The sequence below is a fragment of the Notothenia coriiceps genome, unplaced genomic scaffold (assembly GCF_000735185.1).
Source record: "Notothenia coriiceps isolate Sejong01 unplaced genomic scaffold, NC01 NC01_scaffold00031859, whole genome shotgun sequence".
In the NCBI taxonomy this organism is placed as follows: Eukaryota; Metazoa; Chordata; class Actinopteri; order Perciformes; family Nototheniidae; genus Notothenia; species Notothenia coriiceps.
The window spans coordinates 1-65,551 of NW_011364560.1; the positions used below are offsets into that span (position 1 = coordinate 1).

Consider the following 65,551-nt stretch of genomic DNA (forward strand, 5'->3'; position numbering starts at 1 on the left):
AGACGCCTTCATCCACGTGGATGACTTCACCTCGCCCAAGGAGCTGGCCGATTACCTGCTGCTCTTGGACAAGAACGAGGAAATGTACCTCAGGTACTTTGAGTGGAGGCGGCACTTTAAAGTAAAGAAGTCCTATTTCTGGGCAGAGCACACATGCATGGCTTGTGATTACCTGCGTAGGCACAAGGAGTACAGGGCATTCAATAACCTTGACAAGTGGTACTGGGAAGAATAGTGCTTTGAAGGGCTATGCAGTGCTTTTTTTTTGTTAAAGGCAGTGCTTTAAGATTAGTGTCCTTCAGTTAACTAGAAGGTTAATTACTGTTCTGTCAAGAGCTCCCAAATGATGTTTTTCTATTGGTTCAGTGGCCCAGTGAGACATCCATCTTGTGTTTTTATTATTATTTGCAAGCCAATTTTGCTACACCGTACTTTGCCTTTTGTGTTATTCATTTATTTATTTTTGATGAATTACATCTGCACTACATGTTTTATTGTTATTTCAACCCATGTTTTGCTTAACATGATGACATTTGCTGCTATTTTTTTACGTTTTAGTTCTTTTATTTGCATGAATGCTCGATTGTATGGATGCTCCTGTATGACGGATGGCTTTCATGGTGCAAAGTTATTGTTTTTTTTTCTTTAAATATCACCTATCATGAAGTGGGATATTTGAATAGTGTTGGCTGCAGACGTAAAAAGTACAAATATTTATGTAATATTTATTTAAGTGAGGCATTATATGAAGAAAAAAAACAATCTCATCTGTGCTAGTGATACTGTCACCTATGCAGTGTTTACCGAACTCAAATGTGAAAGTAGTTCAATTGTGTCATGTACATGTTGTGTATTTTTGGAATTATGTAGCTGTCAGTTCCCCCTACATAGTTTTCATTTGTACTGCTAAGCCAACTGTTACCTTTCGTTACAAAATGTACAGTAAGACAGAAGGACATTGTGTTATGTGGTTGTAGACGAGATATGGTGATCATTACCTGTTCTCCGACAGCAGACGTGACTCTGCTCTGTGAGAGGGAGGTTACTAATCCTGTTGTGAATTGTTAATTATCACATGTGATGGTGTCACAGTGAAGATGATAGTACAATACAGGGCCAATACTGTATTATGACACTCCTATACACCTCATTATGTTGCATTCAAATTAGATCTTTCATTTTTAACCGATACATTGATGAGAAAGAGCACAACATTAGCATATTGCTGAGGCAATTTAGCTGTTTGTACTGTACTGTCATCCGCCAATGTGACATCAAATATTAACACTGATACTTTCAACAATTTCAAGCAGATGTTACCTGCCCACGTTTGCAACAATGTGAAAGATGTGAAAAAGATAACTGCGAGTTTATCCTTATAACTGTCTTTGAATCTCCACATTTCAGAGTTGTGTGGGAAGTGAGAGTTGCATGTGAAGATGTTTTCTGGATTTCTTTTTGTTTACACTCCTGTTTACAGTTTTGTGGCTTGCCAGACAGCCTACACCACTCAAGAACACACAACAAAAAGCATCAACATCTGTAGATATCCCATTCCTTTTAAATGTTGTAAGAACAGCCAATCCACTGAACAATGCATCTCAACAGCACTGAGCAGCTATTGACATGATAGTTACGTTTTTACAGAAACAACTGTGCAAAACCAAGTCAACATTTTATGCAAGTTGTCTTCATGGTCAAAGTACTCAAACATTTTTCAGGTTATTTTCATTTCTTTACTGTCAAAGGGACCATTCATGTAAATAAGGATGAATTCAATTATTTTTCTTATGGAAAATGGTGTTAAATGCCATAAAGAAACCTGTATATAAACCTTGTTGTGAACTGAATCATCATCTGGATCAACCATACACCGAGGGAGCTCAAACAGACTTTGAATTAATGAAGTGAAACAATGTGTTTTTAATGTTTAAATCTCTTTATAACATACAAATGGTGGCAGGCAGTGAATGTGATTTCGCTGTGATGTCGGTGCTTTGAGAGGCTGTGAATGAAGGTGAAAGGAGAGAGACACTCGAAAAGAATAACCAGCGATGGAGACAATGGTTTTAGTTGTGAGGTCTCCATCAAGGGAGGCCATTTTACACAGAAGGTTTTTTTTCTTTTTGATTAGGCGTAATCCGGTTGGCATGACCTAATTGAATAATTTGTGCCAAAATGCAGCACAGATATAGCACTTTTATTCATGTGGAGTGGTGTGACTCACTGTGCTGGTGGCTGTCTTTAGATGGAGCTATTGTGAGTTCGGAAACTGTCATCCTAGACTTCGACTGTCCCACAGATTAACTATGAAACTGCCACTCTAGGTTTCATATTGTACAGTCAATGGTTTCTTGTCAAATGTGTCGGTGACTTTAAGAACAGAATATTTTTTTTCTTTGTGTTGTCCGTCTCTTTCATCCTCTCTCTCTCTTTCAATATTTTTTGCACAAAATCAAACATGGAGGAGCTGAGGCTTCTCTGTCCCCCGTCTCAGTCTGTGAGTGTGTCAGAGCAGCAGAGTGAATCAGAAATCTCGGAATACTGACCAACCTGGCACTGATTTTGCCGGAGTCCTGAAAAAAACACTGTATACAAAATGTTTGTGTGTGGTTGAACATGGCGATTTCTTCAGAAATGCTCATTTTCTGCCAGTTCACTGAGGGAATCAGTGAGTCAATCAGTACAAGTTTTTTGCCAAATCATTGTATTTTGCCAAATGTTGTGTTTTAACTGTAGATGTCTGATAGTGTCAAAGAAAAATAAAAGTAAGGACAAATGAGCAAACATGAGTGGAGCATACAGAATTCCTTTGAGATATCTGATGAAGGATTTTTATGTACATTTTAGAAAGAATCCTAAGCTGAAACCATTTTTCCATCACAAACTGATTCTAAAAAAACACAAAATCTGAAACTACATCAATCCTCATCCTAAAAGGACGTCATACAAACTCATTGGTAGTCCAGAAAGCGCTCATACCCCAAAAAATGTGGAGGATGCTGTTGTTCTTTTGCTACCCTTTATGTATTAGTTTGACATTTTTGGAAATACACTTATTATTTTACTTCTTTGCTTTCCGGTCACGAGTAAGATGAGAATAATGATTCTACTTCCTTAAAACTTGAGAACAGTATGGATCTAATTCAACATATATGTTTTATATTGTAGGTGCAATTCTATCTAATGTACTATTTTAGCATTTCTATCAAATATAATTTATGTTGGCCACACTGTTCCCAAATGTAATGAAGGCAAAAGTATAAATAGCTATCCACAAGCCTTGATAAGTGATTGATGAGAGAGAGGAGAGTGTTGTGTTGGTTACGCCTCGATCCTCTGGCTGTTGTTAGTTACCCCATATCCTCACTAGCTCTCTGGTATTTCCAGTCGTCTCTTCCACCACACAGAGATGACACATGTTTGTCAACTGCTTCTGCTCAACGCTGCGGGACAAAGTATGTTGTAAATATGTGTGTTGGTGGGATCAGTGGCCCAAATAATCCGTCCATGTCATCTGGGGATTAATGTGAAAGTTCAGGTGGCAGGCAGTTTTTCCGAACTCAAGACAGTGTCACTGACATCCTGATGTCAAAGGTGTGTCTTGACAAACCAACAGTGAATTATATCCTGACATTGCAGTTGCCCTCAGATCAACAAAGCAACAGGACATAACCTCTTTTCAGCTAATCGTTTAGTTTTTTCTGCCTGCAACTTTACTGTTTTGGTTCACTTTAACCGCTCTCATAGCATTGTTTTCGGAAGCTACCTCAGCTGTTTTCAGGGAAATGTTCCTAAAAACATACTGTACAAAATACCTCCGCAGATTCAGACTAAATCAGTGACCAGCACAGTTCTATATGAGGAGACCAAAAACAGAGTTAGAAGAGAGTGAATATTGGACTAAACATTAATCAGGGCCAGCCAAGCATTTACTAATTTGACCACTCATTGCAAACTATTTACACCTGGGTCCCGGAATAAAAAATTATGATCATGATAATTTCAGCCGTCCAGGAATCCTTTTAAACCACCGTTAGTTTAGTTTTTTGTTGTCTTTTATATGTGTTATTTTAATTAAACACACAAAGAATTCAACATTTGAGGAAATACATGATTTTATTTTTGATTATATTCCTGCCTTACTAATGTTTGGCTAAATCTGGAAAATGTTCGGTAAACCTGTTTATTTGTGCTGCACTATAGGAGGTTTCAGCAGAAGGCACTTGGGTTGAAGTTATTATTAGTGGAAACGTGTCCTTGAAAGCAGGAGTACAATTTGAATTTTTTTGGGCTTTTTTTCTTTGAAGCTCCCTGAGGTTAATTAAAGATTGGGATTTTTCGAGGAGCAAGCATGGTAGAATTTCTCTTTTTTAAATTCATGATGCTATTTCTGTGTTGCAGGCTGTGAATAATGGACCAACATTCTAGATTTACATTTCTTATATTGTGGTATGCTTTGTTCTCTGGCTTGCACCCAAAGGTAATCAGGCATTTCGTCTTTACATGGTTAATCCAAATACCACAGAATCTGTGGGCTGGGAGGAGGCGAGGAATCGAAGAGGAGAACATTTTAATGGGTTGTGCATTCCTAGGAGTGCACTTTCTCTCCTCTTTAGTATTGCAGATTAAATGTCTGGCGATTTGACAGGTCTTGTCACCCACTCGTACATGACTCATTTTGCCGAAACTAGGTAGGAGAGGGGGGCCGTACCCAGAAGTTCATAGGGCCTCCCTGTAGGGGTGTAAGGTTTGGAGGGATTGTGGATTTAGTAGATTGTATGTCCAACCCCCTATGTGGCTATCCTGTTCAGTCCAAAGCGCTGCGTTGAAAGCAAGCTCTCCACGATGCAGGAGAGTACTGAGGCCTGCTCAAAGGGGCAGGTTTGTGTGAGTTCTCTCATTAACTACCAGAGCCGCCCCTCATCTCAACCTAATGGATGCCACTTACGCTGTCATCACCATGCCAACCGGCTGTCAACTCTGGAGCGGCGAGGCCTTTGTGCTTCAGAGAGATGCAACTGTGTCGCGTTGATCTGTGTCAGTGTCCAACAAGTCGCCACCTCAAAGGAGCCACCAAAGTAAAGGCCTCTCTTCTTCTCTGAGATAATTTGACTTGGAGGTGGAGGAGACAGTCAGTGCCACATTATTGTAAAGACTGAATAAATTAAGATAAGAGGACACCTGAGTCCAGGTCATATAAAGGCCTATTTATTGGGGCTGGACAGGCCGCATACGAAATCTGTTGGCAGCTGCTCAGAAGTTGACTTCAGAGGATTTAGCGGGCAAAAAGGAATACGCAAGATCAGCAAGCTTTTTACTCTGCGGAGTGGGCACCGTCTGTTGTAGAAAGAAACAATCCGGGAGACAAAGACCTCCACCTGTTATCTATCAGGGATGTAATAAAACGAAAATCAGGCATGCACAAATGTAGGTTATCACTGATATTATAAATACAGTATACTATGCCTGAATCTCTGCTTGAACATCCAGTGAATAACACTGTTGAGCTACAAATGATTTGTCAAGACTGTCATTTTATGTTAATACAAGTTTTTTGTTTGCTGATGAATGTAGGTCACCTCCACCCCTGGCTTGACGACGTCACATGACGACAGACACACTGTGCAGCAGCCACCAATGCAGCTAAGATTAGAAGCTTTTTGAGAGGCAATGACTATATTTGCCACAGTTAGCTCTGGGTTTATTTAAGGTCGGCATAATTTTGTGATTTGCTCTGCTCATCTGGACACCAGCAGGGAGCAAGGGTACAATACAGGAGTAACTTAATCCAGAGCAGCAGATGACTGTGTAATCCGGCAGATCCACCTAAAAATAAATTAAAACCTGAAGGATGGCATGATATCAAATCAGAAATATTTCCTACAGCGAAATGTGTGACATGATATGGTTTATTTTGTGCTGAAAGCCTTACATAACACGCAGCTTGCAGTTAAAAAATACCACAGTCTTACATTATTCCTAAGTGGTTTGTAGTTGCCACCTACATACAACGCAGGCCCATGTTCCAACATCCGTCCAAAAGTGGATTGCATTTTATTTATTCACAAGGGTTTAACTGTATATATACATATCTTTACAAGGAGTGTTAGTGAAAGAGAAAAGACAGACTTCATCTAGACAGAGTAGCATTCCTTCAGCCTCATCCCTGTCGCTGACCTTCCTGTGTGTGTGTACGAGGGATTAGGCCGTGGGATGGACTGGTGGTCTTCTCGGGCTATTTTTATGAAGTTGTCCGCCCCCTGATCCTTTTGGAAAACTGATATGAGCACATGTTCATAGATTCAAATTTAATTAGGCAGCTGTCAGTCATAGATGCTGGAGAACTGGGATTTGTTTCAGGTTAAAAAGGACAGTTTCAGGCATCGTTTTTTAACACCTTCAACAACATTGATCCAATATGACATAATCACATTACCAACAAAGATAAGGGTTTGTTTTGACCAAGTGTTCGTGTTAATGTTTAGATTATTGTTATTTTCCCAATGTTTCAGGGTTTGGTATTGTGGCAAACTGTTATAATTGACTCACTTAGATGACAATTTTTATCATGTGTATTCTTCACAATGGGTTTATCTTTGTACTAACAGTACATTTGATCAATCAGTACTTTAAATTTGATCAATCAGTACTTTTAAAGTTGACCCAGTTTTCTGCCTGTGCTATATTGACTTGTTATTGGTCTGTTAATGATTTAGCCTCTCCGGTGCAGCCAGCAGATATCCGGTCCAGATTTCCTCTTCCATCTGCTGGTCATTGTTTTGAGTTAAATTAGCAAATTGAGACAAATTGGAGTTGAAAGAAAACGTCTATAATCAGGTTGTTCCAAAGAAGCCAGGCAAATAAAAAGCAACATTTCTGTCTTCAAGTGATAGCTGGTTGGGTTCTGAGATTGCATTTCGGCCAATTAGTTCTTCCTCTTTTGCTCTCGACACTCACTGTTGAACACCATGCAACCAAAGCCAGCTACAAGCAACAAACGGAATATTTCTAACCTTGTGATTTGTATTGTGTGTATCATCTTTTGATACAGCACACTAGATATGTATTTTTAATGAAATGACAAGTCCATTGTTTTCAGCAGGATGGTCACCATCACACTTCAATGACTGTTCCTCCTCCATTATTTTGCTACAGATGAATTGGACATCCACAGCCTGCACCTTCCCTCTTGAAGTGCTGCCAATGCTCTCTCAATAGCAATAGTTCAGTACCTGGCACCTATCATAAGCCATCTGCTACTGCTTGTTCTGTAGCTGCCACTGACAAAGGCCATAAGTGCGTCCAACACGTCAGCATCCAAATTGCCGAACATTGGCATTAATATACAAAGTGATATTAGTGTGTGAAAAGGAAAGATATTGTGTTTGTTTATGGGACATTGATAAAACAGTTGGGCACTGATATTAATTTAATTGTAGAGTGTCATCTTTTAGTCCTAAACCTGCCTTACACATTGTTTTTTACACATTCCCTGAATGAACAACAATGATTGAATCAGGCGTAGCGCTCTGTGCACCATCAGCTCCCTTAAAAGGTGCAGAATGATGTAGTGGAGCATGTCCATTCTCCCCAGAGATTACCGCTAATAAGAGGGTTAGTATTTATAGAAGGTCCCCCCTTAGTGGATACCCCTAATCCTGCCTCACCCCTTTTCCTCCCTGCCCCATCGCTGTGCCTGGACTGTTCGCTCTCTGCAGTCCAACCTCGCCACATATCAGCCGAGGTAGAGACTACTTTAACACAGCACTGCTCAGATTCTTTTGAAAGAAGCGAACAATTGCTTGGCCTCTTTACTTGCTTGATGAGAGGGGGGAGATTGCTTGGACTATTAGAGGGCACTTTCAATCTTTCATACATTTCTTCATTGTCCAATTTTTCTTCCTCCTGCTCTCTTTGACCTACAGCTAAGAAAACCAAACAACAATGTCCATCATGGAGCGTTTCGACTGCCATTACTGCAAGGATTCCCTGCTGGGGAAGAAGTACATAATGAAAGAGGACACGCAGTACTGCACTAAGTGCTATGAGAACCTGTTTGCTAACTGCTGTGAGGGTTGCTCTTTGGCTATTGGCTGTGACTGCAAGGTAAGGAGGGGGATGGCTTTGATGTTAGTAATGTCTAAAATAATAACGTATGCTATTTATTTACAATATCATCTAAGTGTGATTAATATTTTAATGTGTTTGAATCACATTTTGACCCTTGAAAAAACAAAGTCATTATTTATACAAGAACGTCCTAATGAATATCCTATCTTACAGAGTTTCCACAAGTAAAATAAATAATGTGTTAAATATCTACAACAGGACATGTCCTACAAGGATCGCCACTGGCATGAGAAGTGTTTCGAATGTGCGAAGTGCAGCCGCTCTCTGGTGGAAAAGGCCTTTGCAGCTAAGGATGATTTGTTGCTCTGCACTGAATGCTACGCCAACGATTATTCTTCCAAGTGCACCAGCTGCAAGAAAACCGTCATGCCAGGTATAATGATGGCGATCAATAGGGTCGATGATGATAAATTAAGTTGTCGTTTTGTTACACACGCACCTTAGTTCTGAAGGGGGCAAAAAAGTATACTGTAGAAGCATAAGTCTCTAAATGTCAAGCTATTTCTTTAATTACAGCATGATTGACTACACTGTGTGCTGATTAGTTTGCTAAACCTTTTGTCAGTACTCAGTGGTTATAGCTATCTCAGTTAATTTAAACATCATTTGGACAATTTATCTAATGTTGGGATGTACGTGTACACGTGTGAGTGAATTAAGGTTAGTAAGAGACCGATATTGATTTAAAGAGTGAAGCTCAAGTGAGGGAAATTAGGTAATTAGGCAGGAGATCAGGCAGATAGCTGATTGGCTGGAAAACTAACGTGGCTGATTCAGAGCATGTGTGTAAATGGGTAAAGGTGCAAAAGGCAGCACAGGAATACAGGAGAAAAAACTCAGTCTTTTAACAAAGGAAAAATATCTAAAAGCTGGGATTGAAAGTTTATTATTAACCGTGGAAACGGTTCATCACACAATCTTCCTCTGTCGATGGAGCTTGCCCAGTTGTAATGGAGATTCAGATGTTGACATTTCAAAAATGACTGAGTGCTTTAAGAACTTTCTAACAAATGTTGGCTTGTATATGTGTGGAAATAAGTGCAGAAAGAAATTGCCTACAACTAATTAATATCTAGATACAAACAGTTGAAACCCTAGACAGTCATGCCATTTTTTCCTCCCCAACAATTGGATCCAAGATAATTAAGATTGTCTACTTCCTACCCATGACGCAGGGCTATTTTGAGCCTCACTGTGCTTGTGTCATAGAGGTACCATATGCTGACTAAGCTGCTCTGCTCCCATGTGCCAGGAGCCCGTAAAATGGAATACAAGGGGAACAGCTGGCATGAAACCTGCTTCCTGTGCCACCGCTGCCAGCAGCCAATAGGAACCAAGTCCTTCATCCCAAAAGATAACGGCTACTTCTGTGTGCCCTGCTTCGAGAAGCAGTTTGCCTACCAGTGCTGTGCTTGTAAGAAGGTAAGGTTACATCTAATTGTAATTGACCGCTGCAGTCAATCCCCCTGACTGTTATTTTAATCTAAGACTCACATCGATATATATATATACACAGTATATAGAGTATTTGGAGGATGAAACCCTCTTTAATGGTCTCACATACATGCACACAGTGACATTTGACCTCTGCATTTAACCCATCCTAGTACTAGGAGCAGTGTAAAAAAGGTGCATAGTGTCACTCTCACCCATGGATTTGTGTTACCTTCAGGCAATAACAACGGGTGGAGTGACCTACCAAGACAAACCCTGGCACCGTGAGTGTTTCCTGTGCATCAGCTGCAAGAAGCAGCTGCCCGGTCAGCGCTTCACCTCCAGGGAGAACTACCCCTACTGCCTCGAATGCTTCAGCAACCTCTATGCAAAGAAGTGCGTGGGCTGCACCAAGCCCATCACCAGTGAGTCATTGCTGTGCTCATGTTTTCATGCACTCTGACATGCAGTTTTCCTTACTCATAATCACAGCCTTTACATGCATTTGTGTAGGACTTGTCAGGTTAGTAAGATGAAGATCTTGCATTAACCTGCACATTATATCATTCATGTATCTTTGCTTGATGTGTGCAGGTCTGGCAGGAGCCAAGTATATCTCTTTCGAGGAGCGCCAGTGGCACAGCGAGTGTTTCTCCTGCGTTCAGTGCTCCGTGTCGCTGGTGGGCCGCGGCTTCCTCACCCAGCGAGACAACATCTTGTGCACCGACTGCGGCAGGGAGAAGTGACCTTTCCATGAAAAGGTCACAGCTTTATCCTTAAACCAACAAGAGCTCCTGTTCTCCTTTGCATGCCTGGTCTATAAACAAACTCTAAATGTCAGGTGCTTATTTGGGTCATAAATTACCATTACGGTAGTTCTCTCACGTTACCCACACACCAAAACTTGGCTGTCTCCATAAGGATAGACATATATCTTTAATGTTAGGCTGCCATTGCTCCACGGTTGAAGAATGTTCTCTTTGTTTGTTAAAATGTAAACTCTCAAAGAAATCTCAAACATTTGTTTGTTATAGATTCTTAGGAGTTTATACTTTTTTTTGTCTCGTATGACAGTAAACTGAATATCTTTGGATTTTGGTATGTGGATCGGATTTTTAAAAAAAAAAGGTTTTGAAGATGTCCCTTTGGACTTTGAGGCTCATTTTAATTATTATCTTACATTGAATGTACAAAATAATAATTTGCTGATTTATCCAACAATCAACAACATAATCACAAGTTTGATTCATGACGAAAAAAAATTGTTAGTAGCACCCCCAAAATATGATTTGCTTTTCCACAGGTCTGATTTTGATTACACATTTTGCTGCTGTTTACTTACCATGATATGTTTACCTGGATCAATGTATTCACACTGCAGAAACATAACATTATGCATGATTTATGCTTCTTGGTTGTTCCAATAAAGACCTTCCTGTGGATATCATAGGCCTGCTGTTGCTTATTCTAATATTTCTTATTCTGCTTCAAAGACACCATCCAGAGGAGGAGTCTCTAGGTTAAGGATGGGCACAAAGTTCAACGTTACAAATATAGCTGTGATGGTAGGTTTGAAACCACGTCTTTTTACAACCATCACTATTCAGACAATCATTACTGTTTTTGTTGCCTCTTGACCTCATCACACCCAGCTCATTCATGTTGTCAACAAACCGAGATCGACCATATATGGTATGATCAGCTGATCACTTTCTCTTCTGCTTGTACATTATCTACTAACCAAAGACGCCACTTTGTTCCATGCACAAGACAAAAATACAAGTGACCGTAAATGTGGACACCTCAAAATATGTGTCTTCCTCAGCATAGTTTAGACAAAAAAAAAAAAGTTGGTTTTCTTGGTGAAGCCGTTGAAAGAGTTGCGTAAGTGTCCTCACAGGGCAGGATGAGCCGCGTAAAAATGCTGACATAGATTTCCTGTCAGGATTTAGTCACATGGGGAGGTGAGACTACTTTACACTTCACGCACTTGTGGAGGAATCAAAGAGGAAGGGGGAACAGCAGAGAGGTAGGGACGTCTTATTTGGTATATTTGACAGAAGATCTAAATCTTTAATATAGGCACATACATTTTTTATTTTACCTCACAAGAGTGAATCACCCTTAAATATTTGCAATGGCTTTTAGAGCATTTAAACAAACACACGTTTTTGAAAAGCAATCAGCTCCAAAAGAAAAGGACAAATCCAGCATCCAGTGCATTGCGTGCTGCGACCCACATGTGTATATAGGGACCAAAGATGCAACAGTCCAGCATCTCATCCTTTCAAGTAGCACAGACCTGGGATCTGGCCAGAGCAAAACTAGAGAAGGTAGGGCAAGAAAACTGGGCTCAAGCAACCAAGTAACCCAACTGAGGGTAGTCCCACTTTACAACCATCTGCTGGTCCTGTGGGACCGGAGCATTACTGCCCTCAACATGTTCTCCTTAGAGCCCGTTCCTGGCCTGAAGAAGATCCAGCATGTGTCTTTGTTTGAGGTATGCGACTCGATGCCGTCAGCCCAGGCACAATGTGTGGAGATGGTGACTTCCTCCAGCCGCAGGAAGCTGATCCGGATCCACGTGGTGGGAGTGGACAGGTGGGACGTCGTAAAGGAAGTCCCACTGCTCTACGACCCTAGGGCCTTGGCAGTGGATGGCACCAGTGTGTGTGTAGCTACCAGCGACAGGTACCTTCTCTGTGATATCCAGACTGGGAGCAGCCAGGAACTTTTCCCTCACAATCACAGCAGGCAGTGTGTCTTTGTTACCTCAGTGGGACGAGGGGAATTCCTCTTGAACGGGCCTGAATCTTTGGGTAAGCCAAATGTTTGTGGTACATGTTGTTCTGCAGGCTCTCTCTGACATTAAATGCTCCCTTTCCTGGACAGCAATACAGTTAATCATCTCATATCACTCTCCCATATTTCCATCTAGCCAGGGGATATTTATTCTGCCAATTTCTCATTACTCCGTACTAATCCCTCAGGCATGTTTGTGATGAAGACGGGGATATGCCAGCGCCCCCCCCTGCAGTGGCCTCAGGAGGTCTTGGCAGCCGGAGTGTGTTTCCCCTACATCCTGACCGTACAGCCCCAAGTGCTGTCGGTCTACAGCATGGTGGACCAGCAGCGAAAACAGACTGTGAGTCTCACTGGAGCAAAGGGACTACTTTCCACATCAGGTAAACCAGACAACATCAGTTCAACACCCAATCCTGGCATATTGCAAACTGAGAAGCTGTCAAATTGTGGCTTTGTTTTTGAAGATGTCGCCGTGTCTGTCTTAGTTTGCACTGAATCAGTCAATCATCCTTGCACCTACTTTTCCTACTCGCTGAGTGTCTCTGAAACCCCCAAACAAATCTCCCCTCAGATGGTGTTCTAGTGTTCACAGAGAGAGACATTTTCAGCCTGCGCCTGGTGCCAATCGAAGAGCAGATCCAGGCACTTGTTAGGCATGAAAGGATCGAGGAGGCCTTACTGCTGCTGGATGGAGTTCAAGGGCATTGTCCACTTGACTCATACAAGGTGAACTTCAATTTATAGACACATAGCAGAATGCAAATGTGTCCCTGAATGCTCTCTCTTACAGAACACAGTTTCATATGAAAACGAAATGACAAAGACACATTTATAGTGTTTCTCCTTTCTTCTGTCCTTTATTTTGTATTGGTTTAGCTCTCTATAGGACCCAAGAGCATAAAAAAGCAGATGGCGCTTATTAGATTTAGTGTAATGCACTTAAAGGTCACCTATTATGCAAAATCCACTTTTTCATGTCTTTTATACATAAACATCTGTGTAAAGAGATTCTGAAAGTTTCAGGAAAAAAGATTCTCTCTCTTTTTGTCCTGATGCATTTATATAATACCTGTCTGAAAATGAGCTGATCAGACCTGAATCTCCTCCTAGAGCCCCATTGTGTTCCTTTTAACCAAATATCTCTCAGAGGGGCGTGGGGAGGGGCTCCTTATTTTCATCTAAAGTAACAGACAGAGAATCAGCACTTTTGAAACAGGGCTGAAACAGAGGGGTTAATGGGATGCTACAATACACAATCTGTTTGGTATTTTGAGCCAAACACTTCACAGACATGTTTTGTATATATCTGAGACCTATAATATATTGATGAAAAACCGTATAATAGGGGACATTTAAGAGGAGATGAGATGACTTAAACCAAAAAGGAGATGGCTTGGCCGTTGGTGAACATAGGTTGCGAGGGGCAGTATCAGGATTAAGCAGAAAGGAAGGCTGGTATCCTGAAGCACAGGAGACCAAAATAAATGTATTCAAGTGTTATACATGAGGGAACTAACTGAGAATATTCAATTGGAAAATGAGCCTGGGATTAGCTACCACAATAACATAAACAACAATCTGGCACTGAATGTGTGAAAAGGAGGGGTTGAGTTACTGGAGAGGTGATGAGCTTTGCAATCAGGGAGCCTGGAGAGTTCGGCAAGGAACACAGACAATAAGAGAAAACAGAGGAGCACATGGAACACAAAAGCCAGCAAACACAGAGAAACAAAGGGAATGTTTGATCAATCCAGTTGAAATATTGTTCGCCAAAACTACAAACGTCAAATTTATAGTTAAAAAATGACATGGGATCACCAAATTCACAAGCATAACTGGTCAGGGAACCATAACTGTCTCTATACACTACTGTGTAAATGGTGTGCCGATCCATGTACAAGATGTTGAAATATCTCCAAGGATAAGTAAAAACTTGGAACTGGTTGGATTTTTCCTCTTGGGAACATGAATGTCTGAATTAAATGGCAGTCGATCCAGCATTACAAGGAGTATTTCAGTCTGGATGAACATTTAAATTGTGAGTGTGCTGTACTAGATTGAAAAGGCTTGGATTAACAAATGTTGCTAAAAGCTACTTTTAAGAGTTTAGTCACCTTTTATAATGTCCAAACATAGAATATATAGGTTGTTTCTATTAGGGGAATATCTATTTTACTGCAAAACACTTGCCTAGGAAACAATTTAAATTATATCTCGATTTTTTCCGCATACTTTCAGTGCTGCTACAATTGTATAGATTCCTACACATCACTGAAGAACAGATTACACTAGGATCCAAAGGTGTAGACAGACTACATTGTTGCCTGCTGATACTGTAGGTGTATCCCAGCTGGATGAATACACCTGATGGTGTTTAAGATTCAGTGCAGTGTGTGCCAGGTAACAGATTAGAGGGGAGGATGTTGGAATTAACCAAGTGATGAGTCAGTCCTTATTATTGGCCTGGTTTTGTGATTTTTTCATTTACTAATTGCAAAAGATTTCCCTCATTATTTAAAGACAGTTTTTCTCCTCAATGATTACGGAAATATTTAAATATGTCATGCAAATTATGTGCCTAGTTTTATGTTACCATTCTTTTTTTCCTGGCAGGAGCTGCTGAAGGCCATCACTTGCCTGGCTGGGTTTGTTCATTTTTACCAGGAGGGTTTTTCCGAGGCCAAATATCTATTCATGTGAGAATAAAAACCCTTACACGACACTCGAAATTCAAAGCATGCACGCTCAATAAATCAGAACACACTGTGCAGTAATAAGTGGATTTTGTGAATACTGGCTGTTTTCTGCCAAATGAGATCCAACAAAAAGCAATACTCATTACCTTCTTGAACAGTACAGGTGAGCTTGACCCCAGAGAAATCATCCACCTCTACCCCGACATGCAGTCGTGTCTCAGCGAAGACTTTCAATCCCAGCTCGATCAGCCGAACAAGGGCAGAGATCTCCAGGTGCTCTGGCAGGGAGACAGGAGCACATTTCATCATTACCTAGCCTTCCTGGGAGATTTCCTCAGAGCAGTAAAGGGGACTGAGCTAGGCCTGAGGTGCAGTAAGGAGGTGGACTGCGCCCTCCTGAGGCTGTACGTAGAACTGGGAGACTCTGAAAACCTGCAGCAGCTTGTGGCATTAGCCAATGAGTGCAGGCTGGACCACTGTGTTCCTGTATTGGAGCAGCACAACAGGTAAAACATGATCATTTGTTGAGTAGATGATGTGTTTTTTTTGTTAAATGACCAATTATTTTGAATAAAACAAGCAGACAGACATTGTGTCTAATTTATGGACCATTTGCTGTTTGATCTCTTTCTATATTACAGATTATTTGCATTAGGTTCCCTCTATCAAAGCCATGGAAATGTAATTGATGCAATTAAGGTATTGTTTCCCCATAAACTTATTCAATGTATTGACAATTTATTGGCATTAATTAACATGTTTTGCCTGTTTTTTGCTTCCAGACTTGGGTGAAAATTGCAGATGGCTTCCACAAAGACCCCTCTTGCTCAGATGTATACGGACACATAGTTCGGACTCTCAGTCAACTGCAGGACAAAGAGGTTGTGTGGACATTTTCAGACTGGACTCTTCAAAGAAACCAGGAGGTGCCTTTTTCATGCTTTCAACTTAACAGCAGAGGGCAGAGTTGCTATGCAATAAAACTATTTGTTACAGCTTTAAACACACAGCAAAATACCATCCATTAACCACATTGATTTACTTATACAACAATGACTGCTAATGAAACGTCTTATAACAGCCTTTCTTTATCTGAAAAAGATAGGGGTGCAGATCTTCATCAAGCGTCCACCAGATGACCGATTCGAGACACAAGACGTCCTTGCTCTCTTGGAGAAATACCCGCTGGCGATGCTTTTGTACCTTGAGTTTTTAATCTACGATTTAAACAGTGAGGTGTGTAAAGCAGCAAGCCAGCTAATCTAATATCCCTGACTCCTTTATTAAATACACTGAGACATAATTGGTGTAATCTGCCCCCAGGAGAGTAGACATCACAACCATCTGGCCCTGACATATGTTACTGAGATGCTACAAGAGGAAGAGGAAGTAGATTTGAGGAAGACCAGAGGGAAGTTGCAGCAGCTGCTCTGGGAATCCAAATTCTATGACGTCTCCACTGTATATGGTGTGTTGGGTGCCTTATGAGTAAATAAACTCATAATGGAAATGTAATCTCAGAAGATAATGAATCGCTACTAAATGATATTGCATTATTCTCGTTGCAGAGAGAGTTAAGTCAGCAAACTTGCATATGGAGGAAGCCATTCTTCTGGGTAGGGCTGGTGAACACTCCCAGGCTCTGAAGGTGCTTGTTCACCAGGAAGGAGACTTCCAGGCTGCAGAGGCCTTCTGCTGCCGGGCCGCCCAGGGCCGAGACCCCCAGGGCCGGGACCCCCAGCTCAGACAGACCCTGCTGCTCACCCTGCTCCAAATCTACCTGAGCTCAGAAGAGCTCACCAGCGCTGCCGTGGATCTGCTGAACCACAACCCTCTGGTCTTTGCAGCAGAGCAGATCATCCAGCTGCTGCCTGACTCCTGGTCTGTTCAACTGGTCTCTCAGTTCTTAGTGGGATCCCTCAGAAAGACTTTCCACCAGAGGCGGATGTCGATGGTGCAAAAGGCTTTGGGCCAAGCAGAGCTCATGCGGCACAAGGTCATATGGGTAAGTTAATGACTATTTCACATATTTTTTGCTCCATAATTGTTTTTATTCTTGTTGCCTTTTTCCTAACCCTGTTGCTATTTCTCTCGCTTCCATGCAGATGCAGGCCTCAAAAACAACATTCAGATTAGACAAGGGACAGAAGTGTAAGGTTTGTCAGAGAGACCTCGCAGAGCCACAGTTTGTCTGTGACCTCCATGGTGACCTGATGCATACAAACTGCACTGACTTCACATCATCTTAAGAACTCATATACAGCAATTTATTGTCTGCGTGTGCAATTAAGTGCATTTCTGCTCTCTGGAGAATCACATTCATTTCAAGTTGGATAAGTGTCTGCTTCCTACCTGATTATTTTTGTAGATTACACTGTGTCATCTAGACAAACTTTGTGTACAAGGATTCAATTCATGGACGTTGGACCAGACACTTTCCATGATTAGAAAAAAGAAAATACATTGTGTAAATAACTGGTTTCAGAACACAAAAGAGCAAGCGATGCACTTTTTTAGGGAGGCATGTCTGAGCCATTTCCTAGAGACATTATAGACAGCAATAGCTCTGAAGTGGAGGACACTCAGGGACATATATTCACTGATCAGACAGTGGTGTTTAACATGGAAACCACCCGTGGTCAACCTGATGACCAGAGGGAATTGGAACATCCTCTAAGGCTGTATATATGCATTCCCCGCCATCACAGTTTCCACTGACTGTGTATATTTGTCTGCATAAATCTGGAAATAGAAGGTCAACATAAAAGAGGCAGCACGTGTTTTTATTCTGTTCCCTGCATTGATATACATTTAAGAGCAAAAAAATAAAATCACAATTATAGGCTTGAAAATGAAAAGCAAATAGGTTAAGGAGGGGTAGAGTTTTGGGTCTTTTCCCTTAATTTTACAGGCGACCCTAATGACATGCCTGTGCTGTGTATGGAACATTAAATCAATTTTAACAACATCATCCCTATGTCCAAATAATAACACACTAACTCCAGTGTGTCCACAAGTGCAGTATGGAAATCTTTTATATAAACTTAAACACATATTATTAAGTTGTATGCCATTTAAGAAGTATTTGTCTATTTTTGTTGTAATTTAGTCATTAAGGCTAACCATAGCTCAGCATTTTGGGACAGGAGTAAGGGGAGACGCCTAAAGGAGCTGCAACAGTAACTTGTGCATTTAGCTTGACTGATTGCAAGTTTTTGGTGTATGTTTTTGGCCATGTGCGTGTGACTAATTACAGTGAAGGTAATAGTGAATTATGAGCATGTTGGAAGGGATTATCTCTGAGTGATGCTTTTGCCAAGTTTTCTTCAGTTTTCCTCTCCTAATGAGGTTTTTGTGGGACTTTTTTTATTGTTCTGACTGAGTATCTGAGATGTGTGCTCATTTAATGTTGCAAAGGGTGTGTTGAAACTCTTTGAGCGTTTAACTAAGGCTTAAAAAGGATATACTTGATTTAATTTTTAACTTGAAAATTCTCACTTTGAGTGTATAAGTGTAACCTCTGACTCATATAAATAAACTCTGATCCCAGAAAATCCAAGAAAACCACAAACCTAGCCTCTATTCTTTTATGTGGCTGCGTGAAGAATTGCCATGTCCTCCCTTCCATATCGCTGCCTTGTAATTTCGATTATCTGTGCATTTCATTTAAATCCCATTGTAAGCACTGCTGGATAAACTGAAAAGTATCAGTGCAGAGGAACACACCAACTTCTTTCTGATCTGGTTAGAGATGTGAAGCAGTCTCTCACTCACGGTGTGACTGTGAGGGGCTGCTGCTCTGTGACTGGCTGCTCTTTGGGCCGTGCCCGATGACCAGTGACCACTGAGAGGACCCAAAAGGATCATGTCCTCTCTTTCCCTCTCATGGTCAACCTTAGGGGGCATTAATGTTGTTGGGAATACGTGTGGTTATGCTGTGGCTTAAAACAAACGTTTGTCTCATCTTTGATATTACAGCCAAAAGCCACCAAAAGGTAAAAATACAAGGGCAGAAGTACAAGTCTTAAATCTAAATTAAGATTAGAAAACCTTTAAAGTGCATTTAACTGATTCTGGGTTCAGTGCCTGAGTGGGCCGGGTCACTGCAGTGCAGGCAGCTCTGAGGTCCAGATGGACATTTTGCACATAAAGGAAATGGATTGGCTGCAAAAGTGAACAGTTATGGAGGAAAAGATGGTGGGGTATCCAGACATTGGTCTCCCATTATAAATACCCATTTCACCACAGAAGGAAAATAGGAACATTTTCTTCTTGTGCTCTTCTAAAATTAAGACAAAATGTCGTCTGTCTGGACTGTAGGATGTTATTGTTTACATGTTAACATAGTTTTATATGGACTGGGGGGAAAGTCATTTATGAGATGCAGAGGGTTTTCTCTTCATCCATTGGATATGGATAATGGATACTCCTCTAACAACTCACAAAAAAACCCTCAAACAAACATGTTTTATATTGTTTTTTCAGCTTGCTAGTTTGTGACCTTTCCCACATTTATGAAAGACGCTTATAAATAGGATTAGTATCTGATGACCTGTAACCGTTAGTCTTTAAAGGACTGCAGCTGTAAAACCTGGCTAAATCCAAATAGATTTGTATAACCTCTACATTATATCTGTGATTTGTGCTGGTAGTAATTTTCTAGCCCTGAATTATTCTTTTTGGATTTCTCTAATTGGAGTTTTCTAATAGTGTACTCATACGACGTCTATAAAAGGGAAATGGAGGCTCTAATTTACCTTAATGTCACAGTGAAGAAAGATAATTAAGTTTTAGCAAACAAGATCATATATATCGTTACATCTTTACCCCAAATATATCCTATCAAATGCAAAACTATATCCTATCAGATTTGAAACCTTTATAATTTTCTTCACATTAGGTTCAAATAAGATCAGAAGAAAAATAATGAGATATTGAAAAGGACAAATGTTTGATGTGGCAAGTACATAAGAGTGAGGTCTGTGGGATCCTAAAAATGGAAGAAAAGTAAAAGTCACCTAAATGCAAAGGTTTAAATGTGTTTTTCTTTTATATTTAATATCTTTATGTCAATTATTTCTCATAAAAATACATGAAGATATCTTTTCCACACTAGAAAATACTATATTGCCTCAAGATTATGACAGTTTCAGAAGGCATCACAAAATAAAGCATACGGGAAAGATGAATTCACAATGCTTCTCTTTGTATCATATTTATAGTCGAAGCCACAAATTACTGTATCATGTCCCTGATGACACATTTTTCAGTCCCTTAGTGGTTGCCATGAGACAAGGGGAATCTTAATTTGGTAGCAATAATGGTAAGGTAGCAGAAAACCTAAACGATTGAACTTTAATTCCCACTTTCACCAGCAAATATAATTCTATAGATATAGAAGAAGAAGTATGGGAATAAATAGCTGAAGAGGATGATCAAAACATGTCTTTTTTTAACTCAGAGCAAAGCTCTCATTTTCATGGTTTGCTACCTTGGGGTTTGAAAGGGTGCCCCAGGGAGAAATGTGTAGTGTGGCCCACTGGAGACACAGTGGCAGAGAGGGAGACCACAGACACCCACCCTGCCCTGAAGCGAGGGGCGTGGGTCATATACATCAGACTGTGTGCTATAGAGGGGTGTCACCATGTCTACAGGCAAAATATTGTTCACTCTTCGTCTCTTTCAGGGCTCAAAACTGTTTTTTCTGACTGGGTATTTTGAGTAAGATATGATATGTTTTAATTGTGTGCATAACTGGCTTTTAATACTAGTTGAACATAACATTTTTACATTCGTATGTGTTTTTTATATGTTTCTTTGTTGTGCTTTTCATCATGTTTTGAATTATTGTTTTATTATTTTACTCCCATTGTGTTATTTTGTATTGTATGTATTCCCTGTACAGCACTTTGGTCAACTGAGGTTGTTTTAAATGTGCTATATAAATATAAATAAATAAAGATTGAGATAACTGTCACTTTTAGAATAAATATCAGTAGAGCAAACATAGGATTTACAGGTTTGATTCCTTAATAGGCTAATTATGTTATAACAGACATGAGTAATGTGTTTAAGTTATAAAAGGTAGAAGTGGTCAGAAATAGGTTTTATTTGTCCTTAAGATTTCTTGTCAGTTTATTGTATAATCATATTTGAATTTAGCAATCCCTTGTAATATGTATAATGATGATGAATGATTTAAGTATGGTCTCTTAGGTAATTAAAATGTACGTTTTGCTTTCCAACCTGAGGTCACCCATAAAAAGATATTCCTAAACACCTTAAGTGGCATAAGCTTAATGATCTGTACTGTGTATGACTAATGATTCAACTTTGGATGAAGAATGAGAGTTCATTTTGGGAAAGTTGAAGGCTTTTTGGCAGCCTTGTTTGTTTACGCCTGTTTTAATCAGTGATTTTCAGGTGGAGAGCTAAGTACTCGGTCCAAAGGGGTTTAGTTCTGGTCCTCCACCTGGGTTTTTTTAACCAGGCAGCTTGTCTCGTTTCCAGGTCCAGCACCTTTCATCTATGGACCATTTGGATTTCTGGGAACAGAAACAAACAGACTTGCTGCAAAGTCTAAAAGTTGGGGCGGAAACTGTAATCTGGCAGTTTAATTGCTTCGTTGTCCCACACCCAATCATACAAATAAACATTATCCATATGGTGACATTTTTTTAGCAGCCCAAAAAGCCAGAAAACCAATAAGATGGTATCAAAGTCAATGAATCTTACTTTCACTAGGCCTAATTAAGATTTATTCGTGTTAGCATCGTATTTCAGAGCATCCTGTCGCTGGTATTCAAAGAGGGGTGTTTAGTCAGTACCACAGAAAAACTGCTCCATGGCCTGTCTCGTGTGAAACAGACAAAATGAAAGCTTTGATAACAGAGGGGACGAGTATTCTGCACCGCAGGGTCCCCGATAGTTCCATCTGTGAGACGGTGCCTCGTGATGTTTGACATCACTGATTACAGAGCATGTGTCACATTAAGTTACTGTTACTGTACCCTGGGAAAGTGGAGAATGTGGGATCATTCATAATTAGACATTTAGCGCCAATTCTCGCCACAGATGAACACACCCTTCACCACAACAGATAGGCCAGGGAGTTAAAAATATCCCAACGCCCCCTGATATCAACCACAGGACTTGAAAAGCGCCCTCCCTCTGCTATCTAGGACTGAACTTACTATAACCTACAGAATAAAGGCCTGTACGGCCATGACTTCAAATGCTAAGCCCAAAAAGTCCTACTTTAATCTTCAAAACTGAAGCCACTTCAGCAGAAATCTTAAGTGATCTGTATTTTTGTGCAGAAAAAGGCCCGGAGCTATCATAAACTTATACATAGCAATCTAAGCTCCAATCAGAACTCAGACAAATTAGAGGTTCATCGTGTTTTAGCATAGAATTACAATTCTATTTCTACAGATCGATTATCTGGTAGCATTGAATGAATGATATTTCAGGGCTTTCTTCTGGTCTTTCATGAACACAAACTACCACAGGGCACAGAAGAATGGAACGATTCTCCGCTTACGTGAAGCTGCATGACATCTCTCCACTTTGTGGTTTCATTCACCAACACATACCCATATTTTATGGTATTTCAGGAGTGCCCCGAGCATCACTTTGCATCTAAAGAAAATGAATGGAACAATCCCCAAAGAGCACAGTGTGTTCTCTACCCAAAAAGTACACAAGAAAAGCAAATATTTGTTCTTGAATTAAATGAATTTACGTCATATTTTCCTTCATTACTCCTCATTTTAGCTGTTAATTTGGTCCTAGTTGTGGGTGTTGACTGGTTTGAGGAACTTTTAATGCAGATGTGAAAAAAAGTAGTTTAACCCTCAGAGGTCTAAGAACTGTTTTAAAACATATTGTGGAGTCTCAAAAAGCTATGCAAAGTTTGATAGATAGAATTAATGTCACTTGAGTCAGTCTCATTGTCTCACAAGTTTTATATTGAAAATAATCTGGGTATATGGAGTAAAAAAGAAGCTATCTGACCTCTGTAGCCTGTTCCTGATGTCAGCTGTTTGAAACTATTAGATAAACACACACCAGGGATGTATGAAGAGAACTAAGTACTACAGTAGCCGACCCGTGACAACACGCGACAATGGCCCAAAACACTCACATTAGGAGAAACTTGCTGCACTTTCAAAAATGATGCAAGTAAAGAAACAGAAATGCGTCCATTGTGCCTATAAAGCAAACACAAAACCGTTTTCTTTTATCCTGCAACACAGCTGATCCGCTCGCTAACATAAAAGACAAATCTCTAGATTGGGTTTCTAACGCATCTTACAGCTTTTAAGACCTTATGGTTTAAATGAGGACTATAGGAGTGTTTGTACTAGAGTGGATTTTAGTCCAAACATGATCTGCAGTTTGACAGATGTCTCTTTTACAGTGTATGGAGAAATAGTCTGGTAGACGGTAAGGGAAAAAGTAATGGAAGTTGAACTGGAAGTTGTAATACCACGCTTTGGCTACTACGGAAATTGGCTTCAAGCTCAGCCTGGTTCAAAGGTTTTTATAACACACCTACATCTCAGTGTTTGGATGTGTTTTGCAGATTGTCTGTGGTTGAGTTGCATTGTGGGAAATGTGGGTGCCAAGTTTTGACAAGGAGTGAGAAAGAGTGGAAAAAAAACACCTCCGCTTCTGATGCTGACTTTCTAAGAACTGTTGTACTGTAAGATGGGAACCAATTAACTAAACCTTACAAGCTCCTGAACCAGCAAAACAGTAAAAACTCTTCACACTGATTCCATCAATACTAACAATTTAATAATGTCATTGATAACAATAAACAGTATCAGTTTTAGGTCATTTTACTGCATAACAAGTGACTTACTTTATATTCTGAGTACACTTTGAAATGAATACTTTAAAAATATTGTAAATTAGTATTTATTTTATCCTGCTTTTTTAACTTAAGTAAAGGATCTCAATGCTTCTCTCACCGCTGTTTGTTCCTGCCTGCCACTGAGACACCAGATATTTCTATGTTTAGTGATGTGCTGAAAGATGTGTTTAGTCAGCTTTCAGCACATGTTCAAACCCTGTGGGTCCACAGCAGAGAATCAAAGAGCAGTCATCACAGTGGCGACAGCACAGTGAATCACAGAGGCCTAAAAAAAGCTCTATCCATTGTCTAAACACCAAAACCAACTCCTAGCTATAACATAGCACTGTGTATGCTTAAGATGTTGCTTAATAAAGCAACAGAACCATGGCAACAGACATTATTATACGTGTGAGTAAACCAGAGCTAGTATGCCCATAAACACTGGGGGAAGTACATATGCATGCTGTGTTCAAGTCTTAATGCAAAAACTGCTTTTAATATGATTTTCTACTCTTTATGCAAAATATTTTTGTAACAAATACTTTAGTAAACTTGTATACTGTACTTGTATCTGTCTAATATCTGTCATCTCAAACATTTTTGACATTTACATTTTGTTGCTCATATCTTTGCATAATTAGGCAGTATAAACTGCATTTAGAAAGTATTCAGACCAGTTCCGACCACTTTTTGTCCCTCATCAAATAAAAAAACAGGACTTGTTTTTTGCTATGCTATTACCTCAGGTGACTCTCATTATTATTCTTAATTTAAATTGGTTAAGCATGACTTGGAAAGGCATACATCTGTATACAAAAAGGACTAACAGCTGAAAATGCATATCAGTGCAAAAACCAAACCATGAGATTGAAGAAACTGCCTGTAGAGCTCAGAGACAGGATTGTGTAGAGGCATATATCTGGGTGGACTTTAAAAGAGGTTCCCAAGAGCACAGTGGGCTCCCTTCAGTGATTTGTTTCCTGTAATATTTAAACTTTTTTTGGCCTGGTCAAATCAGGACTTGATGGGAGAGGTGACTCGCCCCAGAGATGTGCGATAAGGGAGACAAACAACTCTCCCGAGCAAAATACACAAGCATATTTGGAGTTTCCAAAAAAAGTCTTAATACTTTCTGAATACACTGTTAATCACCATAAATAGGACATGATGGGGGCTGTGTACTGTACATGGCACTTGCCACAGATAATTTCAGACCAACTTAAATACAAATAGATACTTTTTCATTAAGCACATTAATCAAAAATCTTGATGTCTTTGTGGTTTGAAAAGGCTGAAAATACATTCCAGCTGTCTGTTTTGAGAACTTGTTTGACAAAGTGTGTGTGTGTGTGTGCGCACTTCTGTTTGACTGCACATACAGTACAAGTCTTTTTTTCTTTTACCCCCGGTGATTGCTGACATTTACAGTTTATTGCTGCATTTCATCACAGAGCAGAAAGCTTAAATTGTCTGGAGGAGCTCACCTCAGCTCTCCTGCTCTCTGCACAGACTGATTTCCACAAGCTGAAGCTTATGATAAGCTCACAGTTGATGTCAAACTGGGGCAGACGGAAAAAACTAGGCAGCTTTTTACTCCCAAAAACAGCTCCCCAGCTCATAATGTCAGGTTTTGGCACTTTTCCGACCTTTCATTTAGGGAGGGTGTTTCACAGTCACAAAACCTTGGAGAGATAATGGCTGGTGAAAGTATAGCTTACAGTTGCTGCAAGTGTACAGGCGTGGAATATAATTAGCTTAATTTCAATGAAGCAAACCACTTGTCTGTGCGTTATGGATGGGATCAAACTCTGCAATCAACAAAGGGGCTTCACGCTGTGCGCATAAAGTGAAGACCTTTAAAAATAAGAGTGAAAACATGAAACTAATCTCATTTAGCTTTTAAATCTCTTATTTCGCATCTTTTAGTAAATGCATGTAATTAACACAAACTTAACAACAGGGCAAACGTAGAGGATAACACTCATTAGAAATACAACGTCAAACCTGACCACAATTGCATCTGTTTGAAATCCCTCATTAACCCTGACCTTAAGCTTGGGTCAACTAAAAATCATGTTTAGTTTTATTATGTTATCTTGGGCCCTAATTGTAGCAGAAAAGTTATACCAAGATTAATAAAATGTGTTGTTACTCAAACGTCCTATGATTATTTTAGGGATAATTATAACTGCTATAATCAACACTTCATACAAAAACATATCCGCAATTGTTTGAGCTCTTGTTGAAACTAAAGATGTTAGACTTTTTCTTTCAGACAAAAGTCTTATTTCTCTCAGATTTAGGTCACACATTTGTTAAATTTGTGTTAGTGAGCACTTCTTCTTTGCCAAGATAATCAGGGTGTGGTATATCAAGATGCTGAATTAAACAGCATGATTATTGCACAGCTGGCCACTCTAAAATTGGCAGTTTTATCTTGAAATAAAAACATTTATTGCATTTAATATATCTAGGTCTACAGAAATGCACTTGACTCATGCTGTGCAAAACATCTCAATTACAAAGAGTTGAACAAGTTGTTGATATTTCCTGTGGAATATTTGCCCGACCCTCTTCAATGGCAGTGCAAAGATGCTGGATTTTGTCAGGAAGTGGAAGGGTGCTGAGGTGCACGCCAGTAGAGATCATCACATGGTCTTTGGTAACATTTGTGGTGAGTAAGCAGGTCATGTAAGAAATGGGATGTTTTCAGCCTCTAGTAATTGTGTGTATAGATCCCTGCAACATGGGGCCAAGCATTGTAATGCTGCAACATGAGGTGATGTAGGTGGATGAACCGCATGATAATGGGACTCAGGATCTTGTTACTGGATAACTGAGAGTCTAAGAAAAAAAAGAAAAATGGTGAACATGATACATTTTTCCTGCTTAGCATGTTAGCATAGTAATTGTTAGTACGTGTTATGCTGTTAGCATTTAGCTCAAAGGACCACTTTTCTCAAATAGGCCTAACACAAGATGACACAGGCTTAGTCTTTTGTTTTATAATGGAACACATTTGAGTGTCATGTGAACATTGGGAGCAGGCTTACCAAAGAATGGTAGTAAGGGGCACTGAGCTGAGGAACCCAATAAAAGTTGAATGGGATCCAAATCAAGGTGCAGATGCACGCATCATTTTTATACATATGGAAACGCAATTGCCATTCTAGGTTTTTTTTTGTGTGGTGATGTCACTTTGGCACCCTGAAGCAAGATGCATTGCTATTGTTGTATCCACATTAATCAGACTCAGGGACACTGACATGAGTGACCTCAGAGTATCCTGCAATCTACTAACTGTATTCACAAGGTTTATTTAATTTAAATAAAAGCTCTGGTGCTCCTTTTGGCTTCAATAAAACAAAAATAACGGGTATATCTGGTGTGTTGTAAAACTAATAATTAGTGGAAATAGAAACAGATGGCTTTGCATAAAAAATTAAATGTTATTCACTCAGGCTACCAAAGTGGTTACGGCCTCCTGGAAATGGCTGGTTGGCCGACTGAATGAGATGCACACAGCAGCACCGTCTGTGACTGAGGTCTGTTTCCATCTTGGGAAACATGTTTGATCAAATGTTCTGTCACTTTAGGAGACAGCCACTTGAGAAAGCTGCTGCCATTTTAAAGCTCCTGCAGGAGTTTCCAGACACAGCCTCAGTCCACCTGTCTGTCTGGCACGAGACAGGGTTTCAAGCAGAGGCTACAACCACAGTTTTATTCAACCACGAGCTGTTGCAATCTGACCAGACCAACGTAAACACAGCAGCCCCAGTATTAGGACTGTAAGGCTCTCTTCTTCTACCACAGGACCTCAGACTTCCACTTTTGGAGATTTTGTTTGAAATACAGAACTGCAAATAGCTGAGAAAAATAGCATTGGAGACTCTTCAAAGTCTTATATTTACTATTCGTAAGAAGTGGCAGTTCACCTTGTGCCATTCAGACTCGGCTGGCCACCTCCAGCTCTGAGGGAGACGTATACTTACATGCTTTAGATTGACTTTGAAAGTATATCCTATACCGTTGGAAAAATGGTATTTACAGTAACAGCATTATCCAGGAAAAAGGAGATTTTAATACAGGAATTATAGAGATTAACAGAAGCTCTTTGTCAGGAAAGAGGGTCAGAAACCCAAAATAGTCATCAAGCCTGTCCAAAAAAAGATCTTCCAGTAAGCTGTCATTGCAGTTAAACCTATACAGAGAGAGCTCTGGGAAGTGACATTATAATTATTGTGTTAAGGAGAAGGGAAAGTTTTACATGGGGATCAGTCTGGTGAACAGGTCTACAGCCGTGGTGACTTAAGACATCTGCAGTGTGCCCAAATTACAGAGCACAGTGACTCAAACTCTTTCTGAGACCACTGGACGCGGCAGACAGTGAAACAGGCTCTCTGCAGAGAAACTGTTGGATCATCAAAATCACAAACTCCTTGTTCTGCTGTGTAACATTGGCCCTGCAGACCACCTCGGAGCATGTATTATCTTTGTCATTAAATGTTGATCAACTCTAGAATTTGAATCTATGCATTTTAAAACACAGAAAGACAACTTCCAGACCGCCCAAGAAAATACTTTATATATTCACATTTCCATAGCTTTCATCTATGTAATGCAGCTGAGTGGCATACATCATTTAACAAAACCCACACAGGATTCAGCCCATTAGACGCCTCCGCCTTATGACTGAATGTAAATGTAAAAAGCTAGAGGATCACGAATGTGCACATTTTCTGTACAACATCCTGGAGTTTGCTTCTAAAAATGAGGGAGTTTACAGCTCATTTCATATAAACGCAGGTCTAATAGCTCCTTTAAAGATGTGCTCAGTCATGACTTTTCTTTGTGAAAGAGATGTATATCACTTGTAATTTCACAGCTTCTGCAGAACTGTGAACTCAAACGTTCATTCAGTGCGGTCCTGCTACATTTCTGAGTAAACGTCCACTAAACGCGACACAGCCAGATTTAGCCTGAGAGCTTTGACACTTTGACTTCAGATTTGTTTTGTCTAAATGTCAGGGACAGACTCAGATGACCTGTGGTTAGACATGTTAAATGCTCCATGGTTTTTCTCTATGATGGGTGTTCAAAAGATACAAAAAATACCCAGGACACATGCTGCATTGACACTTATCCAGGTCCACCATGTGAGGCTCTTTAAAATCTCACAACGCAAGTGTTTTGCATTCAGAATCCACCTTTTGTTGATTGCTTCAAAATATCCTGCTAAAAATGAAGTTTGGTTCCACACAACATGATATCCATCTACCAACAATATAACCAGATGGATTGAAACTTCAGTTTGTGCGTTCTCATCACATTTTATTCTGGGATTTTCTTGTGTCAGTGGATTACCAATAACAAACTCCAAAACATCTGCTTCGACCACTCGTCTGCGTTTTTTTCTAAATGTCTCGTGATAAAGAGCCAAACACATGTAGACTTTGTATCATTCTTTTTCACATCTGATTTTAATTGGCAAACCAACTGCATGTTTGCCGTTTTTAGAATACTTGTATTTGGACGATATCTTATCATACATCCATAGATGTTTAATGGGGAGGGGTTAATGTATCATGTATTTTGTGTAACCTGTTTTTATATCTCGTTCTTATGCTGTTATTTCCTCTCGTCGTGAACCTGGCTTATGGCAAAGTTGGGACAAAGATAAAGGTTGTATGGCAATAAGTTGCTGCATCTTGATTTGTGTAGAGGTTATTGTGTGACTTGTTATTGGTTTGATTTATGTTCCAAATGCAGTTTGACCAATTGGTTAACATGTTTCTCCAACTAAAAGAATGCCAATTTTCAAGTCTCTGTAACAGGGAAGGTTCAGTGGGTTTTTAGAGCTATCTTTGCTGTAAACAGCTGACAGCTAAGGCCAAAAACAATGAAATGAGAGCAAGGAGAGTAAACCAAAACAGTAAACCTGTAGGCCAGACAGCTAAACACTGAGCTGAAGTTGTTTCGTAAAGCAAAGGAGAACCCAACAGGGCTTCGTAAGTTCCCTGCTGCTAGCTGATAAACTACCCACAGAAGAATTTCAAACTTAAAAACAATATGATATAAATTACGTTTTATCCATTGCTAATGTCAGCTGCAGACCCTGCAACCCTTCAACGGATCAGCAGGTATAGCTGATGTTGTTAGTAGAGAGTAGACAGGATGACATTGTTTGTGTATGTTACATAATGTGGAATGATTCCCATTTAGACTCCACTGTCCACTGTGCCTGGCTCCGGACAGAGCATCAGCCCACGCAGTGTCCATCAGCCAGCAAAACAAACTTCCAAACCACACCTGGACCCCGACATTGTTAGAGACATACTGTACGTTAAACTGCAGCTAACTTCCTGTGGTCATGTCTGTATACACAAACAGCCTGAACAGAGAAATGTGAATTCTGTGGGCACTAACTAACAGTTTAGCTCCAACACTTATTTTGAGGCAGACACAGCTGGAACAAAATACAGTGTAGAGAAACAACACTTGTTTTGTCTCTCCGCAAGTCATTATGGTGCAGCGCTAACTATCTGCTCCAGAAGGTGAGGTGACATTTGTGTTGTACAAACATTGTTTCTCGGATGTCACCCTGTGTCTAGGCATAGAAAGCGCCATTTCCCCCCCCGCACAACATGCAAAGTCAAATGTAATTATGAACTGACAAGTCAAATATAAATCCAGCTCTGCCTGATGCAGTTTACTCTGCACTCAGAGAGCTGGGCGTTTCCATCCTCCCATCTTTCACAAAGACATCACATACACACAGACAGGTTTTCTTAGCATGTGTTGTGAAATGGCTGACGCTGCTTGATACAGACAGTGAGACCTGGAATTTACGCAGGCTCGATGTAGCGGATTAGTCATTATCCTTAAATACAGGACTCCGCCACCTACACTTAAGCGCTGAAAATCCCATTACGGTGGTTTTATTTAACTTTGATATCTTAAAATGATCCCACAATAAGCAGTTTGTCTTCTGTTTAAGGGGGGTTTTGTGTTCTCCTTTGAAGAGATCATTCCAGAGAATGGTGGAAAGTTATCATGTCATGAATAAAAAGCAGAGATGGAAAACTGAACAAGAATAAAGACGATATCTCTTCTGACCATTTTACCTACATTGTGTCCACAAGTGCTGTTTTGCAGCACTATGACCTCATAATCTGTCTGGCTGAGTAAGTCTAGCAAAATTACTTTTTTTTGCTGCAAATCAGAAACTCAGATTTTCTCAGCTAAAGAAAGACTAAAAATGATGCTTCAAACCAGCAGCTGAGTCAGACCTTTCCAGAAATAAACGTGAACCATTCAAACAGAAACAATCAGATCTCACAGTCGAAATAAATCCACACGTACGTAAGTGTTGAAACAAGTTCCTGCTGTCAGAAGTGAGTGGGACCAAGATATCCAACTCAACAATTTTATGATACATTTCAATTGTAGTAGTAAGACTTTTCAACATTCAAGTAGTTGTTTGTTAAACCTTATAAATACATGCATGGTAATTGTGCTTCATATTTTCACCTACATACAAACGTTGCTCTCTCATCCATCCCCCCAACTTTCCTACATCTCTGGGGTTTCAAACGTGAACTCCGAGAGATCATCCCTCATCCCTAAGGTAACTACCACTGCCATTTCTCAGTTACTTTTACACTTCCGGCTCTTTTTGGGTGCATGTTTGTTTTCAGGACCCTGTAATTTCCCCACCAATCACTCACAAGGGCCCCCGTCAAGTCTGCCATTCATAAAGTTTAAAGTAGCTCTTAGTGGTCCGTGGAGTTTATTGAAACATTACATTTGTATCCCAGTCGTGATGGGGTATCTTTAGCCGTTGCTTGACTCACGTGCTCGGCCGGGTTCCCTTACATCAACCGCCAATTATGTTCTCCTCTTGGGTGTGGGTTGAGCCTCGGTCGGCATGGCGAAGAAACCAGAAACAGCAACTCCTAGGCAGTGGAGCGAACAAAAAAAGACAAAATGCGAGAATGTTCCTTTTAAACACTGTTATCATTGCAAAGTACAAGCACAAACATCACAAACATTGCCAGTAAGAGAGCCCCGAAGTCTTCCCTGATGAATTTAGTTAAATGCACTGACTTTTATTAGCTGCGGACGAGGCCTTAACAACAAGCAGGACCTCACAATGCCAGATCCTGTCCTCTGCAGAGGTCAAAGAAAATCTGCCCTATCAGAACTTCTGTAGCTTATTTTTAAGATTCAATCTATTTCTGTAGAGGATGATAAAACAAAACCTGTTGGTATCCTTCTAAACAGGCACCAGTGGTTTCTATTTTACAAGCAATACCACAGTTTCCTAATCAAAAGTACATGTATTAGCATGGAAACATACTAAAAGTACCAAGTATGCATTATGCCGAATACCCATTTCAGAATAAAACATTACATTATTGCAGTTATGATGCATCCTAATTGGAGCAAGTGAAGGTGGTGGGAGTTTTACTTACTTTATGTACTGCTGGCAGGGCTATGATGATCTGCTTATCTCTCAATTTGATACTTGGGAGCCGATATGATATCTATTGCAATTTTTAAGTATTCTGTATCAACAGTTTTTGCTGTATAAAATGTATATATATATTTTTTTTTTCTCTCTATGGGAACATCATACAGTTCTAGAAACCTTTAGTTGGAAATATTTTTCTAAGTGATACTATAAAATGGATATTTGTAGCATAGTTGTAGTCCAAAAGTCAAATGTACTAGTCATTTCGAGAAAAATAATGTGTTCGACTATATCTCAAGTTTTCTAACATCTATGGCATCTAACAGTTGTATTGTCTCAGGGTTAGGGTTGGAAATGACTTGAGGTTTGATACATTTATTAAAAAGTACAATATTTGCCTCTTAATTTATTGGTATGTATAAAGTAACATAAAATGTAAAGACTCCTCAAAGTTGAACTGAAATATAGTACTTAAGTAAATGTACTTAGTTACTTTCCACTTTAACAAAAAAAGTCACATACAACTACATTTGAAATCTGTGGTCCTGAAACAACAACTGTGCAGTGTTGAGTTCTTTCAGTGACTTTGGGTGTGTCATGTTCATGATAAGCCATTTTCTTAATGCTGTGAAAGGGTTTTATGTCAGATCAAGTATATGAAGTGACATGAAACTGTAAGCGTGTTTTACAGTGAGCGTCTGTCCACAATATAAGAGCACAGCGACGTCACCGCCTTAAGCTCGAAGGCTGTTAACCTAATTCCTAATGGTTATTACAATAAAGCCTGCTGACCACATCAAGCTGCTGGGGTGCGGTAATGATTTACGCAGAGAGAGAGAGCTCTGCATGCACTTTCACAGCCTTCAATTTCGCCACTATAAGAACAAGGACACAGTCTTTTGCAAATGTGTGCAGTGGCGTGTTTACCAAATAAAAGAATGTTGAAAACATCCAAATTACAATGTTAATTCAAGTCTTCCTCAAGCCAAAGTATACTGGTTCCAAAGCTCAGCAAATGTCTCTGCCTCTTCTCAGGCACACATGCAGATTGTCCTCAGAACACTGAAATAAAAACGTAAAAGCTCTTCTGCAGTGGTTAAGTGTTTGAATAAACTGAAATTAACTTAAATTAAAAACGTATAAATTCCTAACTCCACCCTCTCTTGCTCTGTCATTTCATCTAAATTTGACTACAACTGGCATAGCTGAGGTTCCTCTTGAAGAATAAGCATCCAGAGATTTTTTTAATAATTTAGTTTGCTAAAAGATGTCAAAACTAGTGGCACAGAGAAAGCATTTTGTGGCAGTAACTAGCTAGGAGGAAACCTCAGCTTTAGAAAATTACAAAAAAGGAAAAACCATGTGCAATAAAAAAAGATTATGGCTTTCATTTATGATATTGAAAACAAAAGTGATGTTCTTTGAATTGCATGCGAAGAACATTAAAAGTGAATTTTCTTTAACATCCCAGAGCCTCAGGTAGTCCGTCTGCACCTTTGCTTTGAGCTTTGGCTCCTGTCTCGGTTTTTTCAAACATTTGGAAATGAAAATCACAAATTATGTTGTGTTTTATTTGACAGGAAAAGCAAACTTAAACAATGCTTGCCAAAAATGATTAAGTGCCATAAATCTATCAAGGTAGCACTTTGTAAAATTGCAGATAATTTGGTCTAATTGACAGAAAAAAAGGGGGTTCAAACAAATTCCATGTGCTACAATATTTAATTATAGCCCTGGTGAAAGACGCCTGTCAGTCGCGTGTTGTACAAATGCCTCAAATAGAAACTTTGTGAAGGCCTCAATCAGGCAACATGCTATCAAAATTTTTGCAAATACACACACGGTGTCAGCAATATATACTCACTGTATATACACTATAAGAACACTGGAAGGTTCCATAAATAGTCTTGTGTTCAGGAAGATTCTGGGATGGGACACAGAGTCGGCCCCCCTTCACATCATTTATGGCTACTTGTGTGTTTGAGAACATGTGATTATTTGGGTGTATGCATTTCCTATGTGGCCAGGCTGAAATTGAGAAATTACAGTTGGAGGATCTCAAGTAAGCAAGGCAAGGTGGAGGGTGAGGGAGGATAATACTGGGGGATGAAGCGCTGATTGAGGAAATACAACATCATGACAGAAATTAGCTGTAATTGTAGGAATAGTCCTGAAACCTCTGATGATGTATACGAAATGAGGGGTCCAAAAATAAGAATTGACCACACGGCCATGGCCCCCTTCCCTGCAGCAGTATCACTCCAATGAAAGGTGCCGTACTACGGTAAAACCTGCCCTCTGGTGTCCAAACACCCACACTGCATATGAGGGCTGTTGCACACTGGGCTGCATTCAAAAGACTGCTCAGAAACAAGACCAAATGTCTTTTCCATTTGCTCCTTACATAGTTTTATTAGCTGTTTTGAGGGTGAAACACTTACAAAAATACACAACTTAAGAAAAGTGTTCATCCTGAAATAGAGACTGAAATCAAGGCCACTCTGTCCATTCGCCACAATGACAAGCGGACCAAATAATACCCAGCATATGTACATAAATAGATATATCAGTCAAAGTCAACTTTATTGTCAATCTCAAAATATGTTTGTACACACAGAAAGATCGAAATACTGTTTCCCACAGTCCCAAGGTATAAAAAACCTCTCATTAAAATATGAGAACACTCAATAATTGCAAAAAAACACAAAATAACCGTTTACTTCAAGTAAGCAGGAGATGTATATAAAAAAAGATGATGCAAATGAGAGTGCAAAAATGTCCATGCAGCGTAAAAGTAACTGGTGCTGGATTTTTTGTGTCTGTGTGTGTGTGTGTGTGTGTGGGGGGGGGGTGTTAAAATCCCGGTCCAGTGGAAAAACGATATATGTAAATGCCCCAAATGATACTTCAGGAGTAAACATAATTAATTTTCTTCAATCTATGATGACTTAAATCTTTAGTATCTTTAATGGACCACCTTTCCGCACCATTTCCCTTGCTTACCTTATCATGGCAGACTTGGATGTGCCCAGGCAGTCAGGAAAGGTAAAGGCTCTTCTGTGGCAGCCGGCTGGACAAGATATATATTTGCAGATGAGTCTGCTACTGTATATTCTCAATGCAAGCTTTGTGAAGCCACACAGGTGTCCCTCTAATCTGGTGCTGTTTTTGCATTTTGACTATTTTAAGAGGTTGTCATATTTAAACAGGGTGTCCTATAAGCCCTCAGAAATATAAATAAATCCTGAAAACAAAATTAAATGTGTAGAAACAGTAAATAAGTATATAAAGATTTAAAGATGATTTGTGTATTCTACCTTCAAAATGCGTGCTTTGTTGTTTTATGTGTTCTTTATTTATGTGATTCTTGTACTTTGATTACTTTCTAGTTCAGAGGAAGACTGAAATAAGTGATAATCATGTGTCTGGATATTCAAGACATGGAGGCACCCTGATGTGACATGCCGGCTTTGGGCAGATCTGTCTTCTAATTACAGCCTAGCTCTGAGGAGGGAGGTGCTTGCACGGTGGGGGCCTTTTTTTTGTAATGATGCGAGGAGTAGATATAGTATAAATACTGACATCATTGTACTAGAGAGCAGCATATCCTCAGTTGTGCTCCTACTCTCAGGATATACAGCAGTACCAGCAGTTCTTCTGGTGCTGAATACATTGATTTTACACCCATTGGATGCTGGTAAGTGTGTTTTCCCTTCTTCTCTAAACTGCTCTGTATCTGGAGAAGTGTTGTCATCTACTAGGATTTGACTAGGCCTTGAGTATGTCTCTATGGCATGGAAGCAGGTTCTGGCTGGCTTTGAGCATCATCTGGGTTTTTTAAAGAGCCCTTAAGGATGCTCTGGTCAGAACACAAAGTCATTTGCACCATGTTACTCTTAGTTATCTTATCTTACTGGTGTCCATAGTGTTTCTGTAAAGATGTTTAGTCTGTGTACCTAGCTAATAAAGTTGTAAAGATCTGTAAAATAACTAAAAACTAGATAGAAAGTTTGCTAACACTTAGTACCTTGAGAGTTCTGTGCTAAATGTTTCCTTTTCCCCCCCATGCAGATCATACTTTGCAAAATGGACATAAGAGTAGCAAGCATCTTCCTGCTCATGGTGGCTTTTGCAGCTGCCCATGGAGAACGCTATGTGGTGAAGAAAATGGTGAAGGCCGCCCCTCAGTACCAGCCCTACTCTGTGAAGAGCCAAGGTAAGAAAAACACAGTCTCCTGCTTTCTATAGCATATGTGTTTGACAATACACAATGCTAGCATTTCTCCTGATGTAGTAGAGTTTGTCCCTCCAAAAGTTGCTTCTAAAGTGTGATGTTCTTCTCTAAATTCAAAATATACTCAAGCAACATTTCAAGACTTACCTGTAATCTTCAGCTTGTAAATGTCCATCTTAGTTGTAGAAAATAGGAGCAGCACAAACAGCCAAACAGATGCTGGCCACAGCCGGCTGCACTTTGCTTTGAAAAGTAAACTCCACCTTGCTCTGAAACTGCTCTGTGCTCTGATTGGATGCAGCAGTGCTCATGCCTCTCCAATCACAGCCCACATTCAGATCTAAGATTTCAATAACAAGGCTTATTTACTCAGTGCAGACCTTTGGGGTGTTCTTCCATAAGAAGTCATAGGATTAGATGCATGCATCTAACTGTGTGTTTTTTGAGGATTTCTGTAGTTTTAATGCAGTTACACTATCACCATTTTTGAGTGAAATTACAGAATTTCTTATTTCTTGGAGACTGCCTTAGTTAACTCAGGTAAAAAATGTTCATTGATTAGCAATATATATGAATTACTTCCAGGGCATATATCCATGAGACTACTTATCAATACATTAAGCCTGTGAGATAAAACAATGCTTCTCATTTTAGTCATTTTAGCTGTTGATGTTGAATGTTCATGCTTTGAGACACTCATGCTAGTCAATGCACACTTCAGCTAATTTCAAACAAAACCATATTTTGCTTTTCTAAAGATTTTCTAAAGCCTTGAATGCTGGCTATAAAATACAAACCTAAAATATGAAATGTTACTTTTGCGTGAATCAATATACTATTTTTATTTGACAAAGTAGCTGTTAGTGAATTATTTTTAGTTTGATACTAGCAATTACAGTTCAGTCACCCAGCAGTGTGGTTTGCTTGGGTGTGCCTTCCTCACACAGAAGTAGAAACATCTGTTTGGTTTTGCCAAACTGAGCTACAGTTAGCCGGGGAGAGAGCCTTTGATACTCAAACACATGTTACCACATTAAGGCAGCAAATAAAAAAGGTTCCCTCTCATTTAAACCTTACTGTTTGACAAACAAGTCCCAATCTGTCCCTTAAAGCTAATAGTTACATAACCAATTAACACATCATTTAAAACAAATTATAAAATGTTGTGAAGAAAGCAGAGGCAGATATCTACATTTACTATGAAGGATTTGCAAGTTTATAATTTATATAATAAACCGTATAAAACTGCACTAGCATACCAGAGACATGTAGTCAAACCTCTAAACTACAAGAGGAACTAAAACAACAACCTAAAGGTTTTCTAGGAAAAAAAAAAACCTCTTTAAATATAATAATACTGAATATGGAACAAGATATATACTTCATACTCACACACACTCCTGAGAGCTGGCCTCTATATCCATGTTTCTGTAGTTTTTGTGATGTCCCCCAGTTTTCTAAGATATTATAGTTCAAATGATGCACAGACTATAGGCATATATTTCCAGAACAAAGTCATTAAAATAAGAAGTTTTGAAATGTACTCTTAAAGTATTGTTTAGAGTTGTACCTGTAAGTCATTTTTTTTATTTGACTACTTTTTTTTTTTCTTTCTGTTGGTACTGATTATGGACTGTTTCATTATTCACAGTGGTGTCAGTGGCAGGTGAGCCTGGAGCCCCAGGTGAGCCCGGCCCTGAGGGACCTGAGGGACCTGCTGGCCCCCCAGGTGAGAGTGCTGTCGGTCAGCCTGGAGCCGAAGGACCTGCTGGAGCCTCTGGAGCTCCTGGTCGTTCCATTGCTGGCAAACCTGGTTCCCCAGGTGGATCTGGAAAACCTGGCAGCCACGGACTTCATGGTGAAAAGGGAGACACCGGAGCCGCTGGCCCTCAAGGACCAAGGGGAGGCCCTGGATCCTCCGGAAGCCCTGGACCTGCTGGCCTCTCTGCCACTGGCAAGCCTGGACCTTCAGGTCTTCCTGGACAAATGGGACCCAGAGGAGAGTCTGGTCTGAAAGGACATCCAGGTGTACCTGGCCTTCCAGGTTCTAAGGGTGATAGAGGGGTGGGAGTTCAAGGAGCTCAGGGTGAGACAGGGCGCGAAGGAGCTGTGGGCGCAACTGGACAACCAGGTGGGGCCGGTGTTGGAAAGCCAGGAAGAAATGGTATGGCAGGTGAGCCAGGAAAGTCAGGCAGCTCAGGTAGGGATGGTGCCGCAGGTCCCATGGGACCACAGGGACCCAAGGGACACACCGGTGCCACAGGTGTAGGTATGCCAGGTAAATCAGGTGATAACGGTGCCCCAGGTATGCCTGGTGCAGGTGGCCCTAAAGGCCACCAGGGACCTGCTGGAGCAACTGGTGCCCCTGGAGTCCCCGGATATGGAAAGCCAGGATCTAATGGAGAGAAGGGAGAGAAGGGATTTACAGGTGCCAGCGGGTCAACAGGTGCCAAGGGTGAGAAAGGTCCAACAGGATATACTGGTGCTACTGGTGCCACTGGATCAATTGGTTCCGTTGGACCTCAGGGTGCAACTGGTTTCACAGGTGAGCATGGCGCTGTTGGCTCCAAAGGTGACACAGGTGCAACTGGAGCTCAGGGAATTAAGGGAAACAAGGGAGATCAGGGAGCACAGGGCTTTGCAGGCAAGCAGGGTTATCCAGGCACAGCTGGTCCTCCTGGACCCAGAGGAGCCTCTGGACCCACAGGTGACAAAGGTAATACAGGTGGCCCAGGTACCCCAGGTGCCTCTGGTATTCCAGGCCCTGCTGGACCCAAAGGTCATCCCGGTCGTGCTGGTGAGTCAGGTGCCTCTGGTGCTGATGGTGCTCCAGGTACCAGAGGATCTTCTGGTCCTCAGGGTCCTTCTGGTGCTTCTGGCCTTAAGGGACACCCAGGTCTGCCTGGTCCTTCTGGCCCTGCAGGTTTGTCTGCTAAGGGTGTCCCTGGACCTCAGGGTTCCCCTGGTATGCCCGGTGATAATGGTGTTGATGGAGAGGCTGGCCCTGCTGGTCCCACTGGTGCTCCTGGTGCTCCTGGTGAGATTATATATGAGAAAGGCATGGGAATGGGAATGGGTGAGATTATGGTCAAGTCCCCCATGTCTGCTTTCACTGCATCTCTGATCACCCCCTACCCTGCTTCTGGCAGCCCTATCAAGTTTGACCAGATTGTGTACAATGCTGAGAACCACTATGACCCTGAGTCTGGCATTTTCACTTGCACAGTTCCTGGAGTTTACTATTTCTCCTACAACATCCATGTTAATGGAGCTCATGCTCTGGTGGGTCTGTACAAGAACGGCCAGCCTGTTATGTTCTCTTATGATGAGTACAACAAGGGCTTCCTGGACCAGATGTCCGGTAGTGCTGTCCTCCTGCTTGATCAGCAGGACACAGTCTTCCTCCAGATCCCCGATGAGGAGGCCAATGGTGTCTTTGCCGCCGACAATGTGCACTGCTCTTTCTCTGGGTTCCTCATTGCCTCAACGTGATACGTTGATTTAGTAATTGCCAAAATCCAACCAACTTAATTTGCGATCTATTTCTCAAACTAAAGTAAACTCCCTGTTAAAATGTTTCTCAACCAAACAGACAGGTAGTTCACCCTTCTTTGAGGAATAGTTGCATTTCAACTTGAAAACTACAAAAAAAAAATAGGTGCTTAGAAGAAGGAAAACTAATTTATGAAAACAGGTGATCAGGGATGGGGGGAAGTAATCCACAAAGTTACCAGTGAGCTTTTGTAATGGAGACAGCATGTGAAATGGAGGTGTTATAAATGTGTTGCGTCCTGACTTTTATTTTTCCACTCTTTTCCTTTAATACTGGTGATTCCTAATTTACTGTTTGTCTGTTTTTTCCTTTTTTGTACCTCCTAGTTTTGTTTGTGTGACCAAAAATCTTAAGTAAACAAATACTTTCTGTGTAACATGTTGACATGTAACTCTTATCCTTGTATGTGACTTGAATATTGTGAAATGGTAATGGTCAAATTGACCGTTATAAGGAAATATGTCACCAGAATACTGTCAGACAAACACAACTACCAACAACATCGTTATATCCCTGAACATGCATTATGTCGTGTAAAGCATAATGACCTAAATAAAAGTTGTCTAAACCAATGTTTTGTCTCAGGAGCACTTTTTCAAATACTGTTTTATTTTCAGAACATTCTATAAACAACATATTTGGAAGTGGGCTACATATTAGATAATACCAATTGTCCTGAATGGATCTCATACATTATAAACTGAATATTCTGTCAGAAAAATAATTCCAAGTATCCTGGCTCAAGGGAACCAGGTCATTCATCTGCAAAGAAAAGTTCACCTTCTGCCTAATGCATTGGGGTCAAAGGTCACCAAAAAGTAATTGCCCTTTAGGCTGGTACAGTAGGGGTTCAGCGTCTCGATCAAGAACACTTTAGCAGGGATGGATGCTTTCTACTCTGGAGAAAATGGGTCCAATTTAAGGCACAATGGCTTGTGTGCTTAATTTTCCATCTGGCTATTTCTTATGTTAGTACTAAAGTGCAAACTAAGATTAAATCGAGCCTATTAGCCTTCATGTAGAGCCCTGGATTGGGTTAGGGTTAATATTATATTATAATTATAGGAATACAAATTATCTGGTTTCCAAACTCAATTGCTCCAAGTTCTGCTTAAAATAATTACTGCCAAGATACAAAAGGAAAACAAAATAGTCCAAATAAACTTATAATGGATGCTAGCAAATTAGCTACTGTACATATCAACACACACTCAGCACAGCAGTGTATAGGACATACTGAACTGTTAAACTCTCTCAGATGTAGCATCTAGATCCTTTATGTAAGTACAAATACAAACATACCAACTTTAACCACTGTTTCAGTAAATATATTATAATCTGCAAGTATCATCAATAAGAGTTTTTAAGAGTGCGCTTAAGACCTTCCTTTTTGATAAAGCTTATAGTTAGGGCTGATTAGATTCAGCCCCTAGTTGAGCTGCTATAGGCTTAGACCTACAGGCTTAGACAGTCGGGGGACATCTTACTTCTTCCTTCTCTCTGTCTGTACCTGTGTACTCTCATGTTCCGAATAACCCATCTACCCCCACATTTCTTTTTGGTGTCTATCTACGCTGGGATCCTGAGTCCTGAGTCCTGATCTGAGTTCTGGACTTCGAGTCGTGGCTGAACCTATCACTGTGGTCCTGCCTGACTCTCATCATACTACTTCCCTGATGGCTCCCACAGGATTGTTGACATCCTCGTGGATTCATCTTCTTATTATAGATACATTTCCAAACATTTGGTCTACCTATGTTGTACATTTATTATCTTTTCGATTTACACACGGCATCTATTGCACGTCTGTCCGTCCTGGGAGAGGGATCCCTCCTCTGTTGCTCTCCCTGAGGTTTCTCCCATTTTCCCCTTTAAACTGTGGGGTTTTTCCTTGTACGATGTGAGGGTCTAAGGACAGAGGGTGTCGTATTGCCATACTGATATTCTGCACAAACTGTGAAGTCCACTGAGACAATGGAACATTTGTGATATTGGGCTATATAAATAAACATTGATTGATTGATTGAATATAAATGCAGAATACACTATTATTATTATCATTACTGATGTTAGCATTTATAATGTTATATGCTTTCATGTTGCACTTTTGATTCCAGAAAAGGAAATAGCTTAATTGTAGGTGCATGTAGCCGAGGTCAAAGGTCTTATCATAGCTTAGACAACAGTTTAAACTGTAGCAAGACCTATGTTTAGTATGTGGAAACTGCAAAGTAACCAGTTATTTAATCTGTAAAATAAATGAAGATTAGAAAATGTTTTCCATTTGAAATGTAATGGAGTAGTAGAAGTATGAAACATATAATAAAGAAATCTCTAAAATGCATTTAAACAAGAACGTCCCACCACTGGTCTGGTCCTGAAGCTAGAAGGAGGTATGATAAAGTATCAATTTCCCCTTAACAATGGCTACTGGTTGCCTTCTTGCCAGCCAAGGTTTACAAAATCTACTCTACCGTGCAAGTCTGAATATGGGTGTGCTGAAAATACTTTGCATGTGGGATGAGGGACAGGGATGGTCCTCTGGCAGGGCAGCGGGTGTTTGATCTTCCCTATAGAGAGAGAGCGAGGCGGTGGTTAGATGAGGGGCCCCGAGGCACAGAAAAGAGAGGAAGCTGGTTGAAGGAAACCACTTGGGAGTGCCATCTGAGGGGACTGCCATTCAGAGATGGTCTGTGGTTACTGAGGTGGGACCGACAGGAGCACAGACGAGCACTGCGTCTGCTCCACTCCACAAACCACACTCCAAATATATCTGTTGTAGTCAAACGAATAATTGCACTTTGATATATTTTGTAACATGCTCACCTGCTGTAATAACTTGTACATACATATGTAAACTCTTGTTTTCCCATTTTCTTGAAATTTCTAAGAAAAGAAGGGAGAACCTGAGGACAGAGTTGTGTGGCATGATGGGATACTGTGAGGCACAGGGAGGTCCAAAATGGGTAGCAAATCCCTCAACAACCTGACCAAAATATACACACAGACCAGGATGCAGAAATAGAAATATTATGTGTAAAACACACCCTTCTTGTGGCAGCCAAAGTTGCAGTACACTGGGTTACAGTGGGTGCAAAGGAAATAGATGGTTTGAAAATGAGTGTGGTACAGATGTGGGTGTCTAAAAACACACTGGGCTTTGCCGTTTCTACTCTTGAAAAGATTCTGATCTTTTATGGTGTTTGCTTGAGGCAATTTCAACATGTCAATGAAAGGCGCATGCATCACTTAGGTATGTGCTAAAGTTGTAGATACTAAACATTGTAGACACCATAACAAATGTTTGTTTCCAACACTATCATTTACATTGCAAAGCCAGCAGTTTACATAACTTACCTCAAGTCTTATCACATAATTATGCAGTGGCTGTTCCCAAGAAAGCCAGTCATTTCCTAAAAATACTGGAGGGCAGAAAAACATCTTAATTTTTCTCCTCGCAAATTAGTTTAGAGAAAGCATGTTTATTTTGCGAAGCTCACATTCTTGGATTTCTAAAGTTATAAATCATGTGCTATGTCATTCTTATTGCTCCAATTAAATCTATGGAATTCTTCTGAAGGCAATTTGATCTTGTTAAATTGTATAATATAGAACAATTTGAAGGCCTGTTATCCTTACAAGAGACTGCAGTATTGTACTTATTGTCAATGTCATTAATGTAATACAGCCTGCTGAAGAATTTAAATGTACTGACAATGAGATTTTGCCAAGTATTTTGAGGCACAATTTGTTCTCTATTCTCCATACAATGATTGAAACTACACCTGATATTCCTATAAGGCTCCACACGAGGGTGCTGTAATGCAAATAATTGAAGTGTGCTCAGTGAGTCACACAACACAAAACTGAAATATGAAACCTACTCAGTTACAAAATCAATAAACGGATTATAACCCTGATAAATAAATGAGCTTAGAGTGGCGCTAAATGTCTTTATTCTTCATTAGTGCTGACAACTATAATCAGTTTAGGCAATGTTGCATTCCATATTGAATATGGTGATGCCTCATTATATACAAAATAAATTATGTCATATCAAAATTGCACCCAAACCCCTATGTGTGCTTTGTAGTGTAGAAATTAAGTGGTGTTGAAGTCATTACAGCTTGACGCAAATTTTGCTTAAAACATCTCCCAATTTTATTCAATCTTACAAATGGTGAAAAACAAGAAAAACTTCATTTACAATGGGTAATCTGTTAAAAACTTCAGTCATTTAGGTACATCTCAGTCATAAAACCAGTAATATCAAAGTCTATACAACGTGCATTACTACAGAGTTCTGAAATGGTGGTATCTAATGGAAAGTGATGAGCATCTATTGTTTTGACAGTTAACTATATCTACTTAATTCAGGAATGGTTGTGTCCACAGGAGCGTCGCATTTCTAAGAGTTGTAAACAACTGTGCACTGCAAAGACAACATTTAAGACTTGGTTTAGGACTTTCCCTTTAAATATCACAATGTGTCAAATCTTGCAGACACAGCTTTAGCTGCTACATCCAATTGCCCAGCACCAAATACTTTGATAAAATATGTCAAATTCAGCAACGTGTCAACAAAGTCATGGTTTCATGTAGAAAAAAAAACATTCACACCCACATTCGCACTTTCACACACGGCCAACGTCACACATGCAAGCACCAATGAGCAGTGAGGAAGCAGCACACTCTCCCTTACACCTCCTGTTCATCACTGCCAAGGACCTTGCAGTCATTATGGATGAGATGGTTGCAGAATAGTAAACAAACACCAACAAAAATGAACAAAAAAAAATCCCTGGTTTTAGACAAGTCCTCGCATTCCTTCAGACGGGCTCCTTCATTCCGGTGTCTGGCTCAGTAGGATTACTCAGCGGCGGCCTCTGGACTGGCTGCCGTCTCTGGCTCAGCGGGTGAAGCCTCCGCTGGTTTCTCCTCTGCTGCAGGTTCTTCTGCCTTCACCTCCTCAGCTTTTGGCTCCTCAGCTGCAGCCTCCTTGGCTCCCTCCTCAGCTGCAGCCTCGGCTGGTTTGGCCTCCTCAGCGGCAGCCTCCTCAGATGCCGCCTTCTCTCCTTCGCCTGGTTCTGCTGCTGCGGCTTCTTCCTCTGTTGCCTCCTCAGACTCTTTCTTGGTCTTCTTGAATGAGAAGCCGCTGAGCTTGAAGGAGGGTTTCTTGAAGGAGAAACGCTTTTTCTTCTGCTTGCCATCCTCGCTGGACGGAGTGCCTTCCTCCGGCTTGGCAGAAGCCTCGCCGTTTGTGGCGGCAGGCTCCTTCTCGCCGTTGGCCTCTGCAACTTCTACTTTCTCGCCATTCTCTTCTTTTGGCACCTCCTCAGTGGGAGTGCTGCCGTTGGCCTGAACATCAGCTTTGTTGGCCTCCTCTGTAGCTGGAGAGGCATCCCCATTGGTCTTGGCGTGGCCATTCTCCTGGAAGGAAAGAGAATGAAACGGTCATTTGTGAACCTTTCCATGTTATTTAAGGAAAAGGGAGTTTGTTCATCTGTAATCATGCATCTTAGGCCAATTCTGGCCTACATAAGAGAATGTGTGTGCAAGAATACCCCCTGCAAAATCTGGCATGCTGTGGAATTTAATCAAATGCAAGGACTAACCAATAGGAAAAAGTCCTAAAACTGCAGTAACATCTGTTACTAGGAGAGTGACGACAGATCTGTGGTTTTCAGCAGTAGGCTAGTCTGCTAGACTGCAGTACCGCCGGCTCCCGCCAGGTGGTGTTCAGTGTGGAGACACAGGATACAATATAGGAATTTTGTGACTTTAAGCCTTATTTGAATGACCTTTTTAATAAACCATTGTGTGTTATTTAAATTGAGATATATTCCCACCGTTCAACTCTTTGTTTTTTTCAAACAATTGGTTGATTTACAGGGTAGTGTTGGCACAAAAACGTGGCTCCTTTCTTGAATCTGGCAACAAAGGCGTGGTATCGTTTTTTTAAAATGGCCATGCCACAGTGAGAGCGCCCACAAACCCCCGCTGCACACATTTCAACCAAAAGAATACCAAAACAGCCGCAATGTTTCACAAACCAAAGCCCCGTCGAAATGATTGTGATAAATCAAAAATGTCAATTTCGACCTGGTGAAATACACACTCAACCAATTAGATGTGCGACCTGATATATAGGCTATATATAAAAAAAATAATTAAATAATAGGCCTGTATGAATTTAAAAGCAGTTAAAAAAGAAAATGCATCAATTTTAATCAACGTTGCGTTAAAAAGCATATGATTTAGTAACAATGCTTTCGCCGGTGAAAATGGATACATGTGGCCACTTTCCCTGAATGCCGGTGAGCGTGGGGATGCGCTACAGGGAACATGGAGCACGCCATTGATGCAACACATTGCTAAAACCAGACAAAATTCCGCCGGAGCAATTGAGACTTAAATAATTAAAATATATACCTGTCCATTCGTCTTTGCTGCAACGGCTGCACCTTCTGCTGGCTTTTCCACCGCAGCTTCCTCTTTTCCAGCGGTTTTGGAGATTTGTGCTCCCATGCTTTTGGTGCAACAAAGGAACCCAACCGATCAAATGAATGAACAAAGACCGCAAGCTTCCTACCCAAAAATTCAAGTCAAGCGCCGGCAACTCCTTCTACAACCGATAACGGTGGATCAGCCCGAAACCGAAGTGACCGCAGAGGGACGAGAGAGAACCTGCAAGAATTGTGGCAAAGATGCAAAAGAAACGGGAATTCTTTCAATTTTTTCTCGAGCGGAGTTTGTAAATGGAGAAATTGGCCCCGCCGCAAATGAGATGCGGAGTACAACGCCCAAGTCCACTGATGAATGGGCACTGGGGCTATGACGACAAAGCCAGCCCGTCTCAACCAATCACAAGTCCGGGATCCAACGAGTGGAGGGGGGTCATGGAGTGGGGGCCATGGACAATAGGAGACACAACAACATGGCCAACAACTGGCTCTTATATTCACTTTCTGGTGCAGAAACTTGATTTTATATGACTGAAATAACGACTGAGATTTCATGAAGCTTTACACTATCAACAGATTCAACTGCAGGCTGGTTTCAAGGAGGTGATATCTCATAAATAGTGGATAATCCCATACTATAATTAACAATAATGGTTACATAAAACACATAAAAAGGCCAACAATGTTATGCTTTACATGTATATGACATTCAATTTCTGTATTAAGAAATATTTAGTCTTCCCTGTAGCACAATTTCTGGCCATTCTTGTATTTCATTATACAGCAGGTTTCATCTGAGCAATTGCCTTAAAAAAAAAAGATATGCCTACATTTACATTAATATAGGGTACAATATGCAATGATATATCATAAAACACTATTTGATGTTTAGCAGATAAAAAAAAGACATGTAGAGTTAAATGTATTACTTGTGCTGAAACAAATAATATGGAAGAAGTTGTTTGTCCCAAATGAAGACATGCGAGTGCAAAAACAACAGCATGTTTCTGAGAAAGCACAGCTCAGCTGGTCTCATGTCATATCATTACGCACCCTCCTGACATATGCCTCGCTCGATAGACAGACGTGCCCTGTAACTATAAGCCCCTGTGCCCACAACATCCCTCGTCCCTCTTCTTGCATAATAGCGTCTTGTCTGCTGGTTGCAGCTGGAGTATCCCAGTGACCCAGATATAATGAGAGTTTATGGCCCTCTTCTCCAGCAGCCTGCAGTCCTCTGACTCCACCACCAGCCACAAGTCTCCTCTCTGCCATCACTGCATGACCCACATCTCCATGGTTACCAGTCCAAAATGGCTCCAAGGAAGAGGCTGCACGTCGAGAGCCTTTAGCGACCATGACTCCTGTGTTTTGGAGAAGTAGGGTGAGAGTGAGTTCAAAACAGTGCAGACAACAGTTTGAGGATTAGGGTGACTTCTTTCACCCGCCCTCATCAAGATAACTAGGCCACGCTCATTGTTGTGATCTTCTGATTACATGCAAAGCTGTAATTATTATGCTGAGCTGCCATGAATATGTAAACCAGGGGACAAAGCCAGCAGGGCACGAAGCACCATGCAGGCCAGACATTCAGACATAAAGACTTCACCTGTCAGGAAGATACTGAACAGCATCAGGATCTTAAAGCACAGCCTGTGAGTGTTCAGTGTGTGTGAAATGAAACAAAGGCACAAATCCACACAACATCTTAAACATGCGAAAGGTAGGCTATTCATCACACTTCTTACTTTCCTGCCTTTTAGTTTCTTCGGAAACTCCCACCACACCGTTTTTTTTATTATAAGGCTCTACCAAACAGTTGAGTCCAATCAACTGTAGCCTATAACGTTAGGAAAATAAACTGTGTCGATTTAAAGTAAATGTACATTTTTAACAACATGCATTTCTTTTTTACACAGTGAAACAAAAGATATATAAACCATCTGTTAGCAATAGAAAGATATGACATAAACATTACAAACTTTAAAAAGAGAATCCACAGAGTGATTTTTTAAGTTTAGTAAACTGTATAGTAGCCTACCACAAAAGCTAAAACACACAAAAAAGAAGTTTCCATAACATGTCCCTCATTTATTTCAATAACAACCAAAGACCAAACTTTTGAAAGCAAAAATGAAAAAAACTGCTTTATTGTATCAAGCTTTTATGTTGTATGTCACTATAAATGTATTGTCTTCAGTTTTGGATACTTGATTTTGTACCAATGGAAACTGACATTTTTCACTACTTTCTGACAGACTACAAAAAGAGCCACATGCTTTTTCAGTCAGCTAAATAAGTGCATGTTTGGTTTATTGAAGCCTGATCAGTGTTGAAACCGCTTCAAAACTGGATGTATGTTAGGGCAGGTAAGAATGGAGAAACCAGCTCGAGTAAGCTAGAATTTGAAAGTACTCAACCAAAATAAATCTGCCCCTTCCTTCAGACTTCCTTACAGAGACACACACGAACGTGCACATGACCAATGAGGGCACGAGATAAGTTTGTGCACGAGATGGAAGGCTGACAGGCCGGCAGGCCATACAATTATCTGCCGCGGGCCGAGGCAGATAATTGGACTAGCTTTTTCCAGCACCACGGCTTCCACAGAGGAAATATTTGTATATATTTATTGTCAAAGCATTTAATTGATTCATTGCTATCGGGATGTTAAGAGCATTCCATGGAATATAACAAAAAGTGTTTCTGAAGTGAATGACCTCCCTTTAAGTTATCGGGGGTCAGAGGTCAGCAGTGTGCTTCATAATCACATTCTTGAACAGATTTATATTTAGTTTGTATAGTATCCAAAACATTATAATATAGATTAGGATTTGTTTTCCATTTTTTTTTGCAAGACATGTTGTATTGCAACTAAACCTCTCTCTGAGGGGTTCAATATTGCTGATAAAATATAAATACAGGTGACACAGTTTTCTTATTTCAAGCAGGCTCCAACAAAAAACAACAACATGATATTGATCTCATGAGCTTCCCTACAGGCAAAGAGGAATATTACCTGTTAAGGATTTTTGTTTGAATACAACTAATTCACGAAGGCTTGGCCCAAAGATTTATGAAAAAGGGTTTTGGTTCCTATTTAAAAAAATGTAAGACTTATTAGTGTTTTATTATCTGTATGCTGATCTGTGTGTTTCTTATTTCCATTTAAATACTTTCACTGAGAGTATGAAGAAGGCTCTAATCTCAATTTGCTCATCATGCTTTGTTATTTAGTCTTCTGAAAAACAAAGGGGCGTCGCACTATGCATTGTAAATTGTTATTGAAGGAGAGCGCTGTCAATCACACCCCTTTTGCTGCCGTGGACCCGCATCAGCTGCACGCAATCACACGACGTCAAGACGTCAAGAGATAAACCGGAAAACAAAGCACTATTTGCAGATCAAAATAAAAGCACGGAATTAAGTCATTTACAAATCATATACCGGTCTTTCTTGACATAATGATGCTCATGCAGGATCAGATAAGTTATAATCATGTGAATTCATGTTTGTTTGACACTCTGTATTGTGGTTTTCACATTACAATGACATTAGAACAACAGCTTTATTTTGAAAGGAAAAACCAGCAGCGATGCCTTTTATTGTTGTGAACTTGACTGTTCGCCTTCGTCATCATCTGTACGCACGGCGGCGACAGCAGCTCCTGAATCGGGCAGGGAGGACCGCGATTCTCTCTCAATGCGAAGGAAAAACACTCACAGAGAGTAGAAAAATATCTACGAACTCCGCACGAAAGTCCCACTGGAAACTCCGATGGATTAATCTGATTTTCTGCGGTAAGCACGCCTTTGTTTTTTATCTTTCTGTGTAGAATTTAAATTGGTGCACCCGCCTAGTCCCCTATTTTGCGCTGTGGACTGCGAGATGAATTCATCTCGGTGAAAGAGAGAGCAGAGGAGATAAATAACACATTGTGGGTCGCTGCAATACTGCCAGTATTCCCTCTAGTCGTCCTGCAGATAAACGTGCATATATTTGACGGGAAGCGTTGCCTTTAGAGGGGGTAAAATCACAGAGAGAGGTGGTGGTCTCGTAATTGTGGATGATGTTTTGCAGTGCTGTGATTGTGGAGAGGGGGCTCTGTGTTGCAGCAGGGATGGATGCGCTGCAGAGCATAGCTGACCACTGAGGCCATCCACACTCACGATGAACGCCACAATGGCCTCCAGACATCCTCCTATTGATTCACCCCAAAATAATTGTGCTATGATTAAAGCTAATTGCATTGCCGTGCTGTTTAATATCCAATTTAAAGCTTTCCTAATCGGGTTATCTGATGTGTCTGGAGGTGCAGCCATCCATCTTGTTGGCAAACACCAGGGCTGGTGTACACAGTGTGTAGCTGGGGGCTAAAGCCTCGGTTCTATCCATGTGCAATAAGTTAGCTGTGTGTGGGTCTGCAGCCTGAAGCTTTCAGTATCCAGCCTGTCATTGGTCCATGAATGACTACACAACTGTCGTGCGTGATGTGTATGAATTTTGAATGAAAGGAGTTGCATATTATGGTTCATGCACCATATACTCCCCTTCAGGCCCTCTCTGTCCATACAGTTTAGCCTACTTATGAGGCACACTGTAGTATAAGCCACTAATTGTGACTGATTTTAGGTTTAAATGAAGTATGTCCCCACAAAGGCATTTAATTTGACCCAGTAAGGGGTTAATTAATTGCTTGGTTAAAGCAACATGTATTCATTAACAACATATCAAGTAGTTGTGTATCTATCTATAGGTCAACACATGTCACACAAACAGTCACAGCAGCTAATGCTGATTTTCAGTTGAAGCTGAAACAGTTAGTTTAATTATCAATTAGATGATGAACATAAATCAATTGGGCACCTGTTTGATAATGGAGGAATTATTTAAGAAATGTGCTTCTCAAAAGTGACTGTGTTCTTAATTTGTAATATTTTGCAATATTAATCAGAAAATGCAATTGTTTACTTTGTTTATTTACTTCGGTTTGTGTGTTTGTCAGCAGTATTTTGGGAAAACAACTGGACCAATTGAATGAAAATTGGTTGGAAGCGCATAGCATCTATAAGAAAAGAAACCATTAAGAGATAGGTAAATAAAAGGTCTATAAGATAAGTGTTTCATTTGAAAAACTCCCAAAATGGATACTAGTAACACTGTTTTTTACAAACTGGTTGAATCAGCTATTTGCAGCACTCTTACACCTTCTCGCTCGTCCTCAGTTCTCTTTTTTTAAACGCAAGTGTTATTCAGAAAACTTCTAACCTCCATTTCTGTAGACCCACCACATCAATATTTCCAGTGTATTCTTACACCGACCATTGCCCTTCACTGGCACCAGATCTGGAAAAAAACGTTTTAAACCCCCCAGTTCAGACTGACAGGCAGAAGCAGCAAGAATCTGCTCCTGTTTCTGGAAAAAGAGAAAAGTTCATTTTATTCTAATTTGCCCTTTTCTCATTTGGTAAATATTCATCAACCAGTCACGAATCTCACTGACTGAATGGGCCTTTACAATGTGCTTAGTGATTTAAAAACATGACTCAACATACTCAAATGTGAACATTGTGACACCAAAACACAGTCAAGGCTTAAACCCACGCGTACGTACTGTATGAAGCTCAGCTGTGGGTTTTATAGCCACCTCTGTTCATTCAGTATGAGAAGAATGCTTTGAAAGCCTCAACACTGCATGTTATTGTGCTGATAATCTTGTAGCAGGGTGAAATGTGGCCATTGTCTTGTTGTTGATATACTGAATGAACTCAGTTGTCTTACACAAGCAAATGTTGTAACTATTCAGAGAATGACTGCCATAAGGAGGAGATTGTCTGAGTTGTACTGAGTCCAGCAAACACAGGAGAGAGTTTTATACGCATTCAAATGTCACACAAGAGAAAATTATCTTCTTTTACGTCAATTCTTTGTTGAATGAACAGAAAGTTGATTTTTAGGAGTTGAATAAGGTCGTTGCGAGCGTGGCTTCAGTAGGAGGGCTGTGGGAGGGTTGACCTTGTTTTGTGTCATGAGTGTAAAGGGACCCCACATTTCAAATCTAACAGAGCTGTCTTGTTAGAGGCTGGGCTGAATTGCAAAATGATTGTATTCTGGAGAGATTTGCACATTCATGAGGTTAAATAATGACGGCATTCTAAGATGTAGGGAACAGTTGAGCTTAATTTGTAAGTCAAATTTCCAACTGTTGTTTTTCAATTTTTGAGCTGAGAGCGTACCTATTGATTTGAATCTTTTCAGTTGTTTTTCAAGCAAAGTGATGACATTTAAGCTGTTCTAGCTTCTAAACAAATATGAGAATAAGCAGTTTTTCTTTATGATATGTTATGGGATTTGAGCTGGTATTCAAATAAAAACAATTTGTTTTTTGAAATGAGAAATGGCCATTTAAAAACAACAATATTTTAAAGACAAAACGATTAATTAATTAATCAAGCTTGAAAAAGGTGGATTTGATTTTGGATCACCAAAGCACACATTTGTTTTTTACAGCATGTATAAGAAACAACCCAAAAAGGTTGGAAAATGACGTTGAACCATTCAAATAATTCATTGAAAAATGTTGCTGATTTTTGGCTGTTGACAACTAAGGGGTTGACTACCTAATCTCTACAATAAATCAACACCAGTGCCCGTTATTACATTTTCAGTCCTGACATGCATTGTCTTTTCAGGCCAGCGCATATGTCTGTTTCTACAGCCTGTCTGTCTATCTCCTGTGTCATTCATCAGTCACGCTGTGTGACCCTGACATGTCTGTCCTTTTAATTTCACATATTGATCTCTCAGCCTTACTATAAATGGCCTAGTATCTCATTATGGCTCCCAGCTCCTCTGTTTTTACTAAAGATTATTAACACAGCATAAAAAAACAACCAGAAAATGTAAATCCAGTTGATCCCATCAGCTTTGTACTGCCCCTACCCAGTTCATTTCTGTTCAGAAAACAATTTGTACCTTAATAAAATTTTTTAAAACAGATATGGCTGGACATTAAAGTCATATTTCAGACTACATCTTGAGCCAATCAAGAGGAGGACTTTCAATTTGATAGCTCTGTCCGTCTCGTGTTAAAGTCAAGTCCTCCTACTCTTCCACGTCTCTGCCTTTTTGCCAATAACTGTTACAACACACCACATAGCTACGATCCCGTCCCCACTGGAGCTTCCTTATCATGGCAGTGTGGTCCTCTCGGAGGCAAGCTATTCATTTGGGTGTGAAAATAGCGTTATGAGCGTTCTTGCAGGGTGAGGTGGTCATGCTATACCCAAGCCGTGCCACGGAAAGGAACAAACCCCGCGGCAGTGATGCCATCATCTGCTTTTTTGGGGGGGAGAAAGTTGAGTCAGGCGTGGAGCAGTCTAGTATGTGTTTAGTGTCCCTGAAACGCACCTAAAATCACTACGTTGCAGAGCTTTGTCTTGACATTTTGATATGATCCATAGTGCCTTTTCATGCGTGTAATTGAATAACAGAGTGGTCGTCCTTTGGATCTGAAAGTCAGTGATGAATGCTTCTGAAACTCTTATTATGTTATTTTGAAAATGTGATACATCTGCCTGTTGCTCTCAAGCTAAACTTGATATATATCGTTTGTTATGTCCAAAGATTTTTTTAAAGCTCTCATCGAGCAACTTCAACTCAACGTACACACTGATGTCCATGTGCAAAAGTTTATTACACAAATACTACAAAGGGAACATATATATAAACAGTACAAGATGGCCTATATTCTATGCAGCAGAATAGTTACAGACATGTTAAAGCTACAGTCTTTTTACTTCAAGAGCAGGAGGAATTTTATAATCCCTGAAGGCAGCACGGCGACGTGAGATCTCCCCTCATTTACTCTGATCCCTCCAGGAGTGGATGTGGTGCTATTTTCATTTCAATCACTCCAGTTAAAGAGAAAATCCACCAGAAAGCAGACCCGTGGTGTCGCAGTCACTCCAGTTAATATGTCCATGCTTGTGCAATTCTCCACCAAAGCTGTCACAGATTTTAATAAGTTACTAACCCTGTTTTCATCGGCTGGTCAGCACTAAATGTGCGTGGGTTCGTTTTTGCAATATCTCCTTGACTTATTCATATATAGTTTGACAGCTTGTCACATTGACGATATGACAGGCTTCACCTTTTCATTTCTACTGTTTTCCGAGAGCCTTTCCCCTTAATGAAAATTGCAGGCTTAACATTTGTTTTAAGGTGGATCTATACTTTTAATATACCGGCTGCACCGTAGAGAGTTGTGCGGTAAATACCAGAAGAAATGAAAGAAGATTATTTGTTATTTTAAGGATTACGAGAGAATCAGCTCCTTCTTCTATATGAGTCTTTGGTCCCACAGCTTTGGTCTCTGGGCTCATGCTGTAATGCTACTGCTGGGCTGGTTTCTTCTTCTGGGTATTTATGGGGTTTCATTGGCAGTAATGAATCACAATGATTTTCCTCCTCTCTGCGGTGGCTCCATTCTTCTGTTAGTTAGTATGGAGAAAATATAGGACTGGAGAAACTAAAGAGTCTTTCTGTTTTTTTGTATTTGGGACGCATGGTGGTTATTTCTGTGATTTTTACTTGCATTACTGTACGTGCCCGTGAGCAGGAGGAAACACTATTTCTTATTGCTGTGGCAGCGATCATCAAGACTAAGGATAACAAAGCATCATGGACTTTTTGACATGACAAATGTGAGGTGCTTGCTTGAAAAAGTGAAATACTCGTGCAATATATAAGTCTTCAACAACGCTTAACTTTGCCTGTGAAGCAAGTGACACATCTGTTTGCACTTTTTTCTGAAGTTGGCATTTGGGTTTCTGGCTTGTAAATGTAAAAAAGGCCCGAAGGAATCCAGTCATATACTTTGTAGCTTAAGCTCTGGTGTCCTTCAAGACATGCCTCCTACTCCAGCTCAAAGAAAGATAGTGTTTATACATTTTATTGGTTTGCAACACTGTCAATGTTTGGTGCACACAATGTCAGCAGTCAGCTCACATGTTTCCAAAGTTACATCTTGAAATGCCTTGTTGTCCAAAACGGAACATATTTAGTTCAATCTCAAAGAAAACATGAAAACCAGGGAATTTACACAATTGAAGTGCCAAACAACATAATAATGCTCAAAAGAATTGTCTTGTCTTTCTTTCTTTTAATTGATGAATTGATTCATCTCTTAATCTTCAATAATGAGATACAAAGAGATTCTTCTAGCTGAAACGGTTTCCTCCAAAATCATCTTTACTCTGTGTGTGATGCTGCTGCTGCTGCTGGGTATTGTTGTATAACATATTTGGCATTTTCACTTGTCCAAAACCGACTATTTTGTCCCTATCATTGGCAAAAACCTTTTTCAAAAGATGATTATTCTTCTTGTTGTATAAATCCCTCTTGACAGAAGAGAGACACCACCTGTGAGTCAACTAGCTCTTCTGTTAATATCTGAATCTTTTAGCTGAGGTCAAAAGCTTTGTTTCCCTCCTCCTCAGTCTCCTCCGCCCAGGTGTTTGCCCCCAGCACCCCCTCCACCCATGCACAGCGACTGTAAACAAGTGTGTTTCCAATTAGCCATCTCAAAAGTCAGCTGGCCTCTAGGGCTGATAAAAGACAACAGTCTGTCTGCGCTCTCCTCCTCTCCGCGGCCCTGTGAGCTTGCAGGGCTTAAAGGGGGGCACGGTGAGCTGAAATGTGCATTAGTTTAACTGGGTCTTATAAAGATGGTAAGGCTCTTTTGTTTTAAATTGGCAAAGCAGATTGCCTTACCCATTACAGAAACTGGTTTGCTTTACTGAGGCCAGCCCCTGTCATGGGACTCAGTGTAAAGTCTGCGAGCGGTTTACTGTTAAGAGTACATTTTAACTGAATCTTTAGTTGGCTGTGTGGCTACTTTTAGAGAAAACAAAAAAATAAAGTCTGTGCCAACTTGTAAATGCAATGGCTGGTTGTAAACTCTTCCTAAAAGTGTGGTGGTGCAACAAGATGGAAAATTAAACCATGATAAGTAGAGCTGGTAAATTCTTTTATAGTGTGGATATTCTCAGCATCGAGTATCTGTACACATATTTACAGTGTTCACATTATTCATACACTGCATCTCTGTCCCATTATGTGCCTAAGTATAATTAGTAATGGAGTTTAAACTATCGTGTTTAATTTCAGCCTAATTGAAAGATGTTTCATACGGCTTTCTGTAACCCTCAGAGGAAGCTCTGAAATAATGGAATATTGAATCATAATTTCCCCAATGGAGACGGCTTTTGAGCTATTATTTCACCCACGTACTAATTTCCTCTCTTTCTCTCTCCACCCACAGAAAGGAGAGAATGGGCTGTGTGCAATGTAAGGACAAAGAAGCAGCAAAACTCACCGATGACCGGGAGACCAGCATCTCGCACAACTCGGGGTACCGCTATGGGTCCGACCCCACGCCGCAGCACTACCCCAGCTTCGGGGTCAACACCATCCCCAACTACAACAACTTCCACACCGGCGCCTCGCAGGGGGTGACCGTGTTCGGAGGGGTCCACACGTCCTCGCAGTCTGGCACGCTTCGGTCTCGAGGAGGAACAGGTGAGGTTCAAGGAGCTTTTTTAAACGAGTCTGTGGAGCATGTCAATTGGTTTGAATACAAGGCAGCTGTTTAGTAACTAATAGGGTTTGGGGGGTACAGGTTTTAAAGGCTGTTGCTGTTTTGTGATACTTTTTTCATGCCAAACTATCTGTTTATTATTGAGCATTATTGCCACAATGTAAAATCTTCTGTCAATGTGTTAGACCATAAACAAATTTCCGCATAGAATAAAACAAATAAGGTTTTTGGGGTAAAATACTTTTTAGCAGATCTATTTCCTTCATTTACTGGTCTTTATGCTAAGCTAGGCTGACTGTCTGCCTGCTGCTTGTATTATCATATTTGTTTTACACACATAAGAGTTGTATTGAACATCTCTTACTCTCTGCAAGAAAGTGTATTCCTCAACATGTCACACTGTTCCTTTAAGAGAAGATGACTTTGTGATTCTGAAATATGTTGCTGTCATTAAAATGGGGTCACATTTCAAACACAGCAATTAAAAGAGAAATGAAATGTTGATCTAAGTTGTAAACATCTGTAGACTTCTCTGAAAACCACTCACTGTCTGGCCCTCGTCCAATATTCAATAAAAAGGCGAATATCTGCTATGTTAACTGACTAGCATTCATTAATGGTTGCAGAGCAAGGTTGGAATTTCAAATGTAAAAATAGTTTGAACTCTTTCTTCGTCCTATAGTAAATACATGATTCCTCCTGTGTGTGGTGATACTCTGGTGATGCGATTGTCCTCGTTTCTGCAGAAGATGAATGTCCACTGTCTGAAAGCTAATGGAAAAGAAACAGTGACCTAAATTGCTCTTTGAAGCACTTTCACGACCAGAAAGATCAGGCATTGTGCTGAATAGTGGTGAAATCTTCTTTACACTCTCTTACTTAAGATTTTAAAGATATATGTAATGTGTGATGCGTAAATCAACAGCATCTCCTGCTTTGATGTAAATTACTCTAGCACAGCCAAACTTTCTGCATCTGTGGAGTGCACCACCAGCATGTATAAATGGAAAAGAGTAATCCAGGAGACAACAGTAAACAACATTAACATTTGAGTTTTTTAAAAAAAAAACAGTCAACTAGCACGGGGGAAATCCTCATGTGACCCCTTTGTGAAGTTATCAACATGTTCGCCTGTGACACAGTGAGCCCTTCGGTCATTGTAGGGTTTATTTTGGAGGTCACTGCATTTAAAGGGAAACACACAGGGTTTTATTGCAGCACTGTGTGTCCAGAGACGATTTAGATCATATCAGAAAATGAAATCATTTTACAGTCTCAAGCTTATTAGGAGATACAGGGAGTCCAAGGCCATTTCAAATCACATCAGATACATTTGATTGGCCTCCCTCATACAGTCCTTGGCAGCGTTAACTGTTCCTACAGGAAGCTCTGTCTTAAAATGCTTGAAGGCAGACTTCGATGCATTTGCATGTTGAACCGGTTTTAATTGTATGGTAAATGTTTTATATGTAAACCGTGGCATGTATTAAGCTTATAAACTTGCTTAGGGGAACGACTCTAAGCTAATGGTTGCTAATTTACATACAGTATCCAGCCGATAGAGGTCACGTGACAAATATAGCTTCAATATTTGCTCTTCTTTTAACTCTGTTTTCGTCTGCACCCAAGTCCCGAGGGAAACATGAGTCTCTTAGGCTGATAAACTGTGTCTGTATGCCATTTGGTGTTGAGCATGTACCTACAGTGGCTTTATCAAACTTTGAAAAAGAGTGTAAAACCAAAAAAGTGAGCTAAAAGCCAAAAATAATTTAAAATAAAATGTTCTATAGGACGCAATGAAATTTGAGATACAATCATCTGGAACGTTTCTCTGTCAAAGTAGATATATAATGGACATGTGTAGAAAATAATAAAATAAATATGAGAATTAGGGGTTAAAATAAAAGCAGCAGATGGGCTGCAAAAAATAAATGAAGAGGGCAGTGATTTCTATTGCCATTGCATAACATAACCGAGAAGCCCATGTGGGAAACAGATGAACAAACGCAACATAACAACCACAGTGAGAGTCCCAACATAATACTGCATCTAAACAATTCACCTCTGCTAGCTCTAACCACCAAAATGTCACGTTGTTATCCCTGCAGGGGTGACTCTGTTTGTGGCCCTTTACGACTATGAAGCCAGGACTGAGGATGACCTCAGCTTCAGAAAGGGGGAGAGGTTCCAGATCCTCAACAGCACGTAAGTGTGGAAACATCTGCATGACAGCATAAAGGGAGGCGGTCGTTCTTTCCCCACTCTCTGTTTTTTTGTCTGTCCTGTCTGAATGCTGCTGAAATGGTGTTTCATAAGCACAGACAAAGGAAACATGACTCTGTAGCCTTGACCCGGCTTATAGGGGTTGTTTTGCATGTTGAGACACTTTGTTTTAATGATAGCTTTCTGATGGTTTGCATTCTAGAAGTGAAATATGGATTGTCACAATTGTGGTGTAGAAATAGTGACAGGATTGCTGTGCTTTAAAAACAATCCATATGTGGTGTGGCGTGTTTTTAGACCCTGTCATTTGGTAACTATCCTATCCTTATAGTGTAAAGACATTTCAATCCTTTTCTATCCGTTTTTTCTGTGAGTACATATAAACTTCTATATATATACTACGACTTTATCTATTTTCCCATTTTACAAGAGGATAAAACATATTTGTGGAAACTCTTTCTGAGCTTTTGGGTGGACACTTCCCATAGCAGTGTTGACTGATACTGACATCTGAGAGCTGGTGTTATGATGGTGTCGCCTTACAAAAATCTGACCCAAACCATATCACATTCTTAAGACCTTAGTTCTCCCTTTTGACATAAATTAGGGGATGACTCAGATTTCAGTCCGACTTTGAAGAGATAAATCACTGCAGCTTCAGGGGCCAGCGCAGCAGAACAACAACTTGTTTTGTAGTTTGTTTTATGTGCTCTTTCCTCAGCTCTCAAAACAACACAGCCAATAAATCTGATCCGCTTCTGAGTGTCTTTGTTTGCCTGCCTGCATAATGTGTAAATGTTTGATGGCTTTATTCCAACCTCCATCTCCCTTTTTATTCTCCTCTCCTCAGTGAGGGCGACTGGTGGGAGGCTCGTTCTCTCACTACAGGTGGAACTGGTTACATTCCCAGCAATTACGTCGCTCCAGTGGACTCAATCCAAGCTGAGGAGTGAGTAAAACTTTTTTTTTTTATATATGAGCACACAGCAGTACAGCTTCCTCAGTAGAGAATATATCATAAATATTTGAGAGCTCATCTCACGGTCTTTTTATAACTGTGGCATAGCGGCACTTAGAGTAAAAATAGAAGATATCGTATTGAAAAAAGTATTTAATCAAATATTACTAACCATATTTTGATTATTTCTCTTTTTTCCGTGCAGCTGGTATTTTGGGAAATTAGGCCGAAAGGATGCAGAGAGGCAGCTGCTCTCCAACGGCAACGCCAGAGGCACTTTCCTCATCCGTGAGAGTGAAACAACCAAAGGTAATCCTCATCGAATATGCTAACATGTTAAATACTTTAAAGTTTGGGAAACACTCCGAATATAAACAAACAAATACATATTTAGGAACCCTTTAGTTTACATGACATGAATGTGGCAGTGCAGGCTGTTTATTTATAGACAAACACAATTGAATATTACACCAACATTCCATTTTAGAGTTCAGTTTAATATGTCATTAACTCTGTAAGTGCTCCATTTTCATTGCCCTAAATCTTTTACACACTCACCGGAGATTTGCTCTAGTCGACTTGAAACCATTCATTCTTTCTTAATAATGTTGTCTCTGCTCCAGGAGCCTACTCACTCTCCATCCAGGACTGGGATGACATCAAGGGAGACCACGTCAAACACTATAAGATTCGTAAGCTGGACAGTGGAGGTTACTACATCACCACCAGAGCCCAGTTTGAGACGCTCCAGCAGCTGGTGCAGCACTACTCTGGTGAGACTCTCTCCACAGTTATGGAAGATGTACATAAACGTAAAGTCATGATGGATCCTTCCCTTAAAGGTCCCCTATTTATACTGTTTTTCATCAATATATTATAGGTCTCAGATATATTCAAAACATGTCTCTGAAGTGTTTGGCTCCAAATACCAAACAGATCTTGTATTGTAGCATCCCATAATCCCCTCTGTTTCAGCCCTGTTTCAAAAGTGCTGATTCTCTTTCTGTTACTTTAGATGAAAATAAGGAGCCCCTCTGAGAGATATTTCGTTTTTTTTAAATCACAGTGGTGCTCTAGGAAGAGATTCAGTTGATAAGGTGTGGGGGGGGGTTACCTTGGTTGGTGATTGGCTAATGGTTACACAAGCCAAAAAATTGTTATGACATCATAAAGTGGCCAAAATCTGATCAGCTCATTTTTAGACAGGTTTTTATGTAAATGGATCAGGACAAAAAGTGAGCGAATATTTTTTCCTGAAACTTTCAGAATCTCTTTACACAGAGGGGACACATGTTGATGTATACAAGACAAGAAAAAGTGGATTTTGCATAATAGGTCCCCTTTAAAATGACAATGTTATTTGGTTGGTTCAGCCAGGGCTGCGGGGCTGTGCTGCCGCCTGATCGTACCGTGCCACAAAGGCATGCCTCGTCTCACCGACCTGTCCGTCAAAACCAAAGACGTGTGGGAGATCACTCGCGAGTCGCTGCAGCTCATCAAACGTCTCGGCAACGGCCAGTTTGGGGAGGTCTGGATGGGTGCGTATCTTTTTGGCGTTCTCTTTTGGCAAAAATCTCAATTTTGGACAGCTGGGAGCACTGTTTTCGAGAAACATACTGCTTGTGTTGGATCATTCAAAACTAACACCCAGTTATGTAATGTTACCCACAGGGAGGGGTGCTTGCTTTTAGTGATATCATTTAGGAGTTTTCATCTGTTGACACTCAGTGACCATTTGGACTAGAATAAGACATTTTAAATTCTCCGGATTTCTGCTTTAGTTTGTATGGACCTTAAAAGCTAATGTATGGTATTTTTTATGTTTTACTTATTTGTAATATGCAATAGGTGTCTGTGTGACATGGCTTATCTTTACCTGCTTTAAAAACGTGATGTTTTAGTTTTAGGTTATTTTTGATGTTTTATATATTTCCCATATTGGGTTATTGTTAGATGTTGGGAATACCACAAAGGTTGTAAGTAACACAAACACAGATAAAGTCATATCGTAGAAGTTTTCAACTCAAAGCACCTTATTGATCTCCTTCCAAACTTAACTTAAGCCCAGAAAAGCATTATGTAACTCAATGTTAGATGTGCATGTATTTGTTGTTTCTTTTCACTTCTTCTTTTTGTACTATGATTGTAAAAATGTGTTAAAAGAGCTTAGAAAAGAAAATAAGTTGGTGAAACTGGAATCGTAATTTTTCAAGATTATCAATAATTGTATCTCTAGGATTTCGAATATCTATAAATCATTCTGAAATATTAGTCACTGACTTCCCTTTAACATCCTCTTTTTTTCCCCCGCTCAGGCACGTGGAACGGCACCACCAAGGTGGCGGTGAAGACTCTGAAGCCCGGCACCATGTCGCCCGAGTCCTTCCTGGAGGAGGCTCAGATCATGAAGAAGCTCCGACACGACAAGCTGGTGCAGCTCTACGCCGTGGTGTCCGAGGAGCCCATCTACATCGTCACCGAGTACATGTGCAAAGGTAGATGCTATTTTCAACTGACACTTAAACACTATGAATATTAAATACATGCATACACCTACACCTACACAGTGTGTTCATCATTTATGGATCTGCACTGACAGTACAGTGTGTGTCCTACTTCATAGCATGTGCATACTGTTATAAACACACATCTAATATCAGTGATACAAACATAACTAGTGGTCGTACAGGAGTTATGTTGATGAAAACAGAGATCTTCAGTTACCACAGCAATAACTGACAAATAAAGACTGAGCCAAGTGCGACATGTGGCAGGAATCCCAGAAATGATTTTCGCTACTTCAGTTTGATCCAAATCTTGAGTCAAGATCTGGCAGATAAAGACAATACAAGATGACAGATCCTCCTAACTCGTTTTCATCTGTTTCTTTAGGGAGTTTGCTTGACTTCCTTAAAGATGGAGAAGGACGAGCCCTCAAGCTACCAAATCTCGTGGACATGGCAGCTCAGGTACGCCACTGAACATGAAATCTTGATGCTGTGCACGCTGGATTTGTTACCAAAACACTCTGAGGCGATTTTCTTTTTCTGAGAGCTTATTCGCTTTAACCTTATCCAGCTGGTACCAATGTATTCATTTAAGCTTATAAGTGTTGCCCATTTGCAGCCATTTCCATCCTGATGTACTGCCAATGTTTACAGATTCATTAGGCTAACCCTCATCTCAGCAGGCCAACATGGCAGTTTTTCAAGAGTGTAGATTTAGCACATTGTTACTTAGCAGTCTGACTGGTCTGGGACACTTTTATTCTTAAAGCAATTGGACTAAAGTATCTACATTTAGTAATTAAATCTTATTGTAAGTGCACTCAGTTGCTGCATTTATTCCATTTTGAAGCTGTGATTCATGATTCTCCGAGGGTCAATAAGTAATCAATCTGATAATGGATTTTATTTGTCAAATATGGCACATCTATGGGTTTTCAGGTCCGTTGTATTCCCCTTACATTTCAGTCCCTTTTATTATTTTTAGTAGACAGTTGCAGCCGGAGGCATTGTGTTTGTTTGCGTCCGTCCGCATTCTTGTGAACACGTAATTCCAGGAAGGCCTTGAGAGAATTACCGGTACTTTGAAATTTGGCAAAAACGTCATATTGGACTCGGAGAACTTGGTGGTCAAGGTCACTGTTCTAACTCTCTGAATCATATGTTAATTATGAACATTTTCCACAAATATCTAATAGGATAAAAGGATGAGGACATGAAGCTGACGTTGTGGACAGATACAGATGTAAACATCTACTTGACTGTTTGACGGAGGCATTCAAGCACGAGGCAGTAATAATAGTTTTAGGCTCGTAAAATAGCTGTAAATCTACATTCAAATCTTGCCTAGCACACATCAAATCACCTTGAAACTCTGATATGATGTTCATTGTAAAAAAATAACTCCATTCCCCAGGTGGCAGCAGGCATGGCATACATTGAGAGGATGAACTACATCCACAGAGACCTGCGCTCCGCCAACATCCTTGTCGGAGAAAGTCTTGTGTGTAAGATCGCTGACTTCGGTCTGGCCAGGCTCATCGAGGACAATGAGTACACAGCAAGACAAGGTGGGTCACTGGGTTGGGCTGAACCAGCTTTAAGTGAATTCAAGTTTTTGTGTCAAATCATTCCTGGGTTCTTCCCAAACAAGAACTTGCCGGTTCCAAACTAGTGATTTACTAAATGGGGTTGCCTTGTTGAAATCTAAAGAATGTTTAAGCTTGTAACCACTTGGTGATTCGGTTGCTAGGAAACATCTATACCAGGGTCAAATCAATAGCAAACTTATATGTAAACAGGAAGTCAGTGTAGGACTGTAGTAAGTAGGCCAAACACTATATTTAAGGTAACTGCCTATACTTCATAAATGTCAGTTTGTTTATGCATGCCTACATGGAGAATTGTGTGTCTTACGGCGATGGCCATTAACATAGTGGAAAATAAGTTACTTTACAAACCCCTAGGATGCAATTGCTGTAAGTTTGCATAAAAAACACAGACATAATGCTCAAATATTTAGAATAAGTGTGATTGGAACTTCTCAGTGATATCATCTGTAATTGCGAATAAAACATTCATAAATCCACTTGGAGATCTTTGACGCTCCTTATAACTCATAACAGAACATGGCTGTGAATCAAATCAGTCAATTATATAACATATTACTACCGCTTTTACATATTTATGAGCAAGCTTAAAGCTAATGTGTATTTAATTGAGGAACTGTGTAACTATAAATATTTAAAAACAACTAATAACTACTGATTATACTAATTGTGTAGCATGTTCTAATTTAGTGATGCATAAATTCCTTCCAAGTAAGCAATACCTTACAGTTGCATTAACCGGCAGCAACGTTTTTTTGCAGGTCTTTGTTGGAATAGAGATTAATTTGTTCTGTAGTGTTCCCTTAGTCCTCAACCACAGTATTTTCTTCAAAACCTCAACGCCAGAGGAAAAAGTTGGCGAGCTGGCAGATGACTTATTCCACTTAATTTAATTCCATGATACATTTTACACTCACACTCACTCACTCACTCACACTCCCTCACACACTCACACTCACTCACTCACTCACTCACTCACACTCACTCACTCACACTCACTC

The 65,551-nt window shown here is 40.3% G+C and overlaps 5 protein-coding genes across 5 annotated transcripts in view; 4 read left to right on the plus strand and 1 right to left on the minus strand.

Annotated features, from left to right (window-relative positions):
* Positions 1-7,661: 7,661 nt before the first annotated feature.
* On the plus strand, positions 7,662-11,016 carry fhl5 (four and a half LIM domains 5). The gene is made up of 6 exons (XM_010788561.1): positions 7,662-7,747; positions 7,929-8,109; positions 8,332-8,506; positions 9,386-9,555; positions 9,806-9,992; positions 10,162-11,016. Exons 2-6 carry the CDS (start codon positions 7,948-7,950, stop codon positions 10,311-10,313), a joined length of 846 nt encoding a protein of 281 aa, XP_010786863.1. The 5' UTR covers positions 7,662-7,747; positions 7,929-7,947; the 3' UTR covers positions 10,314-11,016.
* A 573-nt stretch (positions 11,017-11,589) lies between these two features.
* On the plus strand, positions 11,590-18,860 carry LOC104960491 (transforming growth factor-beta receptor-associated protein 1). Its single transcript, XM_010788562.1, has 11 exons — positions 11,590-12,386; positions 12,558-12,752; positions 12,944-13,098; positions 14,986-15,068; positions 15,227-15,574; positions 15,710-15,767; positions 15,851-15,994; positions 16,170-16,304; positions 16,392-16,536; positions 16,637-17,073; positions 17,174-18,860. The coding sequence occupies exons 1-11, from the start codon at positions 11,705-11,707 to the stop codon at positions 17,315-17,317; spliced, it is 2,526 nt and encodes an 841-aa protein (XP_010786864.1). The 5' UTR covers positions 11,590-11,704; the 3' UTR covers positions 17,318-18,860.
* A 17,151-nt stretch (positions 18,861-36,011) lies between these two features.
* Positions 36,012-40,763, plus strand: col10a1a (collagen, type X, alpha 1a). Its single transcript, XM_010788563.1, has 3 exons — positions 36,012-36,101; positions 36,476-36,620; positions 38,290-40,763. The coding sequence occupies exons 1-3, from the start codon at positions 36,096-36,098 to the stop codon at positions 40,128-40,130; spliced, it is 1,992 nt and encodes a 663-aa protein (XP_010786865.1). The 5' UTR covers positions 36,012-36,095; the 3' UTR covers positions 40,131-40,763.
* A 3,565-nt stretch (positions 40,764-44,328) lies between these two features.
* marcksb (myristoylated alanine-rich protein kinase C substrate b) lies at positions 44,329-47,004 on the minus strand. Its single transcript, XM_010788564.1, has 2 exons — positions 46,624-47,004; positions 44,329-45,621 (listed from the first exon to the last, which is right to left on the minus strand). Exons 1-2 carry the CDS (start codon positions 46,717-46,719, stop codon positions 45,061-45,063), a joined length of 657 nt encoding a protein of 218 aa, XP_010786866.1. The 5' UTR covers positions 46,720-47,004; the 3' UTR covers positions 44,329-45,060.
* Positions 47,005-50,275: 3,271 nt separating this feature from the next.
* Positions 50,276-65,551, plus strand: part of fyna (FYN proto-oncogene, Src family tyrosine kinase a) — an 18,773-nt gene continuing 3,497 nt past the window's right edge. The window contains exons 1-10 of the mRNA XM_010788565.1: positions 50,276-50,455; positions 56,980-57,236; positions 59,364-59,460; positions 60,329-60,427; positions 60,642-60,745; positions 61,060-61,209; positions 61,810-61,974; positions 62,752-62,931; positions 63,329-63,405; positions 64,358-64,511. Coding sequence (XP_010786867.1) covers positions 56,990-57,236; positions 59,364-59,460; positions 60,329-60,427; positions 60,642-60,745; positions 61,060-61,209; positions 61,810-61,974; positions 62,752-62,931; positions 63,329-63,405; positions 64,358-64,511 — 1,273 coding nt within the window. The 5' untranslated portion in view covers positions 50,276-50,455; positions 56,980-56,989. The remainder of the gene's footprint in view (positions 50,456-56,979; positions 57,237-59,363; positions 59,461-60,328; positions 60,428-60,641; positions 60,746-61,059; positions 61,210-61,809; positions 61,975-62,751; positions 62,932-63,328; positions 63,406-64,357; positions 64,512-65,551) is intronic.

Excerpts from the sequence above, each read along its gene's own strand:
- marcksb (XM_010788564.1), bottom strand. The coding sequence starts at position 46,719 with ATGGGAGCACAAATCTCCAAAACCGCTGGAAAAGAGGAAGCTGCGGTG. Across the intron at positions 45,622-46,623 it reads CAGCAAAGACGAATGGACAG|GAGAATGGCCACGCCAAGAC; the intron begins GTATATATTTTA and ends CTTTCCTTCCAG.
- col10a1a (XM_010788563.1), top strand. Across the intron at positions 36,621-38,289 it reads CTACTCTGTGAAGAGCCAAG|TGGTGTCAGTGGCAGGTGAG; the intron begins GTAAGAAAAACA and ends CATTATTCACAG.
- fhl5 (XM_010788561.1), top strand. The coding sequence starts at position 7,948 with ATGTCCATCATGGAGCGTTTCGACTGCCATTACTGCAAGGATTCCCTG. Across the intron at positions 8,110-8,331 it reads CTATTGGCTGTGACTGCAAG|GACATGTCCTACAAGGATCG; the intron begins GTAAGGAGGGGG and ends TATCTACAACAG. Across the intron at positions 8,507-9,385 it reads CAAGAAAACCGTCATGCCAG|GAGCCCGTAAAATGGAATAC; the intron begins GTATAATGATGG and ends CCCATGTGCCAG.
- LOC104960491 (XM_010788562.1), top strand. The coding sequence starts at position 11,705 with ATGGCTTTTAGAGCATTTAAACAAACACACGTTTTTGAAAAGCAATCA. Across the intron at positions 12,753-12,943 it reads GGGACTACTTTCCACATCAG|ATGGTGTTCTAGTGTTCACA; the intron begins GTAAACCAGACA and ends ATCTCCCCTCAG. Across the intron at positions 13,099-14,985 it reads GTCCACTTGACTCATACAAG|GAGCTGCTGAAGGCCATCAC; the intron begins GTGAACTTCAAT and ends TTTTCCTGGCAG.